Source organism: Coffea eugenioides, chromosome 4 (assembly GCF_003713205.1).
Source record: "Coffea eugenioides isolate CCC68of chromosome 4, Ceug_1.0, whole genome shotgun sequence".
NCBI lineage: Eukaryota > Viridiplantae > Streptophyta > Magnoliopsida > Gentianales > Rubiaceae > Coffea > Coffea eugenioides.
This window is the reverse complement of record NC_040038.1, coordinates 33967053-34039141: the sequence shown is the minus strand read 5'-3', so window position 1 is coordinate 34039141 and position 72089 is coordinate 33967053. Positions and strand designations below refer to the sequence as shown.

Sequence of the window (72089 nt, the reverse complement as noted above, 5' to 3'; positions counted from 1 at the left end):
AACTGAATTACCAGATCCTTATGTGTTATTTACCTGTAATGGCAAAATAAGGACAGACTCTGTGCAGCTGCAAACTGTCGATCCTCAGTGGAATGGTTTGATCCTCTACTAAATCTCGTTATTGTGTACTCTAACTAGTAATCAAATCATGGTACTGTGACAACCTTTCATCTGATACAATGTGCAGAAATACATGAGTTTGATGTTTCAGAAGAACCACCTTCAGTGCTGGATGTGGAAGTTTTTTATTTTGATGGTCCATTTGATCAAGCTTCCTCTCTTGGCCATGCTGAAATTAATTTTTTGAAGCATACGTCTACAGAATTAGCAGACATATGGATTCTCCTAGATGCAAAACTTGCTCAATCTTCTCAGTCAAAGTTGCACCTGAGAATTTTTTGGACAATACTAATGGAGCTAAAACAATAAGAGACTATTTAAACAAGATGGAAAAGCAAGTAGGAAAGAAGGTAATAAGGTTTCATAGTGTCACAGATTTCATCTTCTAGACCTTTTGAAATTATATGTTGTTGTAAATTTTAAAAGAAAAGGAAAATGAACAAAAAACTCTACTTTTCTTTATTTTCCCACACCCTAAAATATGCTTACAAGGTAAGCATTTATAGGACAACCCTATCATAGTTCTGCCACCACTTAAGGTAATAGAACCATGATTTTAGGGATTACATAATCAACTCATATCCTATCTATTCAAACTTGATTGATCATAAGCAATAAAATCCCATAATCATGGGAGGTAATATCTCTCATAATCATGGGAGATAATTATGGAAGATAATATCTCCCATAATCATAGGAGATAATATCTTCGACACCCCCCCTCAAGTTGGTGCATATATATTTATCATGTCCAACTTGCTTGTAAGAAGTTCAAAGTTTGGTCTGAGGAGTCCTTTGGTGAGAATGTCAGCTATCTGCTGAGCTGATGGAACGAATGGCATGCAGATAATTCCTCCTTCAAGTTTCTTTTTTATGAAGTGGCGGTCAATCTCAATATGTTTGGTTCTATCATGTTGCACAGGATTATGAGCTATGCTAATTGCCGCCTGGTTATCACAATAGAGCCTCATTGGTAGTTCAATAGGTCTTTTTAGCTCCTCTAAAACTCTCTTCAGCCATAACATCTCACACACACCATGAGCCATAGCTCGGTACTCTGCCTCTGCACTACTACGAGCTACAACACTTTGTTTCTTACTTCTCCAAGTAACCAAATTGCCCTATACAAAGGTACAATACCCCGAGGTTGATCTTCTATCAATGACTGATCCTGCCCAATCAGCATCTGTATAAGCTTCAATGGTCTTTCGATCTCCTCTTTTAAAGAACAATCCCTTTCCTGGAGTACTTTTTAAGTACCTCAGAATTCGATATACTGCATCAAGGTGCTCTTCATATGGAGAATGCATAAACTGGCTCACAACACTCACTGAAAAAGCTATATCAGGACGAGTGTGAGCCAAGTAAATTAGCTTGCCTACTAACTTTTGGTATCGAGCAGTATCAACTGGTGTTCCATCTTTTATATCTGCTAACTTGTGATTCGGATCCATAGGAGTGTCTGCAGGTCGACATCCACATCCCTGTTTCCTTTAAAAGATCCAAAACATACTTGCGTTGGGACACAACCATGCCCTTCTTGGACCGAGCTACCTCCATCCCTAAGAAATATCGTAGTGTTCCCAAATCTTTGATTTCAAAGCTAGAAAAAAGACTTTTCTTCAGCCGTTCCATCTCAATTAAGTCATCTCCTGTGAGGATGATATCATCCACATACACAATGAGTACTGCTATCTTGCCGTCCTTGGAGTGTTTAACAAACATGGTGTGATCACTCTGAGCTTGGGTATAGCCTTGATCCTTTACCGACCTAGTAAATTTTTCAAACCAGGCCCTAGGAGATTGTTTGAGACCATATAACGATTTTTTTAGCTTTCAAACTCTAGACTGAAACTTCCCTTCAAATCCAGGGGGAGAATCCATGCACACCTCTTCCTCCAGATCACCATTTAAAAATGCATTTTTGACATCAAGTTGTTGGAGTGGCCAATCAAGGTTTACTGCTATTGAGAGAAGCACCCTAATAGTGTTTAATTTTGCCACTGGAGCAAAAGTTTCAAGATAATCGATCCCGTAGGTTTGAGTAAATCCTTTAGCCACCAATCGAGTTTTGTACCGTTCCAATGTCCCATCGGAATTATACTTGATGGTAAAGACCCATTTACACCCTACTGTTTTTTTCCCTTGTGGCAGGTTTGTTACTTCCCATGTTTGATTCTTCTCAAGAGCATACATCTCTTCTTCAATAGCCTTTCTCCACTCTGGAACTTGTAATGCTTCCTGTACATTCTTTGGAATTTCCACAGAAGAAAGTTGTGAAGTAAATGTCAAGAAAGTAGGGGATAACTTTTCATAAGAGACATAGTTAGTCATAGGGTGTTTGATACAAGAACGCGCTCCCTTTAGAAGTGCAATAGGAAGATCCAAATCAGCAATCTTTGAATCAGAGGAAACTTTATCTGATGACTCAAAAACATCAAATTCTGCCCTCGGTTCGGATTCCTTGTTGTGAAGAGAAGGGGGAGCTTTATCTTTTCCTCGATGATTTTTCCTGACATAGGTTTTCAGGGTTTTTTCAGTTATATTCCCATCTCTTTCACTAAGAGAATTCGACTCTGTTATTGGCACTATAAACAAGAGATCCTCTTCAAATCCCTGATCAATTTTTTCACGTTTTTCAAAATCCTTTTGACGGGCAAATTGAAGAGTGTCATTTGATTTTTCAAGATTATTATCTTGAAAAGATTCTTGTTGAGGAAATTGTGCTGTAGATTCTTCTAAAAAATCAGAAAAATTTTGATCAGGAATTAGATTTTCAATACGAAAAACATCATCATCTTCTACAAGTTCTTCTACATGCCGAGTCCCCCCCCCTGAAGAGGATCTCTAAAGAAAGGTTTATCTTCAAAAAATGTTACATCCATGGTTACAAACATTTTTTTCGAAATGGGGTCAAAGCATTTATACCCCTTTTGCGTGGGTGCATATCCAACAAAAATGCATTTCCTTGCTCGAGGGTCTAACTTGCTTCGACCTTGTTCATGATTGTGAACAAAGGCTATGCACCCAAACACCTTTAATGAGACTTCATATGTTAATCGAGACATGGGATAAATTGTTTTGAAAAAATTCAGAGGAGTTTGGAAATTCAAGGTTCTTGAGGGCATTCTGTTTATGAGATATGTAGCAGTTAAAATTGCTTCGCCCCATAGATATTTAGGAACATTTCTTGAAAAAAGTAATGCCCTCGCCACTTCTAAAAGATGTTTATTTTTTCTTTCAGCTACCCCATTCTGTTGTGGGGTATCATTGCAGGAGCTTTGATGCACAATCCCTTTTTCAAGAAAAAAACTTCCTAAAATTTTATTGAAATATTCTTTTCCATTGTCACTCCGAACAATTTTGATTTTTTCTTGAAATTGTGTCAAAACCATGCTGTAGAATTTTTGAAACACACTTGCATCCTCTGATTTCTCTCTTAACAAATACACCCAACAAACTCTTGTGTGATCATCGATGAATGTAACAAACCATTTTTTTCCAAATGAAGTTGAAATTCTAGAGGGACCCCAAACATCAGTATGTAATAGAAAAAACGGTTTTGAGGGTTGATAAGGATGTATAGAAAATGTAGACCGATGATGTTTAGCCAATTCGCAGATTTCACATTGAAAGGAAGATGAATCTTTATTCTTAAACAAATCTAGAAATAAGTATTTCATGTAATAAAAACTAGGATGTCCTAGTCTAAAGTGCCATAACATAATCTCTTTATTACTAGTAATAGAGACGGACCCGTAACATGTGTTTTTGATTGGTGTTGTCATATTTGATCCATCTTCAAGGAGGTAAAGTCCCCCATTTTCTCTAGCACATCCAATCATCCTCCCCGTGGTCAGTTCCTGAAACTCACAAAAAGAGGGGAAAAAATTAATCCGACACTTGAGATCCCTAGTTAATTTACTTATGGACAGCAAATTGCATGATAACTTTGGAACATGAAGAACTCTATGAAGTGTTATAGTAGGAGAGATGACAACGGAACCTATGCCAGCTATGACGGATAATGATCCGTCAGCAACCTTGACCCTTTTATTGCCTGCACATGGACTGTAGGTAGAAAATAATTGTGACAAACTAGTCATATGGTCAGTGGCTCCAGAATCAATAACCCATACAATCTGTGGACAAGATGCATTTGATGTATTACATGAAAGAGCAATAGTAAAACGATTACCATTTTTAGCAAAAGAACAGAAAGGAGTGAAGCTTTTTGTCTCAGTGACTGAAAATTGTGGAGACTTAAAGAGTTTGTACAGTTGGCTTAATTGTTCCTTTGTGAAGGCTGGTGTCTCAGAGTCAGTTTGTTGCTTTTGAGAATCCTCATTCACAGTCTGCAATACCTTGCTATCACCTCCATTTTTCTTCTTGAAATTCGATGGTTTCCCATGTAATTTCCAGCACGTGTCCTTTGTGTGCCACGACTTTTTACAGTGTTCACACCAAGGCTTCCTTCTTTTATCTCCATCCAAATCTGTCCCCTTCGAAACCAATGATGAAGTCTCAACTTCATCCTCTGCCTTGGACTTTAGCATCACCTTACGCCTTGATTCTTCTCTTCTGACCTCAGAAAATACTTCACGAATGGAGGGGAGAGGCTTCCTGCCCAAAATACGACCTCGCACCTCATCAAGTTCTTGATTTAGTTCGGCCAAGAAGACATAGACTCTGTCGTTCTCCTCCCGTTTCTTGTATCGAACACTGTCTACACGGCAATCCCATTCATCCTCATAACAAAGATCCAATTCCTGCCATAAAGTTACCATCTGATTGTAATAGGTTGTAACATCTCTATCTTCTTGTCTTGATTTCCACAATTTCGTCTTGAGATTGAAAATTTGAGACGAATTCTCTATATCGGAATACATGTCCCGGACAGCGTCCCACACATCCTTGGCTGTGGGCAGAAATAAGTGTGGCTTTCCTATCGCTGGTTCCATAGAGTTTATCAACCAAGCGATAACTAGAGAGTTCTCTGAATGCCATCTCTTCAAATTGGGATCTTCAGCAGCTGGTTGTTGAATTTCTCCAGTAAGGTGGCCGAGTTTACCTCTGCCATCGATAGCCAGTTTTACGGATTGAGCCCATTCCAGATAATTGGAACCATTTAATTTATGAACGGTTATTTGTAGGGAAGAAGAATTTGAAGCGGAGTAATCTGTAGTTTGGATAACTACTGAAGACGAGGATGAGTCTTCTCTTGTGTGAGCAGTCGATCCAGTCATGGCTGCTCGGTAGTTCATGGCAGGAATTGGTACAGAGCCGGAGCTCTGATACCATGTAAATTTTAAAAGAAAAGGAAAATGAACAAAAAACTCTACTTTTCTTTATTTTCCCACACCCTAAAATATGCTTACAAGGTAAGCATTTATAGGACAACCCTATCATAGTTCTGCCACCACTTAAGGTAATAGAACCATGATTTTAGGGATTACATAATCAACTCATATCCTATCTATTCAAACTTGATTGATCATAAGCAATAAAATCCCATAATCATGGGAGGTAATATCTCTCATAATCATGGGAGATAATTATGGAAGATAATATCTCCCATAATCATAGGAGATAATATCTTTGACAGTTGTCTACATGATCTGTCTGTGGCAGTTAAACCTCCAATCACCACACAGAAATTCAGCATTCCAAAAGATTTTTGGATTGCCACCTAAAGAGTATCTCATTAGTGATTTTTCACGCTCCCTTAAGAGAAAGATGCCATTGCAGGTAAGGTTGCAAGGATCTTGTTTATATTGCTTTCATCAAATTTTTTTTTTTTCTTTCATTACCATTAGTAGGACGGAGAACTAATAAATATTTATACAGGAGACAAAGTTTTATTGGTGGACGTCTGGTTGATTTCTGAAATATTTATCTTAATCTCCTCGCCATTTTTAGTTTGACAAGACACAAAAGGAAATGCAAATGCATCTAACATTATACTTTATGGATTAGTGGATGTAAATTTTCTAATTGATAAAAGTGATGTCTATAATGATGTCTTGCAGTTTTAGAATTAGCTTTTATTTTTACTTTATTGGACTGCTCCCAATAAAATGTAGAAGTTTTGGCTTTGATGGTTCTGTGGTTTCTGATCCATGTTAGCCATGATGGAGGTCGTAAATATTCATTGTTGAGGAAATGGTGGTGAAAAATCCTGATGGAGATCCTAAATGTTAAATAGCTGTATTTTTTCTTCTTCTCTTATTTCCATTGCGGCAGGCCATCTCACTCTACATTTTCTCAGTTTTTGCCTGTCTCTACCTCTATTCTGAGCAAGACCAATACTTGGTCCAGGGACAGCTCTTTCTATCAGCGAGAATTGTTGGATTCTATGCCAACTTGTTTGGGCATAAAACCATGTTTTTCATTCCTTTTCATTCCATGGGAGAACATTGAACATATTCATGAGCTTTTCCCATCACTAGGAACAGTAGAAAGTCCTTCACTTGTCATAATCTTGTCTATGCGTCGTGGTAATGATGCTAGAAGGCAGGCTGCATTTCTATTTTCATTCATTCATTTCCTTCAACGTTGCCAGCAGGTATAGGCAGTGCATGTGCTCTTGTGAATTTTCATAGTGGATTGTTTTGATCTTTCTTTGTTACGAACCAGATCCAGTGATCAAAATTGAGTGAACGCTAACAGGACAGTAATGGTTGTGTGGACAAAGAGAAAATTAGGTCCTGATCAGAGAGCACAGATTGCAGAGGAACAGCAGGACAGAGATTAGAAGCTTAGTTTGCTTGAAGACTTCGATCCTATTTGATTGTCCAAGATGCTAGATTGGCCAAGGTTTTAAGTGTGGAACTTCCTGTGAATGTATGTATCTCATTCTTTGTGCTTAAAACCATATAATCCATCGCAGGTGCTTATATTAAAATTTTGTTCTTTTTGCTTAATAAGATTTATTAGATAAAAGTTCATAGAGTGTCATGAGATTCTGTTGAATTTGTATATGTATATCAGCCCTGTGGCAAGATTATATATGTTAATCATTGTTAAACTTTGTAAGTTGTTCCAATAGTACTTGAAGCTGGAAAGTAATAAAAAAATGTTTGCAACAAGAAACAAGTTCCTCAATATGTGGCAACAAAACTGCTCCCCCAATGCCATAACTGGTCCTTGAAAGTGTCTAAGTTACAATATTATTTCGCAACCTCTCTCTTGGCAGATCCAACTGATAACCTTCTTCAGAAACCAGCTCAACAAAGAAGCCTTAGGAAAATGTTCTGAACATAATCTTCAAGCTGAGGTAGCTGCATGGAGTAGTGAACTTGAAATGGGGCTGCTGCGGAAGATAGATAAGCGAGTCACCCAAGGGACAGACACAGAATCTATCAAAGTGGATCAACCTCACTCACTGATTTCTGAACCTCTTGCTTAACAATAGGAGGGCAAACTGAGAGGCCAGGCTCCCGAGTACCTGACACGTAAACAGTAAAGTCATGATCAGTGCCTGTAGAGATGCAGATTGATATCATGATCAGTGGCAATGTAGGAGACCCTATCAAGAAACCAGAGGGGGAAAATAGGAGAGGAGGGAAATTCAATCTAGAGGGAGGCAGCTATTGAAGGACATTACTGGGAAAATTAGTGACCAGGATGCTAAGATAAAGAGGAAACTCATGCTCAGAGATTAGAAGATGGCGGATGTTGAACCTAGCACTCAAGTGTTTAAGAAGTGCAAAACTCCAGAGCCTCTAAGTTGGGAACACAATGCAGAGACGGTGTTTTGGGAAGGGGGGGTGGTGAGGATCAGCCTTAGCTGTGAATCCCGTTGTAACTGTGAATTTCGTTATAACATACTAGTTGTTCTTGGAGGATGTCTTGGAATGGTTTGCCATGCATTTTGGGGTAACTATCATCACACTGACGTTTGGGTGCTGAAAGAGTATGGAATGCCGGAATCTTGGACTAAATATCGTGTTGCCATACCTCAAGATACATATTCATTTGTACCTAATTGTCAATTCGGGAATCAGGGGGTTGTTTTGCTAAAGGATAGCCTGAAATTGATTTTGCATAATTTGAAGAAGGAAACTTCGAGGGATATGGTGGTTGCTGGCATGCTGGATGCACTTCCAAATAAAATAATGAACTTTTCTGAGAACCTTGTTTCACCCAGTTGCTCTGGCTGGGATGGAAAGCAACAACCAGGAGGATAAAAGTTAAATTTTGATGCTCGATGAGGTAAAACTTTCAAGTCTATTGATTCATGTGACCTTGCTTTTATCTGGAGTAGTCATCAAATATTAGGCATTATATGTATAGATGACTACATAGTTATCTCATACACTTCTTCAGAAAAGCTTGGATATCGTATTGATTTAAGTTATGGTAGATCCAAACACATAGACAAATTAAAGTAGATCTACTGCATTTCAGCTAAATTCATTGAACCAAAAGTATTTTAACAGCGAAATGCCTACTTAGCATTTTGGCTCTCAGTCAGGTGAATATTTTAATTGCTGTTTCATTGGAGGACAATTAGATTCTTTTTGTAGCCACTTCAAGTTATCAAGGTGATTGCTATCTCTCAATGCTTTGCCCCAAAAGACGAAAAGAAAGCTAAAAGTTGTTTTTCTATCTTGGATTGATGGGACCATGTCCATTTGCAGATTCATCTTCGTGTAGAAGTCATTCTACCAGATGTTTTCGCACTTTTTTTTTTATATTTCAGGTTGAATTATAGAAGCATCTGTTTTACTTAATTTCTCCTGTTTTTGGATATTCAATCAGCTCAAAAGTAGTATCAAGGTGCATCCTTGAACCAAGTTTGAGCTGCTCTAGATTAGGTGAATATCTTGCCTGACTTCCTGAATGTCAAGATATGCCTGACTAAAGAGTGCAAATAACCACGAGAATTTGTCTTGCAGAATACAGAGGTTCAGTTTCTGAATGGGGGTTTCCATTTCATTTTAATCTTCCTGATAACATTAACTTTGTAAGCATATCTGAACATTAACTTCGTAAGCATGTCTGAACATTAACTTCGTAAGCATCTCTGAAGCATTTCTTGGTGTTTTAATTGATTGACTCAGTCGAAATAAAGACTTTCAATTCAGCATGCAAAAGAATATTTTGCTGATTTTTTATTGAGATAGTATTGAAGAGTTTAGGAGATGAAGGTCACATAAAGGGGTTCTAGAAATTGAATGACTTGCTGTTGAGAATGCATTTGGCCTATAAAGAAATTGAATGACTTACTAATGTCAAAGTTAATGTTCTTTTATCTCTTTCTTTTCTGTTGATGTCCAAGTTATTATCTCTCCTTCAGATTTCCTTTATTTGGTGATGCAGCATATGCCAGTTTTAACGGATGTTATTGAAAGAAAATGAGTTCAAAGCAAACTCTGAATACTAGATATGACCTCAAAATAATAGCGGTCAAGGTCGGCCAGTAAGACGATGGGGGATAAGCTTTGTCGTCGAGAGGGAAATAGCTCGGATCACCAGCTAAGGCCCCTAAATGACTGCTTAGTGATAAAGGAGGCACGGGTGCAGAGTCAGATAGCCAGGAGGTTTGCCTAGAAGCAGCCACCCTTGAAAGAGTGCATAATAGCTCAAATAAGATGGCTTCTACTGTATGCTGGTCAAGTTGAAGGCAAGTCAGTAACCTAGGTTGTGTCTGGCATTAGAATGCGTTCACTAATCAAACACGCTGAACAACTTTCTTATGCCAGCAAATCGAGCATTTTACTCCTTGATGTATCTTTTAAATCCAGTGTCCTATTTTTTCCTTTTGCATTCAGATTTTCTCATTATTTTCATATGCTTGAGTTTTCTTATGTATCTAAGAGATTCATGATTTCAATCAGCACAGCTCCGCACTAAAACTAATTGGTTTACCCGTCCATGGATATGAATCTTTTACTATGGCAAGTTGGTGAAATATGCATTTCCATGGGTTTTGCCCTCATTCAGTGTAATGTATGATGGTCGTAACCTTTATGGCAGGTACTTGCAAGAAATTTATACATAGAATTGCTTTTCCTTCTTTCCTCAGTTATCAGGTTCCTTTATGAGATTTCACCGACTTATAAAGCTCTGCAGCATTTGCTTGCTTCCATTTTGCATTGTATGTATGACCAGATGAGAAAGCACCGTACATGTTTGCTTTGATGCAGCTGCATTGGTCAGCACATCCTACAGAGAAACATTATGAAGCAGGGACAGAACTACAAATTGCTTCAATGTCCTGATTATGAAGTATATGGAGATTCACCATGCGTGCTGCAGATGTGGATTTACATTGACCGAAACTTAAAAGAATGAACAATGCTACTTTGTAGTAACACTTGTGCGGGAACTTGATAATCGAGTCACAACGTCCGTCAACTTCTTCCACAATACTTTTTCTGTTTGCACTTGAATTTGATGTTTTCGTCACTCTCAACTCTTTTGTAGAACGGCAAATTTATGCTGCATTAACCCTCCAGTAGGAAACTTGGGACCTAGTACTGTGCTCAACAGACTAACATGCCCACATATCCTAGTAGTAAACTTGGCAAATTTATGCTGCAGTAGCATTCAACCACCAGTAGGAAACTTGGGACCTAGTACTGTGCTCAACAGACTAACATGCCCACATATCCTAGTAGTAAACTTGGCAAATTTATGCTGCAGTAGCATTCAACCATAGCTAGCATACAGCCACCAGATAAAAACTTGATTGGGACAGAATGTAATATTACACGGCTAATGCTCACCAATTGACCACTCTTTATACGTGGGGGCGTTTGTACTCGTGAATTCGAAGGATTCATCTAATCCATCTTGTCTGTGCCCCCCAAGTGGAAAATGTGGCATAATCCTATATGTTGCTACACTAAAATAAATAAAAATTACCAAATCAGATGCACCTTAAACAAATAAAAAACCGAGTCCACAGTTCTATCGCTCATTATCTCTAACCTGCTATCTTTGACTGAACTACAAAAATGTGCTCATAATAGCCATATCTTACACGTCGTCCCAACTTTGCGCCCTAATCTGAATTTCAAGAGTATGCTATTTAAGCTGCACTTTTAAGAAAGGTCACAAGCAATTTTGTCCCCTTTGAAGCTTTGGACATCTGGCTTTCAAGGACCACCCTTTATCAGTAAATTAAATTACATCTGACTTTGATGTGTAGGCGTGATACATGAGTATCTACAATCTGATTATAAAGCACTTTAGAAAGGAATTACTGCATCTCTATCTCACCAGAAATTCTGTCAAGATCTCAAAGAAAAAGGAAAAACACAGCAGCTATGTCGGATTATACTCCAATTTTGCCCCAAGAACTCATCACCGACATACTCTTGCGCCTCCCTGGAAAATCCATAGGCCAGTTCAGGTGTGTTTCTAGGCCATGGCTCTCTTTACTCTCCGACTCACATTTCATCAAATCCCATTCAACACTCCTGAGCAGCCATGACCCGGGAAAGTTCATCCTCGTTTCTGACTCTGATCACACCCTTCACACAATAACTTTAACTCCCAGCACCAGCACCAGCAGCAACACCAGCAGCAGCCGCCAAGATGCCGTTGCAAGAAAGATCAGTTTTCCACAGTGCCCAGACAAGTGGGAAACAGTGGTGGGTTCATGCCATGGTTTGGTCTTAGTACGAACTGATGAACGTAGCTTGTATTTGATCAACCCCACAACTTTGGAGAGAGTAAAAATCCCAAGTTTTCCTTTGGCTTTGGACCCTTCTGCTAGTTTTAGCATGCACGGATTTGGCTATGATGATTGGACCGATGATTATAAGATTGTTACGCTTTCATACTATGACACGGACAATGAACACGAGCCTGATTGTGCTGATACTTTTGTTGATGTTTATAGTGTAAAGACAAGAACTTGGAAGAGATTTGATCCATCTCCTTGTGATCATGCTGTTCCTGATCTTGCCTCAGGGGTATTCCTCAATGGGGGTCTTCATTGGTTGGCTTCTGATAGATCTGAAGGCTATCCATCTGTTATTGCTGTTTTCCTTTTGGATGGCGAGGATTTTGAGGAAGTGCCACCTCCTAGTAGTCTTGATAGAGGTAAATTTGTGTTTAACAAGCTCGTGGTTCTTGAAGGATGTCTTGGAATTGTTGTCGATAATTATAATGATCAGGTAGATGTTTGGGTAATGAAACAGTATCGTGTCCAAGAATCCTGGACAAAGTTTACTATTAATGTACATGAAGATACTGATATGCTTAAACCTATATGTAAATTGCGGGACGAGGAGATTGTTTCGGAGAAGGATGAGGAGAAGTTGGTTTTGCATAGTTTGAGAGACGGGACTTCAAGGGAAATGGTGGTTGCTGGTCTTCCAGATACGTTTGAACATGGAGTGATGACCTTTTCGGAGACCCTTCTGTCACCAAATTTCTATAGTCTGAATGCAGAAATGCATAATTCTGAGGGCCAAATTGAAGCTTGATGCTGTACAAGGTAAAACTTTCAACTTCTATGACTTGCTTTTATCCTAGATTTGTCATGAAGGATTAGCAGTACGTTAATGACTTGATAGTTGTCCAATGCCCTACTGAGGAGAGCTTGGATATGTATTGGTTAAACTTTTACTAATAGTTGCAATCAAATTAACTCCACTTTAGATCATTCATGTATAGCACTCTGAAAAGGAGAAAGGAAATTAATATAGAAGTACTTGATAGAAGTTCTGCTTGTACATGTGAATATCCTATTTGGCTTTGAGGTTATACAGTTTGGTGATACTATAATGAATTAATCATTTTATGGAGGACCAATTGATTAGCATACAGATTTGGAAGACTATTGGTTTCTTTGTGAGGCTGGTGCATGTTAAGCAAGGCCATTTGCTAATCGCTGATGCTTTAATGCTAAACTTGAAAAAGAAAGCTTGAGAACAAATGGGTACTGAGAAGATGATCAAATTTGTCTGGAGAAACCACAAAGCATGAAGCCGCAAATTAGGATTTCATAGGTAATCTTCACTGTATGTCACTTATGCTGCATAAGTAAAATCCAATTAGTCAGAGACACTCGTAATCGAGTTTCCACATCTCAGTATATTCTTTGTCTGATTTCAACCATAACCTTCATATGTCTTTCGATGTGGTACAAATGTACTGCTATTCCTGGACAACAGATGGTAGATCTCTAAGAATGAAAGTAGAATCTGAGTTATTCACCTAACAATCATTTTCTTATGGTAATGGATACAGCCTGTCATTCCTATTTGTGCTGGTGGCCTTATTTCAGCCCCACACCAACCTTAACCCTCTGAACTCTAACATCACCGCTGGCACAGCATCTCCATGCCACCCATTGTGATACAGAAGTTTTCTATTTGGAGTCTCAAGTAAAGAATTAAGAAGTTTGGGGTGGAATTGAGAAGGTTAGGGAAGTGGGATTGGAGTGTAGTTAAATAAAGTATTGGAAGACGTAAGTTGGTAGTGGGATTCTACCATTCAAGAAACTTATTACCATTTCCTTAATTCTTTCCTTCTTCTTCTTCTGATTCACTCTCATATTCTTCTTCTTTCTTCCAATCAAAGAGGGTTTTTGGAGGATAACAGTCAAGTGACTGGTGAGGACATTGGGAACTCTTCTTTGTTTACTATTTAAGGTAATCCCTTTCATGTTTAAGTTGTTATAGCTTTATTTGATGAAAGTTTGATGGATAAAAAGCGAGTTTTGTGTTTAGATCCTTATTTGGGTTTCAAGTATATGGCTTAGTTGCATATGGTTTTGATGTAGTTGGGAATGAATATTTCTCTACATTATTAAATTTGTAAGATTAAGGTGTGATTGTGGAGTTGGTTATAATTAAAGCATTGGTTGGTTCCCTGAATGTCCGGCTATGAGATATATTCTGAAAATTTGAATTGGTTTATGTAATTGGCTTTGTTACATGTTGGTCTTAAGTTATTGTTGTCATTTGAAATGGAAATTAAGGTTGCGTGGTTTGGGGCTGGAATAATCGCTGCGTATCTTGGTATTGAACTTGTAATTAAGGATTAGACATGGCAGATAGATTGGATTCTAGATAATTCACATCTAAGAAAAACTTGGATTTCAATAATTTCGCGATAACAGTCAGCCTTGTACAATCTTAAACAACTGATCATAACTTGGTGTAGAAATGTCAAAACTGAGTGATTTTGGTTGCATTTGAAACTAGATCTTTCCAACAATATAAAATTCTGATTTTGATTCTTTCCCTATTGATACCAGAAAATTTGGAAATTTGACTAAAATTCTGGTTCTGCTCAGTACAGTACTAGAAATGTCCTGACTCGAGCAAAAAATAGGTCAGTTTACATTTCGAGTCACATAATATTGTCTTTTAGCGATTATTAGTATTAGGAATCTAATTTTAACGGTACTAATTTTGTAACTTTCGATGAGTATAGCTGATAAGAGTATATTTTACGTATTTTTAGTGTGTTTTATTAGTTAATTTTGGTTTGATTATTTAGTTTAATAACTAAAATAACTAAGGTTTTGGTAAAAAACTACATTTTATGTTAAAATGGCTAAACATTGCATTTTATGGATTTTTATGGTAAAAACTTCATATTTTGTAGGTTTAATGATTCAATCATCAAATGAAGTGCATTGAGAAGATATTTGGATGATTGAAGATGGATTAAAGTGGTGAAAATAAAATATGAAGTGTAAAAAGGAAAAATGCAATTTGAATCAAGAAAAGTCAGGTTTTGACAACTCTGACACGTTTTGGTATTTTGACTATATATGGAGCTACACTGATCGGATCAAGGTGATCTTAGTACCATTTTGAAGCTAAGAGATATATCTACATTTGGTATGAAGACATCAAAGTCCAATTCAGCCGTTTTCATAGTCCAAAAGTTGAAATACCGAAATTCAACTCAGCTGTCCAAAGTGGAAAACAGAGTTCTGACCAGTCTTTAGTATTTTGGTCATATCTCAGGCTAAAAAGCTCCGATCTGGATGATTTTTAGAGCATTGGAAAGCTAACTCAAAGGGCTACAACTTTGATGTTTTTCACAAAAGCCAGTTCAGCCTTTATGATAGAGAAAATTGCAGTTGAAGTAAGGACAAAGTGAATACGCGAGTACACAAAACGTGACTTGTAACCGCGTTTTGTGTAGGCGCGTTTTCTGGCCGCAATTCTGCAATTTGCTCAGTCAATTCTCTTGTGCTCTGACTACTTTCCATCTATAAGTTGCAAGAGAATTCGGTGCACATGCTTTAGAAGACAAAAGGGCAAGAAAGTTGGCATATTTTCAAGTCAAAAACAATGGCTATTGACTATCTTAACAATTTCAGATTTGGAAAACAAATGCAGCAAATTTGGACCAATGGAAAAGGAGCTTTTGGAGCAGTTTATATAGGGAGCAACCAGGACATTGAGAAATAGACGGGAGAAGCTTGGAGTCTGCAAAAATGTAGCTTTTCCATTCTCTTATTGTTAGATTAGTTTACTATAGAGTAGTAGTTCATCCTTCTTGTTTATTAGCTAGGCAAAGATGAAGAAGGAGATGAAGAAGGCAAGGAAAGAGCTCATGTGACAAGGGTTATTTTTCCTTTCCAACTCTTTATCTTTTGTATTTGATTCCAAGTTTAGCTAATATACAAGTTCTGGATTTTGTGTTTAATATGTGTCTTTAAAGTTTATACCTTGGGTTTGGTTGAACTTTCTATGATTGTTAGTGTTAATCATTTGGCTATTTAACTGCTATGTTTTGAGCAAGTTATTTAGCACTTTGGCTCTTTAAATCATGATTAATCTGGTACCATTAATTCTAATCATCTAAGGTGTTGTTTCTGCAATGAAAATTGAGATTTAACACTAGTTCAAGAAGTGCTAAACATAGGGAGTACACTCACGAAAGTAGAGGTGCACCTATGTGGTTTTTAGTGATTTATTTCATGTAATTTCACTGAAGAAATGAACTTGTAGCTAATTTCATAACCATGAGAATAGGTATGGATTAGTTATAAGTATAATTGATTCACTACGAAAGTAGGATTCAAATGCATAAGGAAATTACACCATAATTAGCCTAGATGTAGTATTCAATGATCCAAATATAACACTTGCATGAGTAGTTAGGGATACCACAACCTAAGGAGCTTTTATTTGTTAATTTCTTGTATAAGTGCAGTAGGTTAAATTTCTTATCATTAATTGATAGTCTAAATAATAAAGAAACTTTAGTAATACCGGTAATTGTTCACTCTTCCCTGTGGGATCGACCCGATATATACCCTAAACTACTAGTTGATCTGTATACTTGCAGTGAACGGGTGTAATTCGGTATTTTTTAGCTTGCACGTATGTAAAATACCCGTCAATAGCTTAAGTGATATTTGTTTAACTAAGCACTGGTAAAGTTGGAAATCATATGTAACAATGTTGCTTTGAACTAGGTTCTCACCCTATAGGTGTGGAAAGTATGTTTTCTATGTTTCTTGTTTCATGGGTCTTGAATTAAGTAATTTGGGATTGTTTACAGGTGGGGAGGACGTACTACGAAGATTACTTCAGTTAAGCTGGCTATTGGTTTGTTTGGCTAAAATAAGTGGTTTTGATACTCGCTACATTTCCAACTCAAAATTTTTGAATGAAAATGATTTCAACTGCTTATGTTAATATGAAATCTAATATGGGTAAGAATACATTTATTGCTTTTGATATACAAAAAATTATGATAAAGATGAATATGATTTGCTTTTGAATTATGAATGCAATGTATATTTTGCACTATAAACTCGCGGTTTCTTGGTTAGTGTCTTTGAATCTAGTTCCACCACTTTTATCTGTCCGGCCTACCTAGCAGGATAAATAGTTGGAAACCTTTTGTTTGGCCTACCTAGCGGGACAATTACTTAGGAACTTTCTATCGATCTGGCCTATCGAGTGGGACAAATAGTTAAAAAACCTTTGTCTGACCTATCTGACGAGATAAATAGTCAGGACTGGATATCTAGTTATTGATAGAGATTTTTTTTTTTTTGTAACCGGGAGGGCTCGAATCCGAGGTCTCTTGCTTACACTCCTTCCCCCGTACCATCCAACCCAACCCTTCCCCTAGTTATTGATAGAGATTAAAGCTTCATGAGTTTATTGTGATAAATTGTTAATTATTGAATTGGTATAATTATGTACTCTTCTGATAGATGTGTTTTAAAATTTATTGTGATATTAACTTGCTCATGCCGGCAGAGAAGTACCTGAGCTACTTATTGCATTGGACAACTTATTTGCTCACTGCATTTGTTAATATTTTCAGAGGAGGATGCATTTTATGAAGAGGCATTTGATCAAGTTTGAGGACTTCTAGAAAAGACTAAAGACTTGTTTAGATCAACCTTACTTCGGTTGTTTTTTAGGTTAACTTTCGTATATAAAATTAGATTATGACAATGAATGACTGTATTTTGTATAAGAGGTTAAATTTGGAAATGATTTTGGTTATTACCAATCACTTACAAATATAAATGATGGGAAGATTTAGAAATTAATATATACAAAATTTTAGTTATTTTGATTTTAATTCTATATAGGACGGCATTATGCCCCGATTTTGGAGTGTGACATGACATCCATCACCGCCCATATGCAATTCTGGTTGTAAGTCGTAGTTTTTACTAGCATTTCAAGTATTAAAAATTAGTTAATTGTGCCTGGACAACAATACATCGTGTGATTCTCTGTCCATCAGGGAAAACTGTCGAGTCAAAAAGTTTCGTGAGCATGGCTCCATGTCTTCACTAACAACTTATAACCAAAGCACTATTACGGTTCACTGCAAAATCCAGCCGCCAATGTAGTGTGTTTTAGAGGCACGGTGCTCTCTGGTGTCAGACCCCTACTTCATCAAGAGAAGAAAAAACAAAAAAAGAAAAAGAAAGATCACGGCATACATGATCCAAAAAAGCTCTTCGTTACTCAGATTACTCTTCTTACCGTAACCTTCACTGTCTACACCAAGAGCGACAATGGTCCCTTCCCTGAAAGAGCTGATTTTTTCTGCTGAACCGAGACAAGTTGTGCCAATATGGTCAATTCCTGTAATGGTTGGTTTTAGTTGTAAATCATAGGACATAATAAGTTTTTTCATAAACTCTGTAACTTAGAGCTTGTTAAAGTACCAAATTTCTCTCCATCTCCGGTTCCAAGAAATAGTTTTAAACTTTTAGTTAGTATGATTTTCGTTGTTGACAAGGTTTTTACTTCACCAAATCTGAAAAAAAAAAAAAAAGCTAAACACCCTGTTTTTTATAAGTATACAAATCTTTTATCGAGCATTTGGAGATATTAGGTGTTGATTCCAAAGAAATGATTGTTAACTATTAGTGGCATTTGAACTTCTTTATTATTTAGACTATCACAAGTAAAGCAAGGAAATATATACCACTAACTTGTAACAAAAGTAATAAAAATGATAAAATTATGGTTCTTGGCATTACGAAATTCCGAACCACACTTGCAAGTGAAAATTATTGGTCAATTAAGTTTATTATCTAGCAATTGCCTGGATGGTGAAATTCTGTGGGTCCCCTCCTTAGGTTGAGTGAGACTCTCTTTGGTGTGCCCTGAGTGTAGTTTAGCTTTTCCCCTATAAATGTCTATTGTTGAAAAAAATTAAGTTTATTATCTTGACTAGTTATAACATAATTTTCAAATACATGTAATACACGTTTTTGTCGATATATCAACCATATCTATAACTACTTAACACCTATTACTATGATATGAAATTAGTTATAGATTCATTAAATTCCATAAAATTACATGCAACAAACAATTAAAGCCGCAAAGGTATAACCCTACATTAGTGAGTTAATTTTCTGGGTTGAACACTTCCATGAACTAGTATTGAATCACAATAATTATTGATGAAACAACACCTCTAGATAATCACAACTACAGCCAATTAATCATAATTGTAATAACAAAAGTGCTAAATAACGTGTTCAAGAAATAAATACAATCAAGAAAATAAACTCAAATAACCATGAAAACTTCACTTAACAATCATCGAAGTTGATCCACTCCCTTGGCTTACAAACAACCAAAATATAGAAGTTAAGAAAACAAGAACCAAACATGTATTATAACTAATGTTTTGAAACTCTGACCATTAATTAAATTGGTGAAGTGACCAAATCGAGGTTCAACCAATCGGACTGGTTCAACCTCGATTCTATATATATAGACACACACACACAGACTAGTGCATATAATAAGATATCCCATGGACCAATTTAAGACATCACCTAAAAAAAGTTAAATATTTTTTAAACACTAATTAATTTTTAAAATTGTAAATTCAAACCATATTCTGAAATTAAACAAAATGCATTGGAACTTCTGAAATTAAACAAAATCTAATAGAACTACAAAAGAAAATGGTGATCTTTGAGTTTGAAGATGAGAAATAGAGAGAGTTTGGTTACTCTTTTAGAAATTAGGGTTGGGAACAAAAGATTTGACAGATAAGTTTTATGTTTAAAAATTTGGGTTCATTAAAAAAAAAAGATGGGAAAAATGGCAAATTGTGGCTCACGAGTCAATCCGGGTTGAACGGTCCAATCAATTTTTTTTAGTTTTGACAGATTTTTATGATAAGTCAACACTAGTAGTGAATCGAATCGCTGACTTGGCCAGTTCTGCCTGATTTTCAAAACATTCATTATAACTAAGCATGAGAATCAATACAAGAAATAAAGTAATAGAAAAAAGCCACCTATGTCATCGAATTCCAAACTCTCTATTTTTATTCTCAACTTCATCTATGTCTAACTACATACAAGGATTGGATGAAACTAACTGTACTAAATTATACTATACTAATGAACTAGGAAATTTTAGTAAAACACCACATTTTGTATAGTTTATCTAGACTCCAAAGTTAAGCAAAAACGTTTCTTGAATGACCTATTTATAGAAGAATCAAGGTCCAAAACAACTTGCTGAAGTTTATGCAAATTACTTCTTGAAATGACCATAAGTTGATTCTACAAGTCTCAATGTTTTCTTAGGCAGTTTCCACCAAAATTTGATTAGAAAAATGGTCCAAAAAGATTGTGTGAACAAGATTTTGACATAATGTCTCAATTCATGTGCAACTTTGCTCGCTTTTTTTGGAACCCAATTTACATCAATATCATTAAAATCAGACAAAACTATGGGCAAATTGTCAATAATTGGTCCAATATCATAGAAAACATCATCTTCAGACTTAATAGGTTGAATGACTGATAATACATCTCCTTCGAGGACAAAACTTGGAATGAGCAGGTTATTTGCAAAGATTAAATTTTCCTTTGCTGCAATAGCTTCTGTCACGTTAGATTCTACAATTCCATGGAATTGTTTTGACAACTCAGCCATAAAACAGCCTGTATGATCACGAATTACTATCCCAATATCATAAACTTGCTTCGCTCTGGAGATTGCACCGTCGAAGTTGACCTTATACTGGTTTGAAGGTGGTGCTGACCAGCGTATTGTTGATGATTGCTCGAACATTTGTGAACCATGAGTATTGGCATCTTTAAATGCAGCAAGATAGTTGGACGAGAAATAAACTATTGATAGCGTATCATGTCTTTTCCGAAATCAAACAGAGTGGAATTTCTATTGCTCCAAATCTCATGACACAGAACAGCAAAAAAAACCAGAGTCCGCAGCAGGCAAAATTCTAATAATTTCCTTGATCCAAAGAGTGACACTACTATGATGACATTATTGATCTTCCTCTAGCAAGTGCCCAGATTTGTGTGCATATTGAACAAAGGAAAAATGTGTGGAGGAGATTGCCATCTGTGTCATTGCACAACGGATAGGTCAGATCAACAAGCAACCCTAATCTTTGAAGATTATCTGTTGTTGGTGGAGAATCATGGCAAGCTTTCCATAAAAAATGCTTAATTTTATTCGGCAAACAAAGTGACCAAAGCTTCTTCCAAATCTTATCATGACCCGTACTCGTAGTTGCCTTGATCCAGATTCTGTATTTGAACCACATCTAATTCCCTGATGATATCATATCCGCTCTTGACTATGAATTTAACACTTTTTGAATAGTGCAAATCCAGTGGTCTCTTGAAATAGTTTGACTAAGAGGAATGTTCTTTATGAGCTGTGCCTCCTCTTCCCGAAAACTTTTGTCAATTAAGGGAGTATTCCAACGTTAGAATGAACAATCAATCAGATTAGCCACCTTTGCATCAGATGGTAAAGTATTTGTTGGAGAACAAACACGAAAAGATCTAGGACCTAGGTAGCCACTGATCTATCCAAATTTGTATGTTATCACCCGAGCCTACTCATAGTCGACAACCTATATTTCAGCCTTTCGACCCTCGAGAATACTTCGCTATGTAAGAGATGGACAAGTTACTAACTGAGCTTGCAAAAATCAACATCATGAAAACATTTGGCCTTGAGAATTTTGTACAGAAGTGAACCAGGATTAATTAAAAGCCTCCATGCTTGTTTAGCAAGCATAGCACAGTTGAAAGCTTTTAAGTTCCTAAAACCCAGCCCTCCAAAATTCTTAGGAATCAAAATGGCAACGGGCGTGTTTGGGGCGGGGGAACATTATAAAAATTTCCCCACTGCCCCCGCCTGCTACCTCCTTGCCCCCCCCCCCCCCCCCCCCCCCCCCCCCAACACTTCCTTGCAAATAGTGGGATTTTTTTTCTAGGGGAGTCAAAATCTTTCTAACAAAATTTTCTTAATATGCTAAGTTTAAAATAATTTCCATCCATTTAAATATATGACATCTAAAAACATTAAATATTAACTTTAATTATAAAGGCATTTAAAAATAATTATATATATGTATAAACTCTCACAATATAAACTAAAATTGTAAAAAATGGCAGCTAACTTTGTTTTACACATATATTTACACACTATAAATTAAAATTTTCAAAACTTAGAGGGGGCCATGGCCCCTATTGGCCCCTTGGCTCTGTCATTGCTTGCAAATGCCCACGGGAGAAGGAAATACAACCACCAAGATGAGTGAAAACAACCAGAATTTTTCAACAACTTGTTACAGCACTTCAAATCAAGTTCATGAACTTCTCAAAAAGAGAAGATTGTCCTTTTTCAATAACTTCATAATCTGGTTACGTGAACCCACAAGTAAAAAAAAAAATAAAAAAATAATTCAAGTAACCATTTCAACAAATACTACTACTACTTCAAGTGAATCAAGTCCTCAAATATTACTGCTACCTATTACAATACTAAAATACATTAACACGCCATCAAAATATTAAAAATGCAACTACAATGTTGACTAGTTACTTTCTCACATTCATGATTCAACAAGCTCAAAAGTCAGAACATCCAACAAAGCCAACAAACATTTCTGATTGCAAATATTTAGATACTCCCTTGAACAACAAAAAAAGGAACCAGTCACCCTTTCTTCAAAGAGAATAGGTCTTAGTGAGGCTGGCATGCCCATTAATGGGCTTGGACAACACTATCTGGTAGTTACCACAGACCATTACTATTTGGGAATGGCTGAACATAGTTATTCTACATATGCATAAAGATGGAACATACCAAATTCAAAAAAATCAAGTAGAGGAATTAAGCTATAAAAAGACCAGCCAAAGAAATAAATAAGACTAGTATTAACCCAAGGATGTGGTAACTCACATGTTAAAACAGCCCCCACATTTGACATCTCGTAAATATGACACCAAAATAAAGACATCAATAATATCAAACAGTAAAAACCATAGACAAAGGAAAAAGAAAAGAGAGAGTAAGTTACCATTTACTTATTCTGCGACACAATCAACATCTTCTTCTTCATCAAGCAATGTAGCACATGATCCCCCTTCCGAAGTAGAACAAGTAGCTAGACCAAAATAAAGAAATAGTCACATATTTAAGAAACACTAAGAAAGTTGTACTATTTCAAATTAGAAATCAAAACTTTGATTTACCATTTATTTCATATATTTCATTTAAGTCACATATTTCTTAGTCACAAAGAAATAGTCACATATTTAAGAAACACTAAGAAAGTTGTACTATTTCAAATTAGAAATCAAAACTTTGATTTACCATTTATTTCATTCCATAACCAAGTGCAAGTACACATCAATGTTTCCAAGGTAAGGAATCATAGAGACATGCACAACGAAAAATTTTAAAAATCTTGATTCCTTTAGTAGACCGACCTTTGATTAAATCCATGTGACATATAGTCATTCAAGAAGATTATCTCAATCTATGGACATCTTCTTGAACCAATGGAGATCTGATGCAGAGGGATAAAGTGATTTACGCATGACTTTCACAAGAAATGACCACTAAAGTTGATCAAATGCCTTAATCATATCTAACTTAAGAGATTTAAGACCCTCCTTGCCCTAAATCTTATTTTTAAGATAGTGGTGAAGTTCATAAGAAACAATAATATTCTCAGTAATGAGTCTATCGGGAATAAAACCTGACCAATACTCTAAAATAGATGTGGCAATATAGATAAATGGTTCATAATTGGTTTAGATTTAATGGATGGTGGATGAAATTTATCCAATCTATTTAGATCCTTTTAATAAATGAATCTAAATGGATTAAATGATAACCAATTATTCATTTATAACCCATTTAAATATTTTAGTTTTTTTTTGTTTTACTATTTCTTGTAATATGGAAGATACTTTTTTACGCACATGCGAATTTTAGGTGCATTTGGGTGAGAAAGAGAACAAAGTACTTAGGTTTTATATAAAAAAAAAAATTAGAATAGTTGTAAAATAATTTTTCATTTGTTAGCTCACAATTTTCCCAAAAAAAATTCATTCTTAGTTTAGTACAAATATGAGTAGCCAAAAGCTACAGTTTCATAGTTGTAAGAACTCATATGATTAATATACCATCTTACCAAAAAAATATTGTTAAATACCTCCTGTTTCTATATAATTTCAAAGAAAAATTTCACATGAAAAATAATAAGTATAAACTAGTGAAGCACTCTATTATTTACAACAAATTATAGCGTTGCCATGATTTAGTGGAATGGATGGATGAGCAATAATAGAAACCCAAACTCATTTCTACTCAAATAATCAATTACACAAAGATAATAACAGATGGCAAACTAAATTCCTAATGCATACATTGAAATACCATCTATCTAATCGTATCAGGGGCACCATGTGAAAGAATGAGGGAAATAGACTCTATGAAGGGTCAAAAAGGAAAAGGCCACAATGCCTATTCAATACCCTCTACATTTCTCTAACTCACACAATCAGTATGACACTACAAAAGCATATTCTGAATCCTCCATTTGTTTCAATATGATATCTTCATCTCAACTCCAAGAATATCATTTACAACTTCATACATTATAGATGCAAAGGCATTATTTGGCCAACAATTTCAGCAGCACCACTACATACAAATTTCATTGTTACACTCGAACTCAGAGTGTTGAATCAATCCAAATGGTCTACTTTATAAGTTGATAAAGAATTAGTTGACAAAGAAATTCATAGAGACATGTAGTTAAAAATATATTAGTTGATAAAAAATTACAATGTAAAGATCAGTATGTGTTATAGTTAATGACCATTTTGAAGTAAAAACTATTGAACTGCATCATTTTAGCAATTTACATTATGAATTATGGTCCTAGCAAGAAAGAAGAGGTTGCACCAATAGTTCAAAGACACAGGTACAAGATAGGTGTAAAAACATATGAAACATTCTAAATCTATTGGGTAATTATTTATTCTATAATATCCATTTCACTTTGGTGCATTCATATACGTTTTGCTGCCCAATGAAGCATGAAGAACATTTCAGATCAAGACCAAGAAAGTCTCCTATTGTTGTTAATAGAGCTGAAATAAATGAAATGATCAATCAAGTGTATCCAACAGGAATTAACTCAATCTATCCTATAGAAGTAAATTACCCAGATAAAGCAGCCTCCACAAGTGGTGAGAACATCACTGACACCATTTTTCATTTGTTTAAGTGTTGCAGTTTCAGTCTTACTCCTAAATGTTTAACAGAAATAATAGTAAACACCCTGTACCATGGACATTGCAATTGCATAAGAAATTAGAGGTCCAATTATCAGGGTTTGAAGCACAACTATATATAAATGCAATCTTGCAATACAGAAACTAGAAAAAGGTAAAGGTAGACTCAAAGAATTAGATATTTTCCACAAATGAAATATATGTTTAACTATATATGTTTGTGAATTTCCTTACACACATACATGACTACCAACTATATCTTAATTACAAAGACCACCAAGTATGAAAGTGTAGAACATGCTCCATAAATCAATAACTATATCACCTTTGACCAATCCAATCATCAACTAAAAGCTATGTCAACTCTGAGCAATCCAATAAGTCACATGACTAGGCTTCCTCTTTGTGAACTTCTCTATTGGAGCCAAGAAGTTTTGTAACTAATGGAGCAAAATCTATAATTAATGCAGCTTCTTGCTCGGCATTTTCTTGTGAAACTATATTAATATCACAGAATAGCAAATACCTCATTTCTAAGTAAAGAAAAATAATAATTTAACTGCCCTAAATATTATGTACAGTGAAAGTAATTTTTAAAAAAATTACTAATATACAAATTACTTACATTTTTTATCATATAACCAATCCTCAGTGCATATCAAAGCCTCTACATTCTCTAACAAGATAGTACTATGATATTTATTGACAATCCGATCACCAATACTGAAAGTGGACTCTAAAACCACTGTAGTAATAGGAATACTCAAAATGTCACGTGCCATCAATGAAATCACTAAATACTGACTTTTATTTTCTTTCCAAAATTGAAGTATATCCAAATCTTCTTTTGTTAGAAGTTTGTTCTCATTTAAATACAAATCCAACTGTGATGTATTCCTATTTGAGTTATAGTGTTGACTCTTAACTTCCTCACCAGAAGATGCTACTTATGATGAATCTGTCATAATTGAGGGATATAATTGCATATAATCATCAAACATCAAATGTAGTTTCTCACGAATCTCCCTTACATATGTAGAAAAAGTCCTTGGGTATATTTTTGTTAAACAAAATTCTACCCATTGCAATTTAAAAACATGGATCCAATATCACAGTAGAACTCGATACAAAACTATACCAATCCCAATATTTGTTAAACTTATCATGCATTTTTATAGCCATTTGCACAAAATCATCATCGATCTAGACTATGCATTTCTTCACAAATTAGCTGCTGAATTTTCTAAACCCTATGAAAAACATAAATTAGCAATAGGATAATGAGATCCAGAAAATAATATAATGACATCAGAAGATGATTTCAAAAATAGATATATGACTTCATCTGATAGAAACATTTATAATTTGAATCAACTAATTGCAACTCTTGAAATGTTGCTCGATGCTTCAAAGCAGATTCAGACATAAGATATGTTGAATTTCATCTTGTTGGAATATCCTGTCGAACTTTGTTTTTGCAATTCATAGACTCTCTAGCAATGCATTCAGCAAATTTGACTTTCCTTGCTTCTCTTGATCGAGCATACTTGACAGATTCTCGAATTTTTCAAAGAGGTTCCTCAATTGTTTCTAAACCTACTTTTACTATCAAATTTAAAATGTGTGTTCCATAATGCACATGAAAAAATTCTCCATCACACACCAATGGACCAGCAATCTTCAAATGATGTTTTAAAATATTCACCAAAATATTGTTGTGGACTGCATTATCCATAGTTGATAAGAAAATTTTCTTTTCAATTCCCCATTCTCTGAGTAAATTTACCCAATTGTCAAAGAGATATCATATGGCGGAATTTCAATATCCATTTTTGGAGCACCCAATCTTTATCAACATAATGAGTTGTGAGTACTAGATAACCATCTGTAGTGTAGGAACTCCATAGATCAAATGTCAAACATATTCTACTCTTTATATTCTCTAAGGCATGTTTAAGATTTTTTTTTCACTTGCATACACATTCTCACCACATCAGCTTTGATTGTGTTTCTTGATACAGATTTTGCCTCTTCAATTAAAAAGTTATGTAGATCTTGGATGCCCTCATGTTCCATAAATTCAAAATGGTAATTTGTGTTTTATAATAGCAACTACAATCTTTTCACAATACACAGGTTGATCTAAAGGAGCCCCCAAATTTGTATTTTTTAGCTCTTTCCACTTGCAAGATTAAAAATGCTTGAGCATATTCGATGTTTCAAAATTACCTTTCAAAAAATATGTTCATACACACCATTTACACTTAACTCTTTTCCTTTTCCATCAGTAGTCATTGCTAAAGTATCAAAACCATCCCAAACAATTGATGCTTACCTCCTAATTTGCTTGATTGAATTTTCTTACATAACCTATCCACTTTTAGGTATAGAGTCTATCGATGAGACTTGCTTCATATCATGCTCTTCTTCTCCTTCCATTAGAACAAATACCTAATATTTATGGTTATCAAGAGTTTTTATGAGACTATAAAGTGGATTGATTGTGGTTTTGACTTGTACACTTTACTTTTGGATCATGTGAATCAAACCACCGTACATTTTATCGTACCATGATATTCATGTCAATGAACTATTAGTATCTGTAATTGTAGAAATTCTATACTATTAGATAATGTAAAGATTTAGTGCGTCAGTTGCAAGACTTGCCAAGAAGGTTTTATTTCAATCTTGGTTGTTTGGTTACGGCCATTAGATGGGTATGTTAAGCTAAATACAGATGGCTCCTCGCATGGGAATCCAAGGCTAAGAGGTGGCGGAGGGATTCTCAGAGATTCAAATGGTGATGTGGTGTTTGCATTTGCAAAGTACTATGGTTCTACTTCTTCCCTACAGGTGGAGGCTCGGGCTCTCTATACCGGGCTTGAAATTTGTGCCTCAAAGGGTCTCTCTGGGATAGTGGTGGAGACTGATTCTAAACTTCTATGGGGTATTCTGGTTTCTAAATCTATAGGTCCTTCTTCTATTCGTTCGGTGATTCAGAAGATCCGTTGTTTTGATCCTCTTGTCATTTCAGTCATACACTGCTTTCGGGAAGTGAATATGGTGGCTGACTCCCTGGCATCATTCTCAATTTTTTCTGGCTCCTTTATGCTATTTCAGGCACAACAGGGTCTGCCTAAGTTGTCTAGGGCGTTAGTGCATTTAGATAGATTGGGTGTTTGTAATTTTCACCAGAGAAGAAGGTAGGGTGTGCCCTATCCTCTCCGTATAATCTTGGATTTTTGTTTCAATAATATGGGTGCTTTGCCCCCCTCCCCCCACCAGTGTTGCTGGCAGTTTAAATAAAAAAAAAGATAATGTAAAGATGTCTATGGTTTGATATAAGTCTTTTTATTATACGAAATTCTCGACTAAGATGTTTTTTAGTGGCCGCTATAATAATGTTTAACCCAAAGAGTCTTTTTATTATTTTTTTTAGGGTTAAAAACAAAAAAGCCCCCTGTGATAAGCCTAATACACAGAAAAGCCCCCCATGGTTTCAAAATATACAACACGACCCCTTATGCTTTGAACTAAATTGTAAAGGTGACGGAATCCGTTAAACTTAACGGAAATGGTCAAAATGACCAAAATACCCTTATATAATTAAACAAAAGACAGCTCAAAAAATCATTTGTTTTATTTTTTAAGTAGAGAAAATTGAGAGTTAAGGGGTAGAATAGGTATATTTGATAAAAATTAGGTATAAAAAAATTTTTTTAGGTTCCAATAAGTCATTTCCGTTAAGTTTAACGGATTCCGTCACCTTTACAATTTAGTTCAAAGCATGAGGGGTCGTGTTGTATATTTTGAAACCATGGGGGGCTTTTCTGTGTATTAGGCTTATCACAGGGGGCTTTTTTGTTTTTAACCCTTTTTTTTATCAAACTTAAATTAATTAGTGTTGTCCAAGTGAGAGAATGCTAGAAATATTTTCTTTATTTAGGTTGTCACTAGCTATTTATTTTTAAAACAGGTTTAAATAAGACCAAACCCATTGTATCCACTATTGATTGAGACAAACATATTGTGTGAGTGTAGGTTTATCAAAGTGAAACTATCAAGGTGTGGTATATAAAGTGTAGGATCTGCATTCAATGTTCCTTAATAAAAGGATCCAATTAAAATATTATGGTTAGATCCCTCTCTCCCGTCTATAATACTACAACTCATAAATATAGGCTATTAGGAGTGATTGCCTCATTGAAAGCCACCATACAAAAATGAGAGAGAGAGAGCATCTAACCTAGGAACGTATCACTTGATTTCATCAAGATTCAATGGTTACAAATAATGATACGCGTGTATGTTTATTATTGTATTCACTTCCTTAGTATTGAGATCTGATAAACCCAATAATGTTCTTTTTTTTTTTCAAAAAAAAGGGCCAGCCCTATATTTTATTGATACATTCCAAAGAATACATGGTTTTAGAGAATAAAAGGCAGCGCTACCCTTGTACAATTGATACCCTAATCTTAGGCACCTCCCGACTATCTAAATGGACGGCAGCCCTAACCTCAACCGGCATGGTGGCCAACGAATCATAATGTATCTGGAACCTCAGTTTCAAAGAAGCTAAGGCATCCGCCACCAAGTTATCTTCCCTATACACATGATGTAGCGATTCCGTTCAGCCTTTCGAGCCAATGCCGAATCTCTCTCAGCAAATTACACAAAGGCCATTTAGACAGAGCACCAGAACAAACCATATTAACCAACACCTTTGAATCTAATTCCACAACTAAACAGTTATACCCCTGATTAGCACATAACTTAACCCCTCCAGCAAAGACATTGCCTCTGCCGATAAAACATCTAGCTCCCTGAACTCCTTGTAATAAGTGAAAAAGGCTTTTCCAACGTGGTCTCGCAAGACCTCTCCTCCCGACGCCCTGCCATGCACCACGCTGGCATCAGAGTTCAACTTTAGCCATCCCCTTGAAGGTCGACGCCAAGACACTAAGTCAATCTGTGTTTTCAGATATCGTGTACGAGCAAACCTTGCCCATGAGCAATCCGAATCACCTACATAAGAAATTGTAGAAAGCAAACCCCCTCGACATTTGACCCAAAAACTGCTCAATTTGAAATATCACTTGATCCGCAGTGAAGGAGCTCGCTTGAAACCTAGCCATGTTCCTACCTTACCATATAAACCACAGAACTAACATCAGAATAAGAACGCATACATGTGACACTGATACACCAGAATGAGAAAGGAACCAATGATTCAACATCGAGGACATGCCAGACACATTGCTAGAGAGCAAGCCAAAAATCCTAGAAAAATGCCTCCAAACCGCCATAGCCAATGGACCATACAAAATCAGGTGATTCCGTGTTTTCTGTGCCATCCGACAACAGTTACACATAGAGCATAACGCCAATCCCTTGCCCTGTAGGATTCCGTCAAGTGGGAGCCACCGTCTCAACAAGCGCCAAACAAAAAAGGACATTTTCAAAAGGACTAATGGACTCCATACATATCTATCAACCATGGAAAGGTTTCGTTTCTGGCGAATGTCCTCACATGGCGACGACACCTAGAAATTTCCAGTAGAGGATGGTAGCCACACCATGTCATCACCTTGATCCAAGTAAAACTGCAACTGTGTGATCCTTTTAACAACGAGTTCTGGCACCCACTGTCGAAGACGAGGTCCATTCCAATCCTGATCGGTAAAGAACTCTCCCACAAGGAAATACGAGGGGTTGTGCCGCTCCAGTTTGCAAGCCAATGATATTTCGCCATACCAGATGCAATGCCAAAAATCAACTGGCCCCCTACCTAAACTCCATCTGATTCTCGACTCAACAAAATCCCTAACATCAAGCAATCTCCGCCATGTAGCCGGGGGGCGATCTACCTTAACCGGCAAAAAATGCACCCCCTTAACGTATTTCTCATGCATGAAGATTGCCCACATCGAATCGTTCTTGAGCAGCTGCCACCATGACTTGCAAGCAAATGCTCGAGTGGTATCAAGCAAGGAGCGAACCCCCAAGCTACCTTCCTGAACTAGAAAGCATAGCTTCTCCCACGCCGCCTAGTGCAATCGCTTCGAGTCGGCATTGAAGTCCCAAAGGAAGGAATTGCAAATCCAACCCAAGTGACGAGCACCAATTTCGAAGGGCAGACTACCTGTAACAAATATAATGGAATCGAGCAAAGCACATGCCTAAGCAAAATTATCTTGCCACCCATGCTTAATAACTTCGAGCTCCAATGGAACAACCTTGCTCTGAGTTTAGTCAACAGACTATCAAAGACCACTGTCCCCAACTTCCCATGAAGTATCTAGGGATTCCTCTAGTTCATAGGAAGTTGGGAAGTTCATGGGAAAGGACTGTTTATGGAAGCCTAGCATCAACACTACCAATCTGCACTGGTTTTCTGTCATTCTGGAGGAAGCAAGGAAAGAGCTCTTATCCACATTCACCTTTTGGCCCGAATGTTTTTGATAAAGGAGCAGAAAGTCCCTTAACCGCAATAAACAACTATCCAAAAGCGAGTAAAGATTATCGTGTCATCAGCAAAGCCAAGATATGGCACCCTGATACCAGCCAAAATATAACAACTGTCCATCTGAGTACGGCAAAACTCCTAAAGTCCCCGACCTAGGAATTCATCCACAAAAAGAAGTAATGCCGAGGATAGCGGATCACCCAGCCTAACACCCCGACTAGATTTAAAAAATCCGACCGGCTGCCCATTAACAAGTATTGAAAACCAAGAATTGGAGAAGGTTTGAAAGAGTAAATCCACCATAACTTCAGAAAAACCAAAAATGCAAAGCATGAATAACAGGAACGGCCATTCCACTCTATCGTATGCTTTCTCCATGTCAAGCTTGAGAATCAAATTCGGAACAGACAAGCGCCTATCCAGATCTAATACCAGCTCTTGGGCCAGCAGAACATTGTCCATTATACCCTTCCCAGGTACAAAGCCTGTTTGCCAAGGAGGAATAAGTTTGGGTAGCAACCTCCCTAGCCTATTTGCCAATATTTGAGAAATAATTTTGGAGCTAACATTACATAAGCTGATGGGCCTAAATTCCTTCCATTGTGATGCACTCTCAACCTTTGGTATTAATACTATCAAATCACTTGAAAAACTCCTAGATTGCCCAGCACCTCGAAAAAGTCCTGAACCGCCAATAATAAGTCATCTTTAATGACATCCTAGCATTGCTGATAAAACCCAGCCCCAAATCCATTCAGTCCGCAAGCACTATTAGCATCCTTAGAGAATACCACCGATCGAAGCTCGTCCATATTAGGGAGTTTCTGAAGTGTGTCATTATCCGAAGGGTCCACCCTGGGCAACTCAAAAGGCAGTACGGGAGATGTTACAAAACCATCCGACCTAAAAAGAGACGAGAAAAATTACACCACCGATTCCTTTATTTCCTCCACACCATGTAACCAACCTAAGGAATCATCTTTAATTCTCGAAATGAAATTGGAACTCCTCTTCTGTCTCACCACCGAGTGAAAAAAGGAAGTGTTTGCATTGCCTTCTTTAAGCCACTTAACGGTAGCCTTTTGTCTCCAGAACTCACACTCGACAGACAATGCCTTAAATACAAAGCTCTCGCTCCATTAAGGTGAAGTTTAGAAGATTCATCACAAAAAGAATTGAACTCTAGCTCTCGCTGCTTATAAACAATCTCTGTTGATATGACCCTGGAGTAAATATTGCCAAATACACCATTACTCCACCCTTTAAGCTTTCCCTGCAGGGATACTAGCTTAGGATGAAATTTACTCATCCCCATCCCCGAGCCAGAATTTTGCCAATCTAGTGAGACAGTCTCGAGAAAAGAGGAATGGTTCTGCCACACATTGAGGAATCGAAATGAGAGAGAAGGAGAAGCTGAAACCGACCCCACCCGAATTAGCAGTGGAGCATGATCTGATCAACCTCGATGAAGATGAGAGACCTTGGTAAAGTCGTATACCTTCGCCCATCAAGAATTAATTGAAGCCCTGTCCAAACGCTGCCAGATGGAACTGTTAGTCCAAGTGAATTAGCATCCATCAAAATCAACAGAGGACAACCCACAGACAAACATTGAGGAATTGAACTCCTCCATGTTTGTAACATTAACTGGGGAGCCCTCGCTGCGCTCCTCTGCTGACGAAACCACATTAATGTCTCCAGCTACAATCCACGGTTCAGCCATCCCCTCACTGAGACCCTCTAGGGCTCTCCAAAGTGGATGCCTACCTACTCGAGAGCACTTAGCATAAACTGTAGTCAAGTTGATATCAACCCCAGACTGAAAAGTGAGCCGCGCATAACCACTTGCTTCGTGTACTCAGCAAAGGAAAATTTGAAAATACTACTCCATAAAAACCACACCTTGCCATTCAAAAAAGAACCCCCATGGTCCAGTCAACGCCTTCTCCTAACCACTTCAAGTTGATTATTATCAGACATAGGCTCTAAAAGAATAACTAAGGAAATCGCATTGTCAGAGCAAATCTTTTGCAAATATTTTAGAGAATCTGAACGAGAAGCACACCTAATATTCCAGACAATATAGTTAATTGGATTTAACATGGGACCGCAAATGATAAGTAGCTTGAGATGATGACATCACCTGATTCCGCTTCCTTTTGGACCTACCAACATTCTTCTTGCTCGCTACACTTTGATTTTCAGGGCTCAGGCCATCAATTAACTCTACATCACTTACGTCCATGAGGTCTGGACATGGTAAATGATGATGAATCTGCCCTTGCTATTTCAATTCTTTATGAACCTGCTATAGCTCCTGCAACGAAATATCCATTTCCGTTAAGCTTCCAACAGACAATCTCCATCGTAATTTTGTAGCCCGTGAATGATGAGGGGAAGATAACGGCAACGCGATTCTGCTAGGCTCAGGATAAAACCCCAATAACGCTATTTCGTCGCTATTCGCCAGTTTCACCAGAACTTCAAATCGATTACTGTTCTTCGCCACCAGCTCCCCTCCCATGTCTGCTCCTGGGCCTGCCAGTGCGTTCTCAAAATCTGGGGACTTTGTTGGCAGTGATGCAAGCAGACCCAACTGTCTCACTCCCATCTCCTGTGTACGCTGCACTTTAGAGGAAGTTTCCTGTTGGACAATCACTGCCTCACCACTCCGCTACGGTAGTGGCTCAGCATCCTCCTCCTTTGAATTTTTTTTCCATGCTTCTACTTGCTTGGATTGTCTCCACCGCAATCTGTTGTTCCCATTCCAGTTCTGTCTCTGAAGGACCTGCGGTTGCATCCCTCAACACCACCTCCGTGGGTGTGTGATTGGGGTTGTTCCCCTAAGGCTGCACCAAGGGGCTTGTGGGTGGTCTGCACCTGTTGTAAGTTGTGACTTCAGAACATAAGTTTTCCAGACCATAGAAGTGCCAACTGGAGCCGCACCAGAAGTAACGCAATCAATTTGTAACCTCGGTTGCCATTGTGATGGATTTGTCTTGAAGCAATCGTCCTCCTCATGACCAAACCTAGAACAAAAAGAGCAAAAGGCAGGCCAAGTCTCAAACACAACAGGCTGCCAAAATTCGAAATTTTCATCACCAATCCATATCCTCCAGGTTGGAGGCTTTGAGATATCGATTTCCACCAGAATTCTAGCCATCGAAGGCCCACGTAAATCATTCGTTGCCGCATCAATCCTCAGTAAGCGCCCCAACGTTGAGGCCAATTTGGAAAGCTGTGATTTGTGAAAAAAGAGGAGAGGCAATTCAGGGAACGTAATCCACACAGGGGCAATGGACACTTCCTGATTCACTTTGAACTCCATAGTCTACTTAGAGATTGTCATAGGTGAGCCGTGGGCGTACCAAGTTCTCCTAACAACTGTGTGTAGTCCTCTTCTGTCGATCGTCGAATCAACACATGATTCGAATCAAGTAATCCCACGGAGCATTCCCTCTTTAGACTCACAAAAGTAACGAACTTCCGGATTAACTCCATTGGTGGACGGCTAAATGCGAACCTCCCAACCAGTGCATTATGGAACGGTTCAGCCAAGCGAAGCATCTCTTCCCGGGTCATACAAAGTGCTGGCTCTCCCCGGAACAGCGAAACAACTCCAATATCCAACCCCTGGCCTAACGGCGGAACAAATAATGATGCAGTTACTGCCACAAAGCTCCGAGTCAGTCCTGGAAGAGAGGGGCCTTCTCCACCAGGTGGCTGTTCCGGCGGCTGTAAAGCTGCCATGGCCTCTAAATCCTAACATGGAACCCTCGTGCAGTGCTGCAAAACCCTAGTGCTGCAAAACCCTCTTAAGCCAATAACCCAAAATTCAACAACCTCCTGATGTTTAAGTCATATTAAACCTACTAATTTCGAGTCACGCTCAAGTTCTTACCACATAGTGTAACGACCCCACCTCCCCCTAAGGCGAACCAAAGGGTTTAGCGGACCGTTTGCCCAGCTCTCGCCGGGACTCATTCACTTACTACATTCCTCAAGTAAATTACAAGGGACAACTCAAATAATACATCCAATTCTCCAAAATTACATATCATAAGCAAAGCGGAAACTAGTTCTAAGCGTAAAATGTAGATTTACATCCGATTCAATTCCAAATATTTATACAAGCCCAAAAGTACATAAACCAAAACCAAAACTAAACTATACAAGATGTATGCCATCCAGCCACACAAAGATCCAAAAACAAGTTCTTCCTTTACTTCGATCCCTGTGGGGAGAAGAAGATAGTAGGGGGTGAGCTAGAAGCTCAGCGAGTGACCAGTAAAATCAACAGCCAAGTATATTTCACAATAAAGCATTGATATGATGTCATGATGCAGTAATCAAATGTTCATTTATTGCTCATGTGAGCCAGTGAAGTTCTTGTACTTAAATATCCAATGCTCGTTTAGATCAGGTAACCGTGAAACAGAAGTAAGGAGCCATCGGGCTCCAAAGAATATGTAAACAATAGTGGAGACATTGGTTCTAAGCACAAGACTTTTCAGGAACTCATTGGAGCCAAATTATGTCATGGCACACACCCAAACCCAAATGATATGCAATGGAATAATAAATGCAAGAATTAGTTCAAAAGTAACTTTGGGAACAGTCGAGGGATCACTCACTCCAATTATAGTGCTTCAAGTATTCACGTTCAACTATACTCCAGGTTTGAAGTCCAGATCTGCGATAGAAATCCAATTTGAGAACTTTGAAACACGAGTAAGATTCGAAACTTAAACGTTCCGTTCATTAAGAATCAACCAATTGAAATTCATTTGAAAGACATTCGTGAAACACTTGCTCGCTTTTCAAATCGTAAGGTTTTTGTAGTATATATACTTGGAAAACAACACTTGAGTTGAAAGTACAAAGAAATACAAGTTTACATTGGCCATTATATCTTTTCCTCAAGGGTACAAGTTCGTTTAGGTTTTTAACGTATAACCCTCGATAACAAAGTAGTAAAGGTGCTCGCTAGTTTAAGTGATAATCACTTAACCTTTACACAAGTTACAAGTATAGTTTTCTAGTCCTCGAGCGTAATTTCGGGCAGCATGCCCTTTGTGTTTACCTAATTTTCCAGCCATTTAGGCTTCATTATTTTTCCTCAGCCACAACCCAAAGTCACGCATATCATAATTCAGGTCAAAAGCCGTTCCATAGGCTCATAATATCATAAGAATAAGAATCACAATAATAACAAGTGCAGAAATTCAATCTAGCAAAAGACAGATTTGACGTGTGAATGCGGAAATAACATATCCGAGGCTACGCTTATCGGATTAAGGCGCAACCTATGCCATTTCGAAGCTAAGACACAGGGCTACAATGTTTATGAAGGTCACCTAGTCCAGTTTCTAATGCAACTTAGTCAAATCCTCAAATTACAGAACCAAAATCTAACTCGTCTGCTATTTAACCACATTGTACTGTAATGGTCATATCTCAGGTTATAAAAGTCCGATTCAGGTGTTCTTAGAGGCATTTAAAAGCTAAGTCAGAATACTATAACTTTCATGTTTTGGAAAAAAGCTAAATCAGTACGGATCCTAGTGAAAAAACGTGATAAACTGGACAAACTGACGAAACGGACTGCTGGGGAAAAACTTAAAACAGTAAGGGTATTTTAGACTTTTCACGACCTACGTTGCTCCGATTGAGTTGAAATTTTGTAGACACCTATAAAATACCATTCTCTACAACTTTCATTCTTTGACCTAAGGCCAATTCGGCCTCTAACATAGGGCTACAAAACCGGACAGAATGATGGGGCAAATTTTCCAGATTCTGGAATTTTTGGTATTTAATGGAACTTTCTCAATTTTCTTGTTCTAATCACTACCAAAGCCCCTTTTATAACCTTATTTACAACATGTGCAATCATACAGCAAGTTTAGGCAGAAAACTATGAAACCCTAACTTGCTTATTCATCCCATATTCATCACACCCACTTGCATAATCATGAAATCAAGCCAAAACTTAAGCTAAAAAAAACATCTTAAAGCAAGATTTAAAGCAACAAGGATCATGATCAGATGTTTATACCTCAAAAGCAAGGCTTGGATGAGTGATAGTTCACTCCCTTTGAAATTTCTTGGTTCCTCAAGCTTCCCAACTCACAACCTACCCTTTAATCGGTTTGGAATTGGAATTCCTCACTTAGTTGAAGCAAATCAAGAAGATGGAATTGTTTTCTTGCTCTCACTTTCTCTCTCTCTTTTGGTCGGCAGCTACTGGAAAAATGAAGGGGAAAGTGCAGAAAATTGGTTAAGTAAGAAGGCAAAGTGTCTTGGTCAAGATGCTCTTAGGTGGCAACACTTGTCGCCACCACCACCTTTCTTTTTTTTTCTCTTTCTTTTCCTTGTCATTTTAGCCACCAATTTCGGTCAGCCTTAGCTGTAATTTAAGAAGATATTTTGCTCAAAGTCAATAAGCTTGTTTGGTAAGAAAAATGGTGGTCAAGTGGTGCGTTCAATCGGTAGTGCGCGGGACCCGCCGGTTCGCGCCGTTTTTCTTAAAAACTCACGTACTAGGGTTTTTACTTCCCATTCACTAACCTTATATCATTGCTACTAATCACATATTATTTCTCACTTAAAAGTCACTTTTACTCTCCAAATTTAATCCTTACTCTGTACCGAAAATTCATCCGGCGAAAAATCGCGAAAACCCTAATTTTGCTCTAAACTTGAAACCGAAGCGTGAAACCCTACTTTCTAGGTTCATTGGCACTTATTGTGGGGTGATTGAGTAGTAGGGCCATTATAAAGTGGTAGTTGTCAGAGAAAAGGGAATTTTAAGAAAAATATAAGGAATTTGCACGGCTTCTGGCCGGATTCCCCACAAAACACTATTCACCAGAAATTTTTCCCTTTTCTTCTGCCTCGGGGCGTTACACATAGTACTAAAATTGCCATCCCTAATCTAGGCTAAACCTTTTTAACCTTAGAGGAATTTTCATTCATAATCACTCTTTTGACTCTAGAATTTTAGAAAATTTTGATTTTCTCCCTTTTACCTAAATTTTGCCTTGGCAAAAAATATTAACTTTTTAAAATAGTTTTAGACTGCTAACCAAACAGTTATCCAAAATTTCTAACTTCTTAATTAAATGCTTTAGCATTACATGTTATCTACTTATACATTAATGTATTGTCTCTGCAAGAAACATTTTGTAAACATGTACAATAAACATCTGTAGCTAATTGGTTATTCTATTTATGTACTTTGGACTAGAACTTTGCAATACGTGTATTGTGGATAAGTTGGTAATGTATAATGGTGCATAGGATGGCAAGGAAGAGAAGACAGAGACATAAATAATTATATAAATTTGATGCACTTACACATATTTAATTCCATTACTATTCATATAGCTTTTTCTATGACGCTTTGTTGACCTTATTTGTACTACCACTATATAAAAGTCATCTTGATCATAAAGAACTTGTTATTACAGAATTTTTTCTAAAAATTTTAGCGAAGTTATAATTAGATATTAGAATTGAATCTTTAAATAAAGAAACATAAAAAATTAACACACTATCTACAATTTTCAAAATTCAACTCATAACAAAAATATTTACCTACACTTGTAATTTTACCCCCAACCCAAAAATTCTAGGACTGCCAATGGATATGTCCATGATTATCTAAATAAAAAGAGGGGAGAAATATAGTTTGGTCTCTAATATCAGGCCAATGTGTTAAACTCATCCCTAATGTTTTAACAAAAACAAATTTGGTCCACAAAATTTGGGATTTTAGGCAAATTTAGGGCAACTAACAAAAAATCACAATAACTAACAGCCAAAATCAAATTGATTTTAGTTAAAAATTTTAACTTTATATTTTTAGTCCTTGAGATTTGGAATTTCTATCCTTTAGGTTTTAAACAAGCATGGTTATGGTTTAAAATGAAATAAAATATGAATCTAATTAAATATATGAGAGGCGTGTTCCTAAATCCCTATAAAAATGTTCCTAAAAGCGCTTCATATTAATAACATCCTAAAACTTAGAGTGCAAGTCTTTGCTAGATTACTTGCAATTGAATAAGTATACATAGATAATGTATAAAATAAATATTAGTGGAAGCAAATGAGAACTCTAATTTTGACACATAGCTTTCTCTAATTACTATTATACAAATTCTTGCAATGCTTGTGATGTAGGTTTCAAATAGTTGTAGTTAAAAGTTGTGATTAAAATAACTAGTGAAGGTAAGTACCAATACTAAATTGTGATTAAAATAACTAATGAAGCTAAATACCAATACTAAGTTCTTTCTAGAGATTTTTGAAAAAAAATAATTTCCTTTTTCTTTTCTTGTCTTTCCTTTCTATTAAAACATAATGTGCTAGATAAAGTTTTAAAGCAATTATGTTAATGTTCATATTCGTTCACAATTTTATTGAATAATCCAAATAGTTTTAAAAGATACCTATTTCATTTGAAACTTAATTGATAATATGTTGAAATGCATAAAACAAAAATAAATAAAATTTTTTTATATTATCAACTTAATTAATATATAATATATATTGATCACATTTTAAAGGAATATTTATTTGGGTGTTTAATAACCAATATAAGTAAAACATAATAGAACTCATGATCAATCAATTACTCGTAGTGACAAGTAATAAATACATGTAGAATGGCTAGGACCAACTATATATCCAAAAGAGAAGAAAGACATGAAAAACTAATGGCATAAATAAATGAAATGAATAGAATGAAAAAATGAAGTTTAGTTAGAATTTTTAATATAGATATAAAGTAATTTCAATCTAATCCGTATGTCATGTTATTCTAAAACCCTCAATAATCATTACTTGTAACTATAGTGATTCAAAATCCAAATAATGGGGGTAAAAAATGTAAAGTCAAAATTATTGCCTAACGACAAATTGATTTTGACCGTTAGAATTAATAAATTTTCATCAATTATCCTAAATTTGAGCAATATTTGTTTTGATTGAAATATTAAGAATCAATTTGACATGTTGACCAAATATTAGGAACCAAAACTATAGTAAAATCTCTATAAATTAATACCCTTGAGACCATACAAATTCTATTAATTTAAAGAGGTCTTAATTAATCAATAAATTAATAATTTATTAATTTATTGAGTGTACTTAAAATTCTATCTAAGGAATATAAACCAATCCATCTCTACTTGATTTGTAAGTATAATTTAATTCTATTAATATCTTCAATTATGTGTAATTGATATCATTTTGTTGTTATCAAGATTTCAAAAAAATATAGGAATACTAAATGATTGATATAAAAAAAAAAAAGATAAATGTCGATATGCATGTGGGATGTTTTCTATTATATTCACTCACATAATGCTTTACGCATTTGTGATCAGTCATGATTGATTTTTGATGAAATTCAGTTAGATTTAAGTTTTAAGCAAAAACAAACAACAATAAACTCATATTTTAGAAAAAATATAATATGTAATTTTAGTGAATTATCAATTTATTATATGAATGGGACCAAAATGACTATATAAAGTTTTCAAAAAAATTATTATCTTATTATTTTATTGAAATTATTAATTTAGCTCGTTAGTCCAAGTTGAAACAAAAAATATTATTATTTAATAGAGATTATTAATTTATCCAGTATCATTTTATGGAGGTTTTATTGTACAATTCTTTCCAGCAAAATAACTTCTTAAGTTATACCGCCTGCTTATTATTTAGCTATTGTCTTGATGTGACAGCCGCACCTCCCCCTAAGGCGAACCAAAGGGTTTGGCGGACCGCCTGCCCAACTCTCCCGGGACTCAGTCGTTCACTTCAGTCCTCAATTCAAACCGGAATAAAATCACAGGAATAAATATAGCAACAATCCAAAACTTAAAGCGAAACTTATATACATTTCTATCTCAAAAGGAAGTACAAATATCAAATATACAAAGGTTCTCAATTCGTCATAAATCCAGCCCGTGCCAAGCACTAAGGCGAGAACCATTACAAAATTCAGAGATCTAGACTAAGCTAGTCTACACAAAGCTCCTGTTTTGGCTCGCCTTCCCCTGTTAAGGAAAACAACTAAAGGGATGAGTTAAAAACTCAGTAAGGTTCCGAACACATAATCAAACAATAAAGCCAATGTATTAACCATAGATAACCAATAATTCAAGAAACATTTACAATGGAAAGCGATAATAACACATTCATTAAAAGGATACGTGCTCACAGGGAGCCATTCATTCATTCGTTCATTCATTCTCCTTTCATTCCCTTATTCCTCCAATCATTTGAAAATGCATTTTTGTAAGTAAAACCCCTCATTTGCATTGACATTCGTTCATTCATTTCAGTCACCCCCTCCTGGACGTTGGCCAGGCTCCACCAGACTACAAAGTAATATTCGAGTATACCAAACATTCACCCAGGGTCACCATATCGCCCGACCGAGTCCGCTTCTGGCTCGAGTCGATCGGTAACGAAGGGCAGGGCCCAGTTCAGCCATAAGGCTTACATTCATGCACAAGTAACGTTTCAATCATTCAATCATTGAAAATTTCACATTCGTTTAGGTCGAGTGCGATAAAGTACACACTTGCCTGGAAAACTCGTTTTGGCAATCATTAAGGGCACTTAGCACATTATCCAACAATAATAGCAAGCCATGAAGTCAAGGAGAATATAACAAACAAGGAACACTCACCTATTTACGCAAAATAACGTCCAAAGTATCCTTTCGGATAACACCCTCAATCACCAAGGAACCCTAATATAATCAAAAGAACACATTATGTTTCAACCATCAAAGATTTAAGTGATTCAAAGAAAATTCGAATACGTACTAGTACAAAGTATAAATATGGTTTTGGTAGTGAAAAGAGTACATTGGAACCAAAGGACATAAGTAAAATATTTGTAAAACTTATGCTCACTCGTAAAACTTTAAAATCTCCATTTGAGTCGAAATGACAAAGAAAACGTATTTCTATTAGTCGAAAAGTTTATTTTTTCAAGGGTACAAGTTTCGGCCAAATTCTAACTTTAAATACCCAGATGGTTCACGTGGTCTTCGCTCTCAAGCCTTACTCAAGTCGCAAGTAAATCGACCTAGTTCTCGAGCGTAAATTTGGGCAGCACGCCCTTTGTATTTACCTATTTTCCAGCCATTTATGGCTTCATTCTTTTCCTCAATCAATCCCAAAGTCACACACAAAATCATATCATTTCAATAGCCATTCCATAGGCTCCAAGTCATACAAGTACAAAATTAAGCTAGGAACATGTGCGGAAATGAAGGTTGAGTCAAGAAACAAAAGACAGATTTGACGTTGTTTTGCGTAACGGACACAACCGAGGCTACGCTTATCAGATTGAGGTGCAATATATACTGTTTCAAAGCTAAGACAGAGGGCTACAATTTTGATTTAGTCCAGTTTCTAGCCAAGTCATATTCCCAATTTACAAATAGGCCATAACTCAAACTACCAAAGTCCGATTAAGGCGTTCTCAAGGGCGTTACATAGCTAAGACATAGTACTACAACTTTCATGTTTTGGCTAAATACTAGGTCAGTACATATCATGGTGAAAAGACACGACCAAATTAGTGAAATATTCAAAACTGATCACTGGATTCACCTAGGGCAGTCAGGGTATTTCGGTCTTTCCACAGGTTACATTGCTCCGATTAAGCTAAAATTTTGTAGACAGCTAGATAACATCATTTTCTACAACTTTCATGTTTTAATCTAAGCCTGATTCTGCCTCTAATATGGTCAAACAAAATCGGGCAGAACAGGGCAAATTGGAACCTTAAAACTGGAATTTCCGCACAAAACCAAAATTTTCCGCAAACAATCACAACTAACATATAAAAGCTTCATTTTACACCATATCAAGCCATCATTCATGGACAACCAATAACTATCATATAAAAATAGAAAAATTCCCAAAAAAAATAGAAATTTATCTAACTCTACCTCAAACCATAAAATCTTCCATACAATAATATATTTAACCACCACAAACCACTAATTTGACATTAGCATGAACAAAGAGGAAGTTTTTAAGCAAAGTACCTTAACGCCTCAAGAAAGATGATAACTTAGGGTTTTCCTTTCACAAATCCCTCCACTAGAAACTTTAATCCTCCTTATCTAGCAACTTTGATGGTGTATTTTGCAACTTACTTGGTTAGAACTCAAGATTGAAGCAAATTGAAGTTGGCAAATGAAGTTTTCTCCCTTGGTTTTTCTCTTCAAGAAGCTCGGCCAAGAAGGGAAAGAATGAAACAAAAATTGGTCAAAATTAAGGTTTTAGTAAAGGTAAAGAAAATTAGGCAAGTCCAACTTCCAATCGTGTCGCGACACTTGGCACTTTTAATGGTTCAAGCTTATCTTCTTTCTTCCAATGGTTCATCTATCTAGCTAACCTCTAATTATCTCCTAGCACCTTGTAAAATAATAACACTTAGCACAAAAATCACTTAGTCACCAAACTTATATCGCACTAGCGGGTCCCACGTCTATAATGCACTTCAAATTAACGTACACTAACTCCTACTAGGAAAATGAATTTAAAACTGTACTTTCTTGTAAAAATGCATAGAAATTTTAATATTTCCAAGGAAAGTATAAAATGTAGGCAAAGAAATAAAATAATGCTGAGAAAATGTGAAAATTTTTTGGGTTCTCACACTTGAAGGTAATCATGAAAGATCCGTCGGACACTAATCAGCCACAAGATGCTATTATTACAGTTTTGAAGACAGTCTGGGACAAGGGGTATAATAAAGTAGTCATTGAAACGGATTCTAAAGTTAGTTTAAAGCTTATTGACGGGGATCCAAATGAGAGCCCGCTCTTGGCGCAGATCAACCAAATTAGAGGGTTAAAGGAGCGACGATGGGAATGTGAGGTGATACACCAGTGGAGGGAAGGTAATCTGTGTGCAGATTGGTTAACCAAGAGAAGCTTGAGTTTGGAGCCGGGAGTTCTGAAGATTGTGTCCCCACCTGAGGAGTTGAGGAAGTGGTTAGCATATGATGTAGTGGCCTAGATTAGTTACCTTGTAATGGGTCTAAAGCCCTCCTATCTAACCAAAAAAAAAAAGCTAGTGCCGGTGGATTAATCTAGTTGACCATCTTACTCTCTATAGCTTTTCTTTCTTCCTTTTTCCTGGGAGGATTTCTCTAAGGAATGTCAACAAGTTTTAGTAGCTTGCAATGGACATGATGTGGACATGATAAATAAGTCAAATTAATTTAACAAAGGTGAATAACCATGTGCCCTTTAATAATTGAACTCTTTCCCTTTTTATTTTTTTTCTATTTTTACAAAATGACAGCAATACTCACTCACTCTTCTATAATGCGTGAATCAAAAATCTAGTTGTACCATTTGAAGCTAGAGTTTGAGAGTTCACCTTTAGACCAAACGGGTGAAACATTACACCATCAAAGATTTTTCCTGCTAGTAAACGGGATACTAACTTTGACCTCCTTCAGGATTGGGCTATAGGGATCTTTCCATGGCCACCGGAACAAAAGCCAATGATTGCCCTTTGATGATGGAACATGTATCACATATTTTATAGACTTCAAAGGTTCTTATTAAAATAATAAAACAAGAAATTACTAAGGATAATTAAGACAACACCTAAGTCCACCCAAGGCCCAATATCTTATTTTGCAGGCTTTCTGGCCTTATGAGTTATTCAAATTCAGTATATATGGGGCAAGTCTGGGCTTTGGATGAACCATTAATGGTGAAGCCCGTTGTAAAGTGAGCCCATAAGCTTCCTCCATATTGAGTTTCTCTGCACCTTGTCCATTGGGCAAATCCCAATCGAATGCATGGATTAAAGTTGCAGTCAATAACTGAACCATACGAACGCCCAAACTCATTCCAGCACAAATTCGACGCCCAGCACCAAATGGTATGACTTCAAAATCATTTCCCTTAATATCAACATTGGGCTTTTCGCCTCCTGGTAAAAATCTTTCAGGTCTAAACTCTAGTGGATCAGCCCATATATCTGGATCCCGAGCTATGGCCCAAACGTTAACCAAAAGTGTTGAACCTTTAGGAATGAAGTATCCATTGATTTCGCAATTCTCAGTCGCCATTCTTGGCAGAGACAGTGGAGTAGACGGGTGAAGTCTAAAGGCCTCCTTGACAATGGCTTGGATAAATGTTAACTTGGGGAGATCAGCGTCTGTTACGAGCCGATTTGATCCGATAACTGCATCAAGCTCTTGTTGGGCTTGGGCCAACAATTTCGGATTGCGAATAAGTTCTGCAATGGCCCATTCCACAGTGCTTGATGATGTGTCTGTCCCAGCTGTAAACAAATCCTACAACAAAATAAATGAAGCATAAGAAACTTTTTTGGTTTAATTATTAATTACTAATTACGAGATTTCTAATTTAACTCTTAGCTATCCTTTTTTCTTGTCTTTTTAAAGTTTAGAATCTCTCTTGAATTGAAAAAAAGAGCAAAAACAAAAAGCAAAGTAAATAATGAGGGTGCAACCTATAATTACACTTTTGGTCCAGCCACGTACGGAAAAAGTAGAGGTGTACATTTTGTATCTGAGGGGCATCATTAATGACATTCAAATTATTGTTAATGATACTTCATCACTTTTGTAATGCTTGCAAAACCGCATAAACAAATAAAGCGTCATTAAAAAGAAAAAGTAAAGTGTCAATAAAATTAGTTATTAATAGTCTACTCTTAAATATTTTTCAAAACAAAAGACTTCCCTAAAACTTGATATATTTCTCCTCACACTTATTACTTGATGCATCGTTTTTTTAAAATTACTTTTATTTAATATAAGTAGAAAGGTTTAAATTTGAGATCTCTCACTTAAAACCCTAGTTAACATGCTCAAATTCACTGAATCCGCTATATATATATATACATATACTAATAATTATTATCTTTCTTATATTTATGTGCTTTTTCTATTTAACCTACCCTCCTTTATGTTTATTTATTTTTTCTAATTAAGCTTACATTTTAAAAAATATAATAACTGAAATATATTTTAACATTAGGCATCAGTTAGATAAACCCAAAAAACACGTGATACTGCAAGCTAAAACCCAAAAACAATTTAAACTTATCTCATACGTTTAAATTGTTTAAGGAATAGTGTAACGGTGACCAATGGTTTTTTTTTTTTTTTTTTGTCAATTGTCATCCCTATTTCTACTCCTACTCCTACTCTAACTAGGGGAAGGCTCAACTGAACTTACGGGGGACCGATGGAGACAGAACCACTACCGGATCAGACGGGTGCACTACGCAAAAGTGACAGGGGTTGAGACTGTTAAAAGTATAAAATTAAGTAGAAAATGTATTTGAATGTGACAGGGGCAATATATGTTAGATTCACATCTAATTAATAAATTGGGTATAATATGGACACCTGTAAAAAAAATTAAAAATAGGAAATTAGTTGTGCTAGTAGTAGTAAGAGGAGAGCATACCAAAAGCAAAGCTTTGATTTCTGTATCCGATAGGGTGCCTCCCTCGCCATCGACATTGTCTTTAAGCGAGATCAACGTACTTAACAAGTCCACGTGTTTTTCCATTCCACTAGAGCCGTTGATCTTATGCTCTTCAAGGATTGTGTTCAAGAACGCGTCGAAACGCGCGTGGAGTTTCTTCATCTTCTCAGCAACGCCTTGCAAATCTAGCCAATCAAGAATTGGGATAAAATCACCCAGGTTAAAAACACCAGCCAGCACCATGAGCTCAACCACCATTGATTTGAACTCGTCGGCTTTCGGATCTCCGCCGCCGCTTCCATCACCGAAAACTCTCCTCCCTAGCATCACTCGCCCTAGCGCATTCGTTGTGCACACGTTCAATAACTGCCCCAAATTTACTGGAGTCTTCCCTGCACTAGCTAACAGAGCGCGTGTGAGAGTTCCCACCTCTTCCTGTAAAAGTAATTCACCGTTAAAAAATCTAAAATATATTTTTGGAAAATAACATATTAGCACTCCTCAAAAATTTCAGGCACTTCTTGAATTTCATTCAATGTAAAAGAAGAAAAGGCGCGCCTGAAATTTTTTTGAGGAGTGCTAATATTATTTTCCTTATTTTAAAAGTTTTTGTATTAGTAGGTTAGATGCACAAAGCACAAAAATTATTACATTTTTTATTATATATGCAATATATATCTAAACCCGTTAATGTAAACATGACTAATGGATAAAAGATTAATCTTAAGAAAAATGGGCTTTCTATTTGCCTTTGTTCTCCGGATACAAATTACCAATTTTTACAAAAGAAACAAGCACATTTTACATACCCTGTTCCCAATTTTCTGTAGTTTGTTGTATGGCTGGAAATTTTAGAGTAGTAAGAATGGGACTCAACTTTTTTTTTCTTTTTATGGATATCTTTCTTTTTATTATATTCATGTACATAAAATTACTAAGATAATAGATTTTTTTTTCCAGAGAAAAAAGACTATTATTGTATAACTTATCTAACAGGTACACAGATTTTACTAGATCAAATGAGTGTTTTGTACAACTCTTGAATTTTTCTTTTACTACAGATGGGATTTGAATCCCCACCTACACTCCAGGGACTTAATATCCTTCTTGGTGGACACTGAGCCAAGTCAGCGGTTTACTAAGATAATAGATTGTCAATCACAAAAAACAGACTAATCTCGACAGTTTCTAAAAAGTCCGGAAACCACATACATAGCCTCTCCACTGACCTTTCCATCTTCTCCGACCTACGGTAGAAAAGTGCTATCCTTTTAAGTGTACTATTGCTAGTACATTGATAATTAAATCACACACACATAAGCCAACTTTTTGACTAGTCGTTCCACGGGTTTTGTTTGGGTGAGCTGTATAGACGTCATGAAAATGACAAGAAACACTAGAATATATCGTAAGGAAAATCAAGATACATACGAATCTAATCAATTGTGTCCATAATCAAGAACTAAAAATTCAGAAAGTGAAGAGTTTTAGAAGAGATTTTGATCAAATAACATTTTCATTTTAAGCTGTACAGTTCATCTGATATTAATTCTGTATCAGCCTATGATCTCACCTATAGCCCAAATATGGTTATAACAATATAAAAGATTATATATAGATATCTATATATAGACAAACACACTAATACAAAATAGATGTATCATCAAGAATAAACTATTTCTGTTAGTTCGTCCGTACTAATTTGTAGAAATATTTACGACTAGATTTTCACCTGTCGGACGAGGTGGAAGTCATCCAAAGCCTTGGCAGAGAAAAGGTGGATGGAACAAATTTTCCTTAGCAACCTCCATCGAGGTCCATAAGGTGCAAAAACAAGGTCTTGATAGTTATAAGCAATATGTTTGGCACCAGAGTTTGGTGGCCGGCTGGAGAAATTGGCGTCGTGGGTTTTCAAGAACTGTGCAGCAACAGAGGCCGAGGCTGCCACCACCACATGCACAAAACCAAGCCTGAGGTGCATCAGTGGACCATAAGTCTTGGCCATGGCTGCAAGTGAATGGTGTGGTTTTGTGCCCAAATGTGGGAGGTTTCCTACAATTGGCCATGGTTTTGGACCCGGTGGAAGTGTCTTTGAGGGATTACCTGATTTTTTGAGTATAGAGTAGAGAAGAAAGGCCAAGAGGGAGCTGATGAAAATGAGGGTTAAGGTGGACATGTTGACTTTTGGGAGAATATTTTTGGCTTGGTTTGAGATTTTCTGGAGACCACAATATATATATAAGAGAGGAAAGCTGATTCATTGCATGGTACCTAATTTAAACGGCAGTATTGGTGTTGGAAGACTTTTTTTTTTTTTTTTGTGTTTGTTGGTATATTGTGGGGTGGTAGATTTTTAGTGTTTGTTGGCATATTGTGGATTGGTAGCTTTTTTTTTTTTTTTTTTTTTTTTTGGTGTTCGTCGGTATATTGTGGGGTGGTAGATTTTTAGTCAGGTAGGCGTGTGCTGAAGGGAAAAGATTGATTGGCTGATGATTTTGAACGTTTGGTAGCAACTAGCAAGCACATGCAGCAGTAGATGCGCCACGACAAGTAATTTGTACTGCAAAGTAATAAAACGTTCCACAATTAGGGCCATATATATAGCCCACATTCAAAAGTTGGAGTAATTTATTTCTAGGGATAATTTCAGAAAAACCTCCCATGAGGTTTCTAACAATTTCACTGAGTTCCCTTGAAATTTGAAAAATTACGCATACCTTCCTTAATTTGATAGTTTTAGTAACAAAATCTTAAAATAATATTGACTTGGTCAAATTTTTAAATGAATACCCAAAAACTATCCTTGTGTAATGAGTTTTAATTTACTTTCCTATAGAATTGTAAGATTATCTTGTGTAATTATAAGAAAAAGGTGCCGAATATTTCATGTTCATATCTAGTATTTGATAAACAACTATAATAATAATTTTATCACTATGATACGATACTTTCGGTAATATTTTATTATGGATTTAGATTTATAAGATAGAAAATAAAACGTTGAAATAATTGATTCAAAATTTATGAATTTTTCGAGTAGTGATTTTGGGCAATTTCTTTTTGATTTATTGTTAATTTTGATACCAAAAAATAGAAAACAAAGATTAGCAAAAAACATTAGATTACGAATAAATTTAACTTATCAAAAAAATCAATTGTTCGACATTTGGTTACAATAGAAACTAGAAATAATAGTGGTAATTATATAATTTTGTTGGCAAAAAATTTAAAATAAAAAGGAATAAGAAGGAAAAAGAATGAAAAAATAATTTTAAAAGTCATTTTAAATATAAGCATACCAAACAAGGGAATTTCATTAAAATATTTAAGGGTAGTATTGTCATTTTAAATAACAAGGGAGGTATGTGTAATTTTTTAAATTTCAAGAGAGCTCAGTAAAATTGTCAGAAACCTCAGGGAGGTTTGTCAAATTATCCCTTATTTTTATATAGACTTATTAGATAACCCATCCTATAAGTTGTATCTTGATGGTAAGCGATGGCCAACTTTTTGGCCATTAAATATGAATGGGAATTGCATATTTTTAGCTGAACGAAAGGGAGGTAGTATCAAATATATTTGCTGTAAACCTAAACCTAGAGGGTAACTGCATGTCAGCATGGACAAGGGCAGGGCCAGGAACTCAAGGCTTTGTAATTCAAACAGTTTATTGACCTGTAAAAATTATTGTGTTGAAGGTCAATAATTATTCAATCCTTGAATTAATCATAATCAACCCGTGACATCATAAACACTTAACAAATAATATTAATAATTATCAAATATTTCAAATATGCACATACTTGTAGAAATTTTGCTCTAATGCCAAAAATAATCGCTTTAATCCTCATACCAATCTTCTCAATATTGCTTGTTTTAGACAGCAAAATTACTTTTTCTATATAAAAGTATTATTTACTACATTTTTGGTGTGTTACATTTTGAAGTTTCAAAAATTATTATGAATTGTAATTTATAAGATAGGTATGAAAGAAAATAAAGAGTTAAAAAATTACAATATATACTCCATGTTATACGTGTTGGACAAGATTTAAGATGTAAATATAATAGAGAGAGAGAGAGAGAGAGAGGATTGGAATTAGATCGCAAATGGGATTGTCTAATTAGTAGAGATAAATATGCAGTGGTAATTGATAAGATTTAAATTGCTATGTCATATAATGAAATTAGTTAACCAATTTTCAAAAGCGATTAGGCTTTATTGTAGTTGCTCAATGAACTTGTCGGTTCAGTGAAAACCATTGTTCTGCAATGGTTTAAGCGTTGAACCGGACTATTTTGCCAATTTAATCTAAATTGGTAGTTTTTAACCGCCGCTGGGTTTTAGGGCTTTCCCTATAGGAATGCTAGCTTGTCAACGATTAACCAATCTTGATTGTCCGGTCTGGGTTGAGTTTTAAAACATTGCAACGACAGTCATTAATGATAAATTTCTTGTATGGTTGGGCCACGAACCCAAAAAAAAAAAAAATTGATAAATTAAGACCCGATCACATGTAATTTTGACAAAATTGAGATGTTCCAGTTCTGTAGGAACAATAATTAGTCTCACATTTATATTCCAAGATCATACAAATAATTGATAATGAATTACAACCTATGATTAAAACATGAATTACAACCTGTGATTAAAACATTATATACAGTTGGGAATCACTATTGCACAACATGTAAGTCAGACTTTGCTTTGCCCTTTCTGGTTTCTAGTGTACTTATTCTCGGGACTCCCAGAATAAGTACACTAGCAAAGTCAACCACTGGGCCAATGGCTCGGTGGCCACCAGGAAGGGGTTTAAGTTCCTCTTTGGGTTGTAGGTGAGGGTTCAAACCTCACCTGAACCCTCACCTGCAGCAAAAAAAAATCTAAAACTTGTGTCATAGCATTTCCTTGATCTAGTTGGGTCTGTATACCCACTAGTCCCCTACCACAGCCTCCTTAGGCTCCCTCCCCCCTAGATTAGGATAGAGTAGGTTATACAAATCTATCGTTGCTGACAAAAAAAAAAAAAAAAAAAGTACACTAGCAAAGTCTGATTTACATGTTGAGGTCATTTAATATTGCACCAAAAACAAAATAAAAAAAATATTGCACTAAAAAAGATGATGGAGCAGAAACACTGGTATATGAGTTTTCATGTGGATAAATTGTACAATCATTGGGAATATAGAGTTGATTTTGTTATAAAGTCAATGTTATTTAAATTATAAGTACATAACATTGACGCATTAAGCATGATGGATTGGGGAAGGGTTGGATTGCGTGATAAAATGGAATTAATTGGAAATAAGAGGTTTTGGTTCAAGATCTCTCACTCACCAAAAAAAGAAACAGAATGGATTTCAACTTTTGAGCTAAGCCGCACTTTTAAAAGTACAACTACTAAAAAAAGTAGGATATGTATTTGTGGCACATACTAACAGATATATTACTGTCTTGTTAAAACAAGAAATTTTTGAGAAGCGTTTGTCCATAATTAGTTTTACAATGGTTGAAATACTATTTTGGTCCATAATGTGCCTGTGTCAAATTAATTCCTAATTTTTTGACTCAAACAAACGTAGTCTTTGAAATCTTTTGATTTTAGGAAATTGTAGAAAAACCAATGAAAAATCATATTAAGTGACACTCAAAATCAAATTGGTTTTTGTCAAAAATTTTAAATTTTCATTTTTTGTTCTTAATGTTTAAAATTTTGATCAATATAGCCACTTAGATTTCAAATTGTTATTATTGGGGTTTTAAAATGAAATAAACGTGAACTGAACTAATTATATGAAAAATGTATCCCTATATCTCTGTAAAAATCCCGTAAAGCACTTCATATTGACATACCACAGAACAACGGTTTTCACTGAACCGACCAGTTCATTGAGCAACTACAATAAAGCCTAAACATTTTTAAAATTGGTTAACTAATTTAATTATATGACATAGCAATTTAAATCTTTATCAATTACCAATGCTTTTTTATCTCTACTAATTAGACAATCCCATTTGCGATCTAATTCCAATCCTCTCTCTCTGTTATATTTACATCTTAAATCTTGTCAACACGTATAACATGGAGTATATATTGTAATTTTTTGAACTCTTTAATGTACTTTAATTTTCTTTGTCATTGCCTTTTATTTTCTTTCATACCTATCTTTTTTTTTTCAACAAACGATATTAGCTTTATAAATATTAACACTTGATAAAACAAGGATTAATTACAAAAGGGGCAGCAGCCAGGAATGTAGTACCAATCTTATAAATTACAATTCATAACAATTTTTGAAACTTTCAAATGTAACAAACCAGGAATGTAGTAAATATATACTTGTATATAGAAAAAGTAATTTTGGTCTCTAAAACAAGCTACACTGAGAAGATTAGTATGAGGATTAAAGCGATTATTTTTAGCATTAGAGAGAAATTTCTACAAGTATGTGCATATTTGAAATATTTGATAATTATTACTATTATTTGTTAAGTGTTTATGATGTCACGGGTTGATTGCTATATTTTAAAACTTGGATGAGGTAGTGACTCGGTAGAGGTCAGGGGTCAGGAGTCGATGGGTTCAATCGATTAGCCTGAGGGTTAAATTAGATGACGCCATAAATATATATAAATAATATATAATCAATATAATATATAAAAACTCCCCTGAAATTGGTGGTTTATAACTTTACATACATATTTGATGAGTTTAGATTTAACCCAAAAGGATTCCACTTAAAAAATTTTAAAGCTATAGGTGAAAAGTGTAATTTAAAAAACGTAATAGGTTAATTTTATACTTTACTAAAACAATATGGAGTCAAAATAAAATTATAAAAAATTTTGGGGGCATCTAAATCTAATAAATGCTAAACCAAATGCTTCATTTTTGTCAGCCGCCTCTTCCTTTCCTTCTCATCTTGTTTTTGTTTCTTCTTCTTTGTTCCTTCTTGTCTCTCCACCATAAGGCCAGTAATTCTCTCCTTTTCTTTTATCCCACACAAACTAAACACATCAAACACATATGCAAACTTTCCTTTTCTTCATTATTTTCCTTTTTCCCTCTTATCTGTTCTCTTCCCTTCTTTGCTCTTTTCCTTTTTTGTTTTCCTCCAATTTGATTTCAAATCTTTGAAAACTTAGTTGCATGAAATGGGGTTTAGTGAATTTAGAGAATGAAAATTTTCTCCTAATCTAGATTTCTAACTTTGTTAGACAGTAATTCTTGGTGCTATTCACAGATCAAAGGAGTTGGAAAAAAGGGAAGAAGAAGAAGAAGCCATCACAATGGCAATGAGTCCGGTTTCTTCTTTTCTTTTCTTTTTTTAAGTTTGGATATTTTAAGTTATACTACCTTTTTTAAGAAAAATTCCCTCAATTTAGTATAAAGGATGTTGCATGAGATTCTGACAAAAACACAATGCTTTCTTATTGACTGGATTCTACTTTGTTATTTGGTGGTGGTTGTTATTTAAAAAAAAAATTAGAATGGAAAATTTGAGAAAAAAATCGATTTTAACCGGTTTTAACGGTTTTTGGTCAAACCCAACTTTGACCAAGTTTGACAGAGTCTTGGATTAGCGGTTTATTAAAGAGATTCGGACTGGATGGTTGGCCGGTTACTGGTTCGATCGGTCAGACCGATCCGAATTTAAAAACATAGGTTGATTATAATTAATTCCATGATTGAATAATTATTGACCCTCAACACAATAATTTTTACGGGTCAATAAACTGTTTGAATTTCAATGCCTTGCGTTCCTGGTCCTGCCCCTGTCCATGCTGACATGCACTAAACCCACTAAGTTTAGGTTTACAGCAAATATATTTGATACTACCATACCTCTCTTTCGTTCAGCTTAAAATATGTAATGCCCTCCATTCATACTTAACGGCAAAAACTTGGCCATCGCTTACCATCAGAAATTCAACTTTTAGGATGGATTATCTAATATGTCTATAAAGAATAAAGTGCTCCAACTTTTTGAACCTGAGTTGTATATATGGCCCTAATTGTGGAACGTTGTATCACTTTTGTATTACAAATTACTTGTAGCGGCACATTTCTTGCTGCATGTGCTTGCTACCAAACGTTCAAAATCGTCAGCCAATCAATCTTTTCCCTTCAGCACACACCTACCTGACTACCACCCCCACAATATACTAACAAACACCAACAAAAAAAAAGTCTTCAACACTAATCCTGCCGGTTAAATTATGTACCATGCAATGAATCAGCTTTCCTCTCTTATATATATACTAGTTTTTTAGCCCTGACGCCATGCGTCAGGTAGCTGAGACTCATTATTTTGCTGTTATGTTTGTGTGTTTTTTTTATTTGTTAGATACAATAGTCATGTGTGTGAGTGTATGTTTTTTCCTAATTACACAAATAAATATGGCTTTGAAATCAGGTTATCTAACATTCTTAATATAGCATTAATCAGTAAGTAATGCCTAATATTAGGTAGAACTAAAAGGCATATGACTATACATGTAATGTGTAGCCTTGCTTATTAGTTACGTTGCTTCTCTACGACAAGCAATTTGACAATTTCCATTTTTTTTGACACTTTCTATTTGTTAGTACTTCACATTTAACAATCTTTTAGAAGAAAGAAATAAAGCAAGGCAATTATAAAATGGGTTTGTCATTTTCTTTTGTTTGCTAGACTTGAATGAGCATTCAAACATATTTAAAAATATTTTCACACCAATGTAAAATTGAATTAATATTTTTTGTATATTCAGTGGCTTTTTTCTTTTACATTAATAGGTCTATATTCATGACACATAATTTTTATTCAACTCTATCCCTCCATGATCTCGGTTTATATATACTACCATGTCTCCTAATCAGGGTTTCATATTGGATCTTATTCTTTTTGTTGCAATTCAGATGATTGTTTGATTAATAGATTAAAAGTGTTTAAGAGTGGAGGGAGCGACAATGGTTTTTTTGGACAAGACATCATCTATTGAAAATGAGCATAGGACTCTCAATATTGAACAAGTTTAACTTGCAAGGGTGAATATACATATTTTTTTATTTTTCTTCTTTCTTCCCTTTTTTAGGCTGTCTATTTCCTTTTTTTTTGTTGAGATTTTAATGATTTTGGTTTTGATAATTTGTATTTATTGAATCTTTTTTTTCATGCTCAAAAGAAAAAAAATTGGACCTACTGTAAAAGTTCAAAAATTATAATCCATTTCTTAACTCTCAATATTGAACAAGTATAACTTGCAAGGGTGAATATACATATTTTCTTATTTTTCTTTCTTTCTTCCCTTTTTTAGGCTGTCTATTTCTTTTTTTTTTGGAGATTTTGATGATTTTGGTTTTGATAATTTGTATTTATTGAATCATTTTTTTCATGCTCAAAAGAAAAAAAATTGGACCTACTGTAAAAGTTCAAAAATTATAATCCATTTTTTAAATTGCATTTTTTTTTTTGAGAAAGAAACTTTTCAAGACATTTCTTAAGCTGCCAAAGAAAACTAAGAAGAAGAAAAAAGCTAAGAGAAAAGAAAGCATATTGCTGACCGCAACCGCCCACTAACTAATAGTAATTGCTGACTACCAAAATCGAAAGCCACGTGGACTTGCAAAGTTACAATCGAAAAGAGCCAGCGGACAGAAGCAAAATGCCAACAGAGCCACTGACACCCATCATCAAAGGACCAAAAGGCCCCTCAAAGCCAGACAAATCACGGCATAACGGCTCATCCTGCACTGTTCACAAGGCGTTGGACGCTTTATATATGTAAGATATATATATATATATATATATAGCGGTCTCCAGAAAATCTCAAACCAAGCCATAAAAAATCTCCCAAAAATCAATATACTAGAAATAGTACGCTTAAAAGCACTTTTCTAAGATGGAAAGGTCCGTGGTGAGGTTATGTATGTGGTTGCCGGACTTTGTAGAAACCGGGGAGATTGGCCTATTTTATGTGATGGACACTCTATTATCTAAGGAATTTTATGTACATGAATATGAAAAAAAGAAAGATATCCGTGAAAAGAAAAAAAAATTGAGTACCATTATTACTACAAAATATCCAGCCATACAACAAACTTCAGAAAATTGGGAACAGGGTACTGTAAAATGTGCTTAGTACTGCAATTCTTTTTTTTTTTTTTTTGTAGTTTCAACTTTAAACATGGGCGAGTAACATTCATTGCTAGTGTTGTAAAATGATTCTTCAATTAACATGCGTGCACATCTGCAAATATCTTACGGTAGAAGCCAAGAAAATTCATTTCGCAGTTGCTCTTGTTTCTTTTGTAAAAATTGGTAATTTTTATCAGAAGAACAAAGGCAAATAGATAGTCTATTTTTCTTAAGATTAATCTTTTATCCATTAGTTATGTAAGGAATTTTTTTATTTTACATCAACAGATTTAGATATATACTGCATATATAACAAAGAAATTTAATAATTTTTGTGCTTTGTGCATCTAACCTACTAATACAAAAACTTTTACCCTAATTATGTGTCAGTAAATTTCTAAACTAATATAAAATAAGGAAAATAATACTAGCACTCCTCAAAAAAATTATTTTCCTAAAATATATTTTAGGTACTTTAACAGGAATTACTTTTACGGGAAGAGGTGGGAACTCTCACACGCGCTCTATTAGCAAGTGCAGGGAAGACTCCAGTAAATTTTGGGCAGTTATTGAGCGTGGACCACGAATACGCCAGGGCGAGTGATGCTTGAAAGGAGAGCTTTCGGTGATGGAAGCGGCGGCGGTGATCCGAAAGCCGACGAGTTCAAATCAATGGTGGTTTAGCTGACGGTGTTGGCTGGTGTTTTTAACCTGGTTGATTTTATCCCCGTTCTTTTTGTTTTTTTTTTATCCCCGTTCTTGATTGGCTAGATTTGCAAGGCGTGGCTGGGAAGAAGAAATTCCACGCGCGTTTCGACTCGTGCTGGAACACAACCCTTGAGGAGCATAAGATCAACGGCTCTAGTGGAATGAAAAAACACGTGGACTTGTTGAGTACGTTGATCTCGCTCAAGGACAGCATTGATGGCGACGGAGGTACCGTATCGGATACAGAAATCAAAGCTTTGCTTTTGGTATGTCTCTCCTCTTACTGGGCTAATTACTAGGAATATAGTCGAAAAAATAAAACTTCGGAACAGTATGACCGGGTACAAATATAAAATTATTGGTGCTCGGGCTGACTAACTTCAACAGAAAAAAATTATATATATTTTTTCAGGAAAAAGTAAAAAAAAAAAAGTTGCCCGGCACAAGCAAAAAACAAAGGCTGCCAATGGTCAAATTGGTAGATTCCAACTTTCTGGTCACAATGCCTCATTCACAAAGGGAAAATAAAGGGTTCTTTGGGTTTTTCATTTTGAACATCGCCTTGAAAAAAGGTTGAAAAAAAAAATAAGGCTTATAAGAAAAATGCTACCAGAATAAAATGCTATCATATAAGAAAAAAAAAATGCTGCCTGGCAGAAGTAAAAAAAGAGAAAAAAAAAGGCTGCCAGCGGTCTTTTTCTAGTCAACAGATTGAAATTGGTAGATTTCTGCTTTGACTGGAATCTCAAAACTACAAGATGTGACCCATCCTTAAATAATTCTTTTATGTTTAACTACCCATTATCATATGGACAATTCTATGGTGGAGAATCAGGTCAACTCCTTATATAGGGAGATAAAACGTGAAGCTGACAACAAACAATCACTGAAATTAAGGTGTCTTTTGTAGCTGACCCTATGAACTAGTCTATAAATTGGCAACCGGCTATGTCAGTCTGAAATGGGTTGGTTGGACGGACTGCGGTGCTGTCAAATCTGGTGGTTTTGTGGTCCACAATATTCCGCGTCGCTAACTCCGCAGAACTACGCGCCAGTGGGGTGAAATGGTAGGACTGAGGAGCATAAATAAATCCATGATTTCAGAAAATTTTTCATGGTTCCTCAAAATATTAAAAATTAGTGCTTATATCCTCGGAAAATAAACCTTGCCAGCAGGATTTTCAGAATTGTTTTATGTCCTCTTGAAATGTTCCTTGTGAATATTAGACTTTACTTGTGAAAGCCTTTATAAAAATGTAAGGATGTCTCTTCATGATTTTTTTACTAATTTTACCCTCTCAAGCATATATAAATCTTTTCTATTGTCAACTATATATACAGATACAAAAATTTAAGTATTCATTGTTAAAATTTCTAAACATCAAGTAAATAGTTCAGTATGATATTTAATGTTTGATTATTTATATCACTTTTGAAAAAGTATGATAACTAAATATCGCAAGTACAAAAAATGTTTTGAATTATCTATTTAATTACGGAACACTTGTTATAAAATTAATAAACAAGTGATGAAAATTATGATAATAGAATTGTAACTAATATTTATGGAAATTTATACTAATGCTTAATTGTTACTTGTTGCCAAAAATGATGCATCAACATGTAGAAAAAACTTGAAGTTGAACTCTAGTTTGTTTTGTTCTTAAAAGTTGAGTTTGAATTTGAATCGAATTTATTTTACCTTGTTTGAGTTCAATCAGATCCAGCACAATCAAGCTCAATTAATTGAGCTTAGTCAACCCAATCAAGTCTCATTAAGCTCAATTCAGTTCAATTGAGTTTAATCGAGCCCAATCAAGTTTAAGTAATATAAACTAATATTTTATACAATTTTAAACAAAGGACACGATAGATATTTTATACTAATAAATATAAAAATTTTGATATATATATATATATATATTGAAGCTCAATTGAGCTCATTTATACTCGACGAATTTTCGAGACTCACATATTGGGTTCGAAATTGAGCTCTTCAAGTTGTTCGATCTATTTGAACTCGATCATTAAGAACTCAAACTTGCAAGTAACTCTATTGAGTTACGCTTATTTACACCCTTAATTACACCTAAAATGCCCATCATGTTTTTTTAAATGTTATGTTGCCAAGTGCAAAACTACTATAACCTAATTTTTAAAATTTTTTATAATAGTTAAAAGATTAATATCATGGGTACTTAAAGAAACAATTCTAGTAAAAGTACATAGCGTGAAGTTTCATTTGGTTTGCCTCGCATTACATGTTGTAGAAATACATTTATATTTGGTATGAAAATGAATATTAATCAATGATACAAGAACGGGCCTATTAGAATAAAATTTTAAATTTGGATATAAGTAGGCATGTTAATTAGTAAATCTTATCTAGATCCAATTCAGACCCAATATACTTGGGTAAAGTTTGGGTTTAATTTCTCAAATCCAACCTTTACCCATACCCAAATCCCTTTTAGAGAGTCATGGGTCTAGTAGAATCTAATTTTTTACTATCTATACCCAAATCCAGATCCAAACTAGACTCTACTCAGATTTATGTATAAATTACATATATATATATAGATATACACACAAACATATACATACATGTATATAAAATCTAATATTCTATAGTCACTGGATCAAATACATTAAGATTTTATGACTGTTAAATTAAAAGATATGCGTTTAATATTAAAAAAAAATCGCCTAATCCCGCCCTTCTATTGTGTGACTCAATGGATGTAGATGAAGTTTTGAAAATAAAAAAAAGTAATTGATATTAGTTCTTTATTTGAGTTCATAATATTGCATTCAACTTATTGAATGTTAATTTTATTATTTGAAAATAAAAATTATATAGTATTTATGTTATTTTTAAACTCTATATATTTGTAAAATATTTTTACTTTAGTTCTTTATTGTATGTTCAAAAAAGTATCCAAGAATGCCCAAACCCATGAGGATACGTGTCTAGATTTACTTTTTCAGGTTCACAAGGGTTTCTGTATCTAATTAAATACAATGGGCCTAAATTTGGATTAAAGGAATCTAATCAAATCTTACCCGTTAACATGCATTAATATAAGTAATCTAAATACAAGTATGTTATTGGCTAACTTTTCCCTCTTATTAAATATGTTCCGAAATGATATGAGGATCATATATATATATATATTCAGAAAGCGAGGTATTTAGTGCAAATAATTGAACAAATCATTAGGTTTCAATGCAAATCAACTTATAAATTAGTAAATTTTAATATAACCAATATAAATAAATTTTAGTTATATGAAATAATTAAATTTATCCGAATAAATTGGAAACACTTTTGTGTAATTGTCTACAATTCCCTTGTAATTTTTTCTCCATATTTATTTTAAAATCCTGTCATAGGAGCATATTATTCTTTATTTTGAAAACATTTATGCATGCCGGAGAGATAAACACCTATTAGGCGCGTTGTGTGTCAAGGCAAATGCCTTTTCTTTTGATCGTGTGCACCGGTTATTACCTCCGCGTTCAACAACTCTTTGTCCAGTTTTCATGTTAATCCTCTCTCTACCATAAATACGCTGATGTCAGCATCACCACGTGTCCTTCTCAAGTTTCTTCTCCATTTATGTGGAGTTGACTCAATTCTCCATAGAAGTTTGATCCATTATCATATGGACATACTTCTACTTCTATTCTTTTAAAAATTCACTATGAAATTATAATTTATCGGTATATTTTATTTATATAAATATCAATTTTATATACATTTTATAAAAAATTTAAAATCATATCTTATACATAATAATTTCAACTATTATTTTTCAATGATTTGGACAATGCATCTTATTGTAAATTGAATGAGCTTTTTTGTTTAAAAAACCTTTTTTTTCGGGTTTAACATAAGCTAAAAATAATTGATTTACCAAATCTGTCTTGATCTTTTTTTTTTTGCGTTTCAACTTCGAAATAATTTTTAATCAAAAAGACTGTCGAGCTTAGTCAGCCAAGCTGAAATCTTAAGTTTTTAATTAAACAAAAAATTTTACCTCTAAAAAATTAAAGAAAAAGGGATAATAATATCAGAAACCTCCCTTCAGAAGTCTAAATTCTCTAACTTTCCAATAATGCAGGTTGATGCTTCATTAAAAAAGAGAACGCCAATAAATATACGCAATGGGTTTAGTCGGCTCGGCAGCAATAGTTTTATACCCAACCCTTGTCAAACTAACATTCTTCCGACTTTTTTTTTCCCAATAATTTGAGTAATTCGCCCATATTTTAGGGGACATCCATTTTAATCTCAACCTGTTACATCCGGCCAGCTTGCTTTTACAATTGTCTTGCCATTCAAAGTTAAGTATAAGGGATAATATCATAAACCTCCTTTGAGATTTCTCTTAATATCGCTTATCTTCCTTATTTTTGTTATTTGAGTAACAAAATTAATAAAAATTCCAAACAACCCCTTTGCTCATTTTGCTAAATAAAAATGTTCCTGGACCACTTGTTTACTCCAGAAAAAAAAATCACCACCTAAAAGGCAATCTCTAGTTACACCATCACATCACATAGTTATACTCCATTTTTGACAATATATTTATAAATAAATATATTAGCAGCAATTATATACTTAAAAATGATTTTTTATAAGCCTTTTTTTCCAACCTTTTTTCAAGGCGATGTTCAAAATGAAAAACCCAAAGAACCCTTTGTTTTCCCTCTGTGAATGAGGTATTGTGACCAGAAAGTTGGAATCTACCAATTTGCCCATTGGCAGCCTTTGTTTTTTACTTGTGCCGGGCAATTTTTTTTTTTTTTTTACTTTTTCCTGACGCTTAGCCCGGCAGCATCAGACTTGACGCTGGCAGCCGACACATTTGTTTTAAAAAAATAAATAAATTTTTTCTGCCCGGCTGACTAGTTTTGTTCTTATACCCTGTCAGAACAACGGCCTTGTTTGAAAGGCAAATTTTTTATCAAGTTTATCTGTTATAAGTTTTTAAAAAATTTTAATTACAGTAATCTCAAAAAAATTTTCAAAATTTTTAAACTATACACTTCAAAATATTCCAAAAAAAAAAACACACTTCAAAAATTTGTTTAAAAACTTCTACAATAAGTTACGGTAGAGTTTTAGACAAATACCCAAAAAACTCACCTTTCAAACAAGGCCAACATTGTTCCGAATTTTTATTTTTTCGGCTATATTCTGAGTAATGAGCCCTCTTACTGGCACTACTAATATCCTGTCACATTTAAATATTTTTTCCATTTAAATATATAATACCCAATTTATTAATTAAATGTTAATCTCACACATATTGTCCCTGTCACATTTAAATATTTTTTCCATTTAATTTTATTTTTAAAACAAATTAGCATCTGTAGCCTCTCTTAACCATTGGTTACCATTACACTATTTCTTAATATTTTTAGGTATGAGATACGTTTAAATTGTTTTTCGATTTTACCTTGTGTCTTTTTTTTTAGTTATCATTTTTATCTTTGAGCTTATCATTTTTTTATTTGAATTTAGGTTTTTCTTGATTTAGTGGAATTGAACACTAGTAGAATACATTATAATTGTCCCATTGGTAGAGATTTTAATTAGATAATTATAAGATCTTTTATTCGACTCTTAAAACACTTTTGTCCACCTTACCTTGTGAATTAAGAAAAAACAATTAAAGAATAACTCATTCTTTAATTAAATTAATTGTGTGTATGTTAGATTAGCTAATTATCTACATACTTGATGTACCTCATCAAATCGCACTCAATTCTATGTCAGAATAAAAGTTGTCGTTCGCATGTTATTCATGGGGACTGGAGTTCTTAAAAGTATCCCCCACTAAGTCTAAAACCTTAGAGCTCATTTGGATTGCATTTTCTAGAGAATTTTTAGAAAAAATTACTTTAACACTGCTTTAACATGTGATGTATATGAGATAAAAATATAATCAAAAGATACATAAAAGGAATATTTACAGAAAAGGAAAAATATGATCTCCAAAAAATAATTCAAACAAGACCTTAGTTACATCCTCGAGTTTGATGGGCTAGTCGTCCATATTTTTAAGACTTGAGATATCCGGAAATGTCCAATATAACCTCAGTCACTATCCGATGGCTTAGATGACAACATGAGGATGTAGTCGCATGTAACAATGCATTAAGTAATCAGCAAAAGGGGGAGATGGGACAAGATTGAGTGGTTTGGGAAGGGGAATGTATGTTAGAAACGCCCAATTTAAGTCTTCATACTTATACTTAAAAAGTGTAATCATAAAAAAGAAGAAAAAGAAAAAACCGGCGCATCCAGTAACACGTGTGAGGGAGAAATATATCAGGTTCTAGGGAAGCCTTGTGTTTGGACAAAATATATAAGAGTCGCCTATTCATAACTAATTTTATTGACACTTTACTTTTTATTAATGAAGCTTTATTTGTTTATGTGCTTTTGCAAACATTACAAAAGGGATAAAGTAGAATGTCATTAACAAGGCCTCTCAGATACAAAATGTACTAGTGTGAATATCCGTGTTACGCATGATATTGATATCATTGAAGGAAATTAAGAAAGGGTAAATAAAAAAAAATTTAAAAAATCGTACCAATAAAATTAAAATGTAAGATTTGTCTAGCAATAGTTTGAAATATGATAAAATGTGTGCATCAGTCAGGAACTGCCTTCTTTCAGAAGATGGATCCTGAAAGAATAATAGAATTTTATATTAGAAAATGAATAATATATGAATAGAAATGAATGTAATCGCATGGTTTGTTTGATTTCAAAATGAAATACTTACAAACATTATGCATTCAATTTGATAATCTTGTATGAAAGTGTGAACATTTTTCACACCAATTAACCTTTAGTATGAAAATCAATATTGGTGGTTTAATTAACTCTATTGAATTTTGTGGAGTTCGTACTATAAATAAGAAGGCACGGTCTTTGCATGAATTGATCTATTGGTTGAATAGCCTACCTCTATTTTCCTGAGAATTAAGAGCATATGGAATATGAAATTAGTGTATTTTTTACATAGTTTATAAATAGTATTATAAAAAAATAAATATGTATCAAGAAATACTACCATTCTTTGCAATTCTCTAAAATAAAAAACATCACTACAAAATACGAATTGTGCATGTTTGTCTTGTAGATTAAGATGCAAGTTACCACTGGAATCTCGGATTTGTATATTAATATTGTACCTATTTGAAAAGAAAATGTTATATACAGTATAGAAAAACATCTTGAAATTAAAGGTATATGAAATTAATTACCTGACAATAGTTTCGACCACATCATTACAATGCATATACATTGTTTTTTGCAGAATGACCCTCACATGGTTGTCCACAATTTTTGCATAGCTCATAGAACATATTTTCTATGTTAATACTCTGAATGTAAGCAAGTATTCAGAAATATTTAACCTAGTAAGAACGAAAGAAGATATAGGTTATAATTATGAATTGACAAATTTGTTCAGTAATTATTTAAAGTGGAATAATTTTACCATAGGCATGATTTTGAATTTATGTGCCGTTGAAGTGTTTGTAGGTGAGATTCGTCCATGATGAGAGTATGATAGGTAGTGTTTTTTCTTATTGTATTTGGTTTGTGTGGATGAAAAATGAAAATAAAATGTGTTAGCAATCGTCAATTTTGGTGAATAATTATGAAAGTAAGATATGTCATATAAGTAGAATTGTGGGAATTATGGAAATTGTAATTCAAATGGGCTCCTCAATTTTTGATATGTGATTTTGGTAGTGGTGAATTTCTTATTAGTTAGTTGTTACTATTAGTTGTGTGATAAAGTGTCAGACATGATTTGTAATTTGCAAACACGATTTGCAAGGGACATTATTCGTAGGGGTGGTTATTACCCGTTAGTTAAGGATAAAGATTACTAAATTAAAAAATCTAAAATTGTAGTAAAAAAAAAGTGTGAGACATGGTTTGTGAGTGTGAGACGTGGCTTGTGATTTGTAAACGTGATTTGTAGTTGTGATTATTATCCGTTAATTATAGGATAAAGATTACTAAACTAAAAAATCTAAAATTGTATTGAAAACGATTTGGATTTCTAACGCTTTTGGAAGCTCCTCATCAAAAACCTACCCTCTAATACATATAGATATAGATATAGATACCTCTACTTTTTCGGTACGTGGTTGGACCTTAATGCAAAAGTATAATTATTGGTTGCACCCTCGTAATTTACTTTTCTTGTTTGTTTTCTCTTTTTTCAATTCAAGAGAGATTCTAAACTTCAAAAAAGAAAAGACAAAAGGATTGCTAAGAGTTAAATTAGAAATATCATTTGTTTACAGTTGGGATAGACACATCATCAATTACTGTGGAATGGGTCATTGCAGAACTTATTCACAATCCGAAATTGTTGGCCCAAGCCCAACAAGAACTTGACACAGTTATCGGATCAAATCAGCTCATAGCAGATGCTGATCTGCCCAAATTAACCTTTATCCAAGCTATCGTCAAGGAGACCTTTAGGCTTCACCCATCTACTCCACTGTCTCTGCCAAGAATGGCAACTGAGAATTGTGAAATCAATGGGTACTTCATTCCTAAAGGTTCAACTCTTTGGTTAATGTTTGGGCTATAGCTCGGGATCCAGATGTATGGGCTGATCCACTGGAGTTCAGACCTGAAAGATTTTTACCAGGAGGAGAAAAGCCCAATGTTGATTTTAGGGGAAATGATTTTGAAGTCATACCATTTGGTGCTGGGTATAGAATTTGCGCTGGAATGAGTTTGGGCATTGGTTCAGTTATTGACTGCAAGTTTGATCCATGCATTGGATTGGGATTTGCCCAATGGACAAGCTGCCGAGAAACTCAATATGGAGGAAGCTTATAGGCTCACTTAACAACGGGCCTCACTCCTAATGGTCATCCAAAGCCCAAACTTGCACCCTCTGTGTACTGTATTTGAATAAATCATATGGCTGAAGAGCCTGCAAAATAAGATGTTGGGTCTCGCGTGGAGTTAGGTGTTGTTTTACGTATCATTGGTAATTTCTTGTTTTATTATTTTAATAAGAACCTTTGAAGTATAAAAAATATGTGATAGATGTTCAATCATCAAAGGGCTTTTGTTCCGATGGTCATGGAGGGTCTCTATTGTCAGGAACAAGAAAATAAAATGGATGTCGTTTAATGCAAAGGGTTGTGCGTTTAGGTCTTTAGCAGCAATACTACGTCGTTCTAATAACAAGGGCGGTGCTTGTATGATAGGCAGAGTTAGTTGAGGGCCAATTACATAAATAGCCTTCAGTAACAGAATTTTGGTTATGTTTTGAATGAAAAGAATCTCGCTGCTTTCTCTCTCTCCTGTCTGTTAATTCCTTCCTTTTTCTTCATTCTCTCTTTCCTTTTCTCAATCTCGTTCCTTTCTTCTGATTCCTTCCCCAAATTCAATTCAATTCCAGAAATTAACTTGCCAGCCTGACATTTGGTATCAGAGCGGTCAATTCTTGGCCGCGAAGGTATCAGAAATGGCAGAAAGCACTCGATTTAGGACGCTGGAGGAGCAACTGAAGAAGCAGGAGAATCGATTGCAAGAACTGGTGGAATCCATGGCTACGATGCAGAATACAAGTTCTGAGGAGTTGCGGCATAAGCTGCAAGCGGAAATGGAGCAGAACAACGCGAAATTGGAGACAGTGGTGGGAAATCTGGACCAGAGGTTCAACAAAATGGAACATAGGCTCAGTACGATGTTGAAGTTGCTGATGAAAGAGAAAGGACTCCCTGATGTCGATGGAGGAATGTCTGATCCAATCCTGCCGACTCCCCCATCGCATCTGAGATTAACAACCTCAGTCGAAGGAATTGGGCACCAACAAGAGTACAGAGGTAGGCAATTCACTCCTAATGTGCCCAGGTTGGAGCTACCAATGTTTAACTCTGGAAACCCTAGGGAATGGACTCGAAAGTGCCAGAAATATTTTTTGAATTATCAGGTAGCAGAGAGTCAAAAAGTAGAGGTCGCAGAGATGTTCTTGGAGGGTAGAGCTGACAATTGGTTTCAAGGAGTGAAACTGGTGAGGCCGGGGTTGTCTTGGGGGGAATTTAGTGAACTTCTGTGTGAAAGATTTTCTGGAAGTAATTCTCGCGACGTAGTGGAGGAATTTAACAAGCTGCAACAGAGGGGAACTGTTGAGGAATATGAGGAGAAGTTCGAAGAGCTAAAAACTCTAATGCTAATGAAAAATCCTAGGCTGGACGAACTTTACTTTGTTTCCAGTTTTATTAGTGGCCTCAAGGAGGAGATTAGACCTATGGTAAAGATGTTTAAGCCACAGACCTTGATGAAGGCCTTTGAAGTTGCTGAGTTGCAAGAGTGTTCCCTGGAAATCCAGTCGAAACAGAACAGAACTTCAGGGAAGATGGCAGTGGAACCCAAGTTTGGGATGTATAGAAACACTACGAATGATCAAGGTCGCCAAAACTCATATAGATTGCCTGGCATCACTCCTGCCCCCAGGAAGACTGATGCAGCACACAGGGAATTTAGTAAGATATCGGCGGAGGAAATGCAGTATAGGCGGAAGCACAATCTATGCTACAGGTGTGGGGAGAAGTTTGGAATAGGGCACCAATGTAAGAAAGGGGGTTTGAACCGTGTGAGCACTGAGGAGGAGGAGGATACTGAATTTGAGGATGCAAAAGGGGAGCAGGATGAGTTAACAGGAAGGGTTGGGGAGCTTGCAGAAGTCTCCTTGAATGCATTATCTGGAGCCATAAGGAGGAAATCCATCCTGCTGATAGGGAACCTAGGGGGGTTTCCAATCAAGATTTTAGTAGACACAGGCAGTTCTGATAGTTTCATTCACCACAGGATTGTCAATCTGCTGCACCTACCTTATCAGGCAGTCAGTCCTTTCACTGTGACTCTCGCAGATGGAACTGACATTACAAGTGGAGCCATCAGTCCCAGTGTGTCGTGGTTAATCCAAAACTATCAATTCCAGTTTGACTTAAAAGTAATGGAATTAGGGGGATGGGACATAATCTTGGGGGTAGATTGGATATGCCAGTTCAGCCCCATTACATTTGATTTCCATTCTCTCAGCATTGCTCTTAGTGATAGGGGCGATTTGCTACACCTCCAGGGATTTGTGAATCAACCTGCTATGGAACTGGTGAGGGGCAGGGATCTTAGGACGTTTATACAGGAGAAGCAAAGAAGCTGTGCAGCCATGCATTCTGACAAGGTTAGGGGATCAGAAGAGCACCTTCCAGAGTCTATAGAAGGAATCCTGCAACAGCATTCTCAGGTCTTTTCCACCCCAACAGGCTTACCCCTAGAGAGAGAATTGGACTATCAGATCAACCTTAAACCAGGAGCTGAACCTTTTAAGCTCAAGCCCTACAGGTACCCTCACTCACATAAAGCAGAAATTGAAAAACAAGTTGCTGAGATGCTCACCAATGGAATTGTTATACATAGCACCAGTCCATATGCTTCCCCTGTTTTGTTAGTAAAGAAAAAGGATAACTCCTGGAGACTGTGCATAGATTACAGGAAATTGAACGAGCTGACAATAAAGGACAAATTTCCTATTCCCAACATAGACGAACTGCTGGATGAATTACATGGCACCAGATACATGTCCAAACTGGATCTCAGAGCTGGATACCATCAGCTGAGAGTAAAGGCTGTTGACACCCCTAAGACAGCTTTCCAGACACACCACGGCCATTTTGAATTCCTAGTGATGCCTTTTGGACTCACAAACGCTCCAGCTACATTTCAAGCATTGATGAACAAAATATTTCAACCATACCTCAGCAAGTTTGTCCTAGTCTTCTTTGACGACATACTAGTGTACAACCCAACATTAGAGTTGCATGCACAACATCTGCAAATTGTGCTCAGCATTCTAGAAGAACACCAGTTGTATTGCAAGAGGTCGAAGTGCACTTTTGCTCAATCCTCCATTGAATACTTGGGGCATGTGATCTCAGAGGCAGGAGTAAGTATGGATGCGGCTAAGGTGGAGTGTATCAAGTCCTGGCCTGTTCCTAGAACAGTCAAGGAACTGAGAGGGTTTTTGGGATTAACTGGTTACTATAGGAGATTCATTAAAGGCTATGGATTGATCAGCAAACCCCTGACTGTATTGTTGAAAAAGGATGGCTTTGCGTGGAACCATGGAGCCCAAATGGCTTTTGAAGACTTGAAAAGGGCTATGACCACAGCTCCAGTGCTGAGCATGCCTAATTTCGAATTCCCTTTTGTCATAAAGACTGATGCCTGTGGGATAGGCATTGGAGCAGTGTTAATGCAGCAAGGACATCCTATAGCCTTCCTTAGCAAGGCATTATCAGCTCAGAATTTGGGGTTATCAGTCTATGAAAAAGAGCTTTTTGCCTTAGTGCTAGCTGTAACTAAGTGGAGGCACTACCTGGTGGGTCATCATTTCATTATCAGGACAGATCACCAAGCTCTCAAACACTTGATAGAGCAAAGGCTTACTCATCCACTCCAGCACAAATGGCTAACTAAGCTACTTGGTTTAGATTATGAAATACAATATAAAAAGGGTGCAGACAATGGGGTAGCAGACGCCCTTTCCAGGAGAAGGAATGAGGGAAGCGCTGTTGACTGTGGAGAGGCTGGGCATCAGACCTGTGCCATATCCTCAGCTCAGCCTAGTTGGATGCAAGAAGTGCTGGAAAGCTACATTGGAGATGCAGAGGCACAACAGAAGTTATCTGAGCTACTGCTGGATCCTAATGCAGATCCAGATTATCAGTTAGAGAATGGGGTGCTCAAGTTCAAAGGGCGGCTGTATATAGGATCTGCTAACAACATTAGGATCAATGTGGTCAGGGCATTGCACGACTCAGCCATTGGGGGGCACTCAGGTCAAAGGGGATGTCTGCATAGAGTGCAGGCCTTATTTTACTGACCTGGAATCCAAAGGGATGTCCTCCAATATGTGAGATCTTGTGATGTGTGTCAGAGGAACAAACATGAAAATGTTCCTTATCCTGGGTTGCTGCAACCAATTCCTTTACCTCAGCAGGCTTGGTCACACCTTACTATGGATTTTCTTGAGCAACTACCTCCATCCCATGGGTTTGATACCATTTTGGTGGTGGTGGACAGGTTAACCAAGTTCAGCCACTTCATTCGACTCACTCACCCTTTCTCTGCACAGCAAGTAGATCAGCTTTTCCTTGACAACATATACAAGCTGCATGGGCTTCCTGAGACCATTATAACTGACAGGGACAGGATCTTTCTTGGCAAGTTTTGGCAAGAGCTATTTGGTATGGTCGGGGTAAATCTGCACTACAGTTCATCATATCATCCTCAGTCAGATGGTCAAAGTGAAAGGGTCAATCAGTGTTTGGAAAACTATCTCAGGTGTATGTGTAGTGAGCATCCTTCTCACTGGAGCAGTTGGCTTCCTACAGCTGAGTTATGGTACAACACTAACTTCCATACTAGCTTGCAAGTGACACCATTCGAAGCATTATACGGGTATAAACCAAATCACCTTCCCTTAGGACCTTTTCATGATAGCCTTCTACCTGCTGCTAGTAACATGGTGCAGACTAGGCTCCAAATTCTGTCCCTCATCAAAGAGAACCTGGCCACTGCCCAGAATCGTATGAAGCTGTTTGCTGATAAGCATAGATCTGAACGAGTTTTCCAAGTGGGGGATTGGGTGTTTCTCAAGTTGCAACCTTACAGGCAACAATCAGTGGCCTTACGGAGGAATTTGAAGCTGGCTGCCAAATATTTTGGACCTTTCCAGATCCTTGCGAAAGTAGGGGAAGTCGCTTACAGACTTAGGTTGCCAGATGGAGCTCGAGTTCATCCAGTATTCCATGTTTCTTTACTTAAAAAGAAAGTGGGAATTACACAGCAGGTTGAGTCCATCTTGCCAGAAGTCGATACATCGGACCAGTGCTTGCTGAAGCCAGAGAAGGTTCTCCAGAGGCGAGTTATAATGCGAGCTGCCAAACCAATCATCCAGTACCTAGTGAAGTGGAACAACTAATCAGAATCCGAGGCATTGTGGGAGGATAAAAGCTTCATTGACAAACAATTCCCAGAATTTCAAGCTTGAGGACAAGCTTTGCTT

General features: G+C 35.8%; 3 protein-coding genes and 2 pseudogenes across 3 annotated transcripts; 4 read left to right on the top strand and 1 right to left on the bottom strand.

Annotated features, from left to right (window-relative positions):
• Positions 1-6968, top strand: part of LOC113769264 — a 10991-nt pseudogene extending 4023 nt beyond the window's left edge.
• A 4405-nt stretch (positions 6969-11373) lies between these two features.
• On the top strand, positions 11374-17597 carry LOC113768800 (F-box/kelch-repeat protein At3g06240-like). Its single transcript, XM_027313295.1, has 2 exons — positions 11374-12574; positions 17389-17597. Exon 1 carries the CDS (start codon positions 11397-11399, stop codon positions 12561-12563), a length of 1167 nt encoding a protein of 388 aa, XP_027169096.1. The 5' UTR covers positions 11374-11396; the 3' UTR covers positions 12564-12574; positions 17389-17597.
• Positions 17598-44314: 26717 nt separating this feature from the next.
• Positions 44315-44662, top strand: LOC113769263. The gene has a single exon (XM_027313726.1). The coding sequence runs from the start codon at positions 44315-44317 to the stop codon at positions 44660-44662; it is 348 nt and encodes a 115-aa protein (XP_027169527.1).
• Positions 44663-44894: 232 nt separating this feature from the next.
• On the bottom strand, positions 44895-49348 carry LOC113768346 (flavonoid 3'-monooxygenase-like). Its single transcript, XM_027312666.1, has 3 exons — positions 48857-49348; positions 47104-47559; positions 44895-45959 (listed from the first exon to the last, which is right to left on the bottom strand). The coding sequence occupies exons 1-3, from the start codon at positions 49298-49300 to the stop codon at positions 45309-45311; spliced, it is 1551 nt and encodes a 516-aa protein (XP_027168467.1). The 5' UTR covers positions 49301-49348; the 3' UTR covers positions 44895-45308.
• A 6061-nt stretch (positions 49349-55409) lies between these two features.
• On the top strand, positions 55410-66919 carry LOC113769262 (annotated as a pseudogene).
• Positions 66920-72089: the final 5170 nt, after the last annotated feature.

Bases quoted from the DNA above. Each gene is read 5' to 3' on its own strand.
- LOC113769263 (XM_027313726.1), top strand. From the start codon at position 44,315: ATGAAAGATCCGTCGGACACTAATCAGCCACAAGATGCTATTATTACA.
- LOC113768800 (XM_027313295.1), top strand. From the start codon at position 11,397: ATGTCGGATTATACTCCAATTTTGCCCCAAGAACTCATCACCGACATA.
- LOC113768346 (XM_027312666.1), bottom strand. From the start codon at position 49,300: ATGTCCACCTTAACCCTCATTTTCATCAGCTCCCTCTTGGCCTTTCTT. The intron at 47,560-48,856 runs GTGAAAATCTAG...TTACTTTTACAG, and splicing joins ACTTCCACCTCGTCCGACAG to GAAGAGGTGGGAACTCTCAC. The intron at 45,960-47,103 runs GTATGCTCTCCT...ATTTTGTTGTAG, and splicing joins AAATCAAAGCTTTGCTTTTG to GATTTGTTTACAGCTGGGAC.